General features: G+C 39.7%; 1 protein-coding gene across 3 annotated transcripts; it reads left to right on the top strand.

Annotated features, from left to right (window-relative positions):
* The first annotated feature begins 32,972 nt into the window (after nt 1-32,972).
* On the top strand, nt 32,973-60,874 carry CTH (cystathionine gamma-lyase). 3 transcript variants are annotated; one of them, XM_023209547.1, is made up of 12 exons: nt 32,973-33,100; nt 33,544-33,648; nt 39,843-39,938; nt 42,680-42,789; nt 45,370-45,501; nt 50,594-50,651; nt 51,122-51,199; nt 53,200-53,352; nt 55,192-55,313; nt 56,488-56,540; nt 60,005-60,143; nt 60,408-60,874. In XM_023209547.1, exons 1-12 carry the CDS (start codon nt 33,085-33,087, stop codon nt 60,432-60,434), a joined length of 1,089 nt encoding a protein of 362 aa, XP_023065315.1. In that variant the 5' UTR covers nt 32,973-33,084; the 3' UTR covers nt 60,435-60,874. The 3 variants fall into 3 exon arrangements, with proteins under 3 accessions (XP_023065315.1, XP_023065325.1, XP_023065306.1); XM_023209557.1 differs by lacking the exon at nt 32,973-33,100 and adding an exon at nt 37,860-37,941 and having other exon boundaries at nt 33,285-33,721; XM_023209538.1 differs by lacking the exon at nt 32,973-33,100 and adding an exon at nt 37,860-37,941 and having other exon boundaries at nt 33,286-33,648.
* The last annotated feature ends 11,215 nt before the right edge of the window (nt 60,875-72,089 follow it).

The raw sequence follows: 72,089 nt of genomic DNA, 5'->3' as shown, positions 1-72,089 counted from the left end.
GCTTTAAGCTGATACCAGGTGGGGTTTAGAGAAGAGAAATGGGAAAATGGATTTGGATGAGGTGATTTGGAGTCATCTCTGCCGTGCCACAAAGTTTTTTTTTTTTTAGTGTTTCATTGTAACATTGCTGTCTCAAGCAAGTTAGTTCTCTTACTAGGTCTGTAAAAACTTTTCCCTAGTAAGCAACATAGTATCTCTTGATAACAGACGTTTTTTAGGAGCCAGACACTTTAATTTAGGTAGCTTCTGGGAAAGAGTCAGTCAGCATAAAATTACATTGTGGCATTAACTCTTTTGCTTCCTAAGGCTGTAGGTCTCTTCTGTTAGTTCCTTTACAAACATAACATAAGGAAACCGCCTAGGCTGCTGGCAATGTTTTCAGACAGCTGAGCAAACAGGTTTTCAGCTAAAGGAGGAGGCTCTGGTAAATTCTGGTCTACATGCTTATAGAGTGACTTAAAGACTTGGAATTGTTGCTGGGCTGGACCAGTCCAGGTTCCTCTTTTGATAACATGCAGGTAGGTTGCTGGGTATGTGTGTATGTAGACATGTATGGGGTAACCTGCAGTCTACATGAGTAAGCCTGCCTTTAGAATGGTGAAATTTACAGGATTACAGGTTTTTGTTTTATAATTTGGTTTTACCAGTATTTTGGTAAGCATAATTGACTTAGGGTGCCACGATATGCAATACCGACAATCTTTCTCTGGGGTCTCAGGGGAACAAGGTAGAGTTACTCTTGGCATGCATACATATTTGTAGTCATTTCTATAGTATCTTTTTAAAGGTAGGTGACTACAGACGGGTGAGTCTTGGTGTGCTGCCTGACAAGCATCAAAATATAGAGAAATAGGACTTCGGTAGAAAGGAGGGACCTTGGTTTGGTTTAAGAGGGGACCTTCTTTTGACCTTGCACAACTTTCAAACCATTTACAGGTAAAACCTTGGGGTCATAACAGACATAAGGCTCGTTATTTCCTGGGTCACAAATTGAGTAGGTGCTCTGATTATAAGTACAAGTTCTTAAGCACGTCCTTGTACACTCATAATACAGGAGTATTATGAGTGTACAATAAAGTTCTAGTTATACTGTTCCTTGACTAAGTAGTATGTGTACAGTGGGGACACCCTTCTATAGGTGCTTTTTCTAGCATGGTTAAGGGTAGGTAACAACAGCAAAACAATGTACAGCATATTCATACCCAGCAAGGACAGAAAAGCTCCTTGCCTGGGAGAGGAGGTTGAGCACAATGACAGAACAATAATAAAACAGTTAGTATTGCAAGGAAAACTACTAGTCTTAAGATTTTTAACCACATTAACTTGCTTGATGAGACTTTAAGCTTTGGCCATGTTTAGACTAGCCAGCTTCCAGAGTGTGACTAGGGCAGGGCTTGTTGTCTCTTCAAGCTTTAGCCGTGCATAGACTGGTCAACTTCCAGAGTGACTAGAGCAGGGTTGTAGTTCTTAGGAGCAACTGGGTCTTGCCACAGGATCAGCCGGGTCAAATGGCCTGGATCTTGCTGGCTGGTTCACTTGGCTAGAGCTGCCAGTTTCAGCTGACTGTGGTGGATCCAAAGCACAACACCTGCAACTTTAACAACAGTGGGAGTTGACAAGATTATAGTATGGGGCCCATCCCACATGGGTCCTAGAGAAGTTGGGTTCTACTTTTTAACTCAACCAGAGTCTCTAGGTTTAAAGGGGTGTCAGGCTTTCATGTACTTAACTACGAAGACTTTGCATGGCTATTTCTAAAGCCTGCATTTGTTTTCTTAAGGTTAATTCCTCTAGTCCCTGGAGATCACCTTTAATTTGACTTACGACTTGGGGGTGGCTGACGAAACAAAATCTTTTGGGGTGAATACCCAATTTGTCTGGTGGTGGTGCACCGGACTCAGAGGAGGACCATAGGCAAGACTTGATCTCATCTCAGATGAGTTTCTTGGCAATATTTCTTCAGTAGCTGCTTGAGTGTTGGGTTCATGCATTCCACTTTTCTTGAACTTTGTGGTCAATAGACTGTGTGTAACTTCTATTTTATTTTTAACAGTCTTGTTAAATCTTGCATGATATTAGCTACAAATGCCAGCCTACTGTCTGACTTTAAAGTTAGAGGCAGTCCAAACCTGGGGATAATGTCGCTTCTTCTGTCCTGGTAGGGAAAGCCTCAATCCATCCTGAAAAGTTGCAAATAAATGCTAGCATATACTGAGAGCCTCTGGCACAGGGCATTTCAGTAAAGTCTATAAGCAAGTTTTCACAAGGCATGGCTCCTTCTCCTGTTCAGTTTCCCAGAGGAGGGGTTCTTTTTCTCCTTCTTTGTAACTTCATATAATGGCTTAGCCATCAGGGAGAAATTTGGAATCCAGATATGGCAGAATCTTGCTGCCTTCAACTTTTAATGTGACTGTGGGCTCCTGGAGGCTTAGTGAGAAGGAGCCTTGTCTGTGTTAGTCTTTATATCTTTCAGCCTTTGCTAGCTTGATTAGATCAGTATCTGGTTCTTCTAGGGTACGGCAGCTTTTAGCTGGTGACTTCTTTATACCATGGCGTTTACCACTCTCTTTATTACCTTCTGGACATTCTTCTTTTTGTAGTTTTTTTTTTTTTTCCTTTTTGCATTGTGCACATTGATTTTTTTTTTTTTTTTCTTTTTGCATTGGGCACGTTGATCTGTTTTTAGCTTTGTCTGGCTCTCGAATCTTTGCTTAACTTGACTTCTTTTACGTCTGTATCTATATCTTCTTACATTGCTAGTCTCTCTTTTTATGAGGGCTGCTGCTAACAGATTGGTTTTTTTTTTTTTAAGATTTCAATCTGCTTCTTTTATCTTTCTTGGGTTCTCTTGCTCTTACGGTCGGCAGGGCCAGGCGATGGCACTGCAGTCTGTCTCTCCTGTTTCTTTCTGATTTCTTTTTTTTACTTTTTTCTTTATTTTCTCACACTTACTCTTTTGGGCTGGGTAGGATCTGCACAGCTGTAGTCCACTCCTACGTTGTCACTGGTCCAGAAGCTTGGCAGATGCCTCTCGCAAATTGTAAGAATTATGCCTTTCTATCTCCTTTGCTCTTCTCCTGGCACTGGTCCCTGTCCCTTTCTTTTTCCAGATAGAGCCAGGCTGGGGAGAGGGACTTAACCTTTGGTGTGTCTAGCTGCCTGGTTCTGCACTTGTTGCTTTTGTTCTTTCTTGTTTTGCTTCCTGGTCACAGTTAACATACACTTTGGTGGCCACTTTTATAAGCTGGGTGGCATTCATGCCTGCGGCTTCTGCTTGATGTCACCCTGGGCTTGCCCTATAAATGCTGTGTTCATCATGCACTGATTTTCAGCAGCCTAAGGGTCAAATGGGATGTAAAGCCAGAATGCTTTACAGAGTCTGAAAAAGTAGATACTATGTCAGAATCAAAATAGACTGATCAGACCCATTGGTGATATATGATAACCAAGCAGAAAGTAGATTTAGCAAGTGGTTAGTACTAGCAGTCATAAAACCTGCATTGAAGGGGATTCATATAATATTCCAAAATATTATATAACCAACTGTCCCAAATATAAGAATTAACTGAAAGGGTGATCTTCTGGTAGATAAAAACCTTTAGAAGACCTTTAGATGACCCTATTTACTGAATTATAAGTGAGGTTCTGATATGGCCTCTAAAGTTTCCAGTATTTGTTTCAGACCAGATCCAGTATATTACAATGATGGCATCTTACAGAGCAGAGTGGGTCAGTGGTTATATGAACAGGGAATTGTCGTTCACAACCAGTTCGGTTGTGCTCAAACTAACTTCTTTAGGCAAGTTATTTGACTTTTCTGTATCTCAGTTTCCTTATCTATAAAATAAACATAGTAGTTTCCATTTCATATGGTTACTATGAGGATGAAATGAGTGAATACATATGAAGTACTTACAATAATGCTTTGCACATAGGATGTGTTAACTATTGTGATTTCTGGGAAAGACCCAGACATTTTACTGAAAACACTGAAATCCTGAAATCTGTATAACTGTGTGTATTTACAGCTTCATTGAGAAGACTCATGAAGCTTTATTTTAAAAAGTGCACCATTTGAATTACTCACAACTCAAAAAAACTAAGCAAATGGCCGGGTGCAGTGGCTCACGCCTGTAATCTCAACACTTCGGGAGGCTGAGGTGGGCGGATCATGAGGTCAGGAGTTCCAGACCAGCCTGACCAACGTGGTGAAACCCTGTCTCTACTAAAAATACAAAATTAGCCAAGTGTGGTGGCAGGCACCTGTAATTCCAGCTACTCAGGAGGCTGAGACATGAGAATCACTTGAACCTGGGAGATGAGGGTTGCAGTGAGCTGAGATTGCACCACCGCACTCCAGCCTGGGCTATAAAGCAAGACTCTGTCTCAAAAAAAAAAAAAAAAAAAAAAAAAAAAAGCTTCTGTCTAATGACCATGCCTTGGATATGAATTCCCTTGGACTATATAAGGCTCTATCCTGACCAAGAACCAGAATCAGTGAACCTCAACTGATATGAGATTGTTGAAGGATGAAGCTTTTGGTAGTGCAGGGAGGTCAGAAGAATATGGTAAGTTTATTGCAACCTTAGAGACTGTGAAAATACTATTTAGCAAACAAATGCAACACCTTATTGAACTGGTGTCAGGACTCACTCAGTGAATAACGAACCACCTCTCCTAATTCCAGTACTAGTGGCTAACTGAGAGGATAGGTGTAATTTTTTTAGCTGTTGGCATGCCCTTCATAGGTTTCTCCTTCGGGGACCTTTCCCCACCTTGGATAACTTTCTCAGGAATTAGCTCCCCCACCCTCCAACCATCTACCCATCTTCCATCTTCTCTGCTTTCCAAAGAAGGCACTCTCAGGAACTTCAGAGTACTTAGGTAATGGGTTGAGTTGATCTTTTACAGTAATTCTTTATCTGGGCAAAATGTGCTTTGTTGATCTTACCTGAAATCTTACAATACATAATTTCAGGGACTTAAAGGAAACAAAATGACAATGACACCCAAAGAAACAAAGTAAAAAGATTGGACAATAGCAACCCTTAGCACACATCACAGAACCCTAAAAGTAGGTAACTTTTCCTTAACTTGGGAATCTTCATTGTTCTTTGTAGAAATAAAAGTATTACTCTCATTCAGTTATTGACCAATCTTTACATATTGGATCTGGACTGTGGATTCTGTACTAAAAATACATTTAAGTTTTAACTAAGTCAATGTCCTGTAATTGTTCCCTGCCTGCCAATGAACCCTGCCTTCCACTTACAGTTGCCTCTGGGAATGCATCCATGATCTGTTTCCTTAAATACTTTCTCCTTCTACTAGGTTTTTTTTGTGGTGAATCTTTAACTTTAGATCAAATACTCACTTCCTCCTTGTTTTTTTGCAGCCTGCTGTCATCCAGGACCTTGCAACTAAGGGCTGCTTCACACTAGTTCCTGTGTCTTTCCCTGGTCTTGTTAATTACTCCAAGTTTATGGGAACATTTATTGAGGTATTCCTACATAGGCTTTGCCTATATTAACTCATTTATTCCTTATAACAACCCTATGAGTTAGATACCATGATTACCCTCATTTAAAGTTAAGTAAATTAGACTTCAATATTAAAAAAAAAGGTATACATGGTAGAACCAGGTTTGGGTTGGGCAGACTGGGATCAGAGCGATGTGCTTATTATTGTCTTCACACTAGCAAGATACAGTCTATTCTGCTACAGCATATGTATGTAACAACAATTAGCTAATACACAATTGGCATATAGGACATCCTGTCAGTATAATTTGAAAGTTGAATAAATTCAGAGCAATTTTTTTGTAGGCAAAGGGAGCTGTATAACAATAATAGAATGACAACCTATTGCAGGAGCGATAAAATACCCTCAGCTTGGATACTGCACAGGTAGGAATCCTTTCAGCTCTCTTTTAAGAAATAGAAAAATGAGTACTTGGTTTCATAGCTTCTCCCCAGAGAGGTGCACTTCTAGCCTTGCTGAGCTATCAGCTTGTAGAGGTTGTGTTTTCTCCTCTGCATACCTTTACAGTTGCGCCTCCATAGCTCAGTGTTCTTCCATCTACACTGTCTTCACACCTGCATGCCAGCATGCTAGCATTTGTACTCTATTGCTTTTTTGCATTTTTAGTATCCCCTGAAGCAGTTTGCAGATACACTGAGCTGCCTACTTGACCTTCTAAAGTTTCTCAGGGGAGGGGGGTGGGGGTGACCAATTGTTATTTATTTATTTATTTATTTTTAATTGTAGTTTGGCTATAGATTTGCATAGGTTTTGAGTGATCTTCCCCAATCCCATTTTGTTATTTTTATAGAACAGCAGATTGTGAGACTTGTCAGTGGTATATACATCATACACAGGTTATAGCATCAACTCAAACATCCCGAATTAATCATCATTCCAAACTTGTAATCATCATCCCAAGCTTAGCTTAGCATTTTCATCATAATAAATACATTTTTATGGGGTCAAGGCACTAAACTTATTGTTCATTTTATTACTAACAATATTATGAGGGGATTTTATCACTCCTGCAATAGGTTATAATTCTATTATTGTTACACATTTCCCTTTGCTTACAAAAGTGATACAAAATTTATTTAAAAGATGATTTCTGCCAGTAAGATGCTTAAAATCTACTAAGAGAAAATATGTATATTAAAAAGACAAATAGTAAGGCTGTTAGTGATAAACAAACATGACAGCTAAGCAAAATGTATGGTACCTTTATGATATTGTAGGAGGGACACTAAACTTATAATCAGACAACTTGGATTTGAATCTAGATCCTATCACTTGCTTTGTGACCCTGGAAAAACACGTAAACTTTATAGGCATTAGTTTTCTCAGCTTTAAAACAGGAATAAGGCTTGGCACGGTGGCTCATGCCTGTAATCCCAGCATTTTGGGAGGCTGAGGAAGGCAGATTGCTTGAGGCCAGGAGTTCAAGACCAGTTTGACTAACATGGCGAAACCCCACCTCTACAAAAAATACAAAATAAAATTAGCCAGGTGTGGTGATGTAGGCCTTTGGTCCCAGCTACTTGGGAGGCTGAGGCATGGGAATTTCTTGAACCCGGGAGCTAGAGTTGGCTGTAGACTCAGATCATGCCACCGCACTCCAGTCTGGGTGACAGAGCAAGACTGTTTCAAGATAAAAACAATAATAATAAAGTAAAAATAAATAAAACAGGAATAATTATATGAAAAATAATTAAAAATTAAAAACAGGAATAATAATACCTGTTTTGCAGAATTTTGCAAGAATTAAATGAAAAATATGTGTCAAAGTGCCTGACACTTTCAGTGCAGGCACTGAATAAATGTTAATTTTCTTTCTTTCTCTCAAACAGTGCACAAACATCATTCAGGTGTCTCAGCATATGTTTCTAAGGGCTGTGCATAAATGTAGCTGGGTCATTATTTTGTAGTAATTAAGAGTATGTTATAGATCTGTGCCTTCAGTGCTCAACAATAAAGTCACTGCAAAGTCAAGCAGGGTTTTTGATCACTGGGAAGTCAAAGTTGTGTCCTGACTGTGTCCCATTCTTCTTGGTTTTTGTTCTTTGTTTTTAATTACAGCTTTATTGAGATATAATTTACATACCATATAATTCACTCAGTATACATTCAGTGTTTTTGCGTATATTCAAATAATTGAGAATCATCACCACAGTCAACTTTAGAACATGCTTTTTTTTTTTTTTTTGAGATGGAGTTTTGCTATTGTCACCCAGGCTGGAGTGCAGTGGTGTGATCTTGACTAACTAAAACCTCCACCCCTTGAATTCAGGTGATTCTCCTGTTTCAACTGCCTGAGTAGCTGGGATTGCAGGCACCTGCCACCACACCCGGCTAATTTTTGTATTTTTAGTAGAGATGGGGTTTCACCATGCTGGCCAGGCTGGTCTCGAACTCCTGACCTTAGATGATCTGCCTGCCTCAGCCTCCCAAAGTGCTGGGATTACAGGCGTGAGCCACTGTGCCTGGTCCCAGAACATTTTCATCACCACAAAAAGAAATACTGTATGCATTAGCAACCACTCACCATTTGCCCCCTGTATTAGTCCAATTTCACGCGTCTATAAAAAACTTCCTGAGACTGGGTATTTATAAGCAAAAGAGGTTTAATTGACTCACAGTTCTGCATGATTGGAGAGGACTCAGGGAAGGTGAGGGGGAAGCAAGGCACTTCTTACATGGTGGCAGGAGAAGAGAGAGACCACAGAGAAAATTGCCACTTTTAAACCATCAGACCTCATGAGAAAAAGCCCTTATTATCACAAGGACAGGTTGAGAGAAACCACTCCCCTGAGCCAATCACCTCTTACCAACCTCTCCCTAGACACATGAGGATTACAATTGGAGATGAAATTTGGGTGAGGACACAGAGCTAAGCCATATCACCCCCAAACCCTTTATGACTAATTCTGTATAACCTAGAAAAAACCCTGAATGTCTCACCATTTCCTCAGCTTAGTCTAAGGGCCTGCCACATTTTGAAATGTGCTCTTTTCTTTCTAGCATGGTTTGGATAGATATGTATAGAATGGATGGAAACAAGGCAAAGATCTTATGCCAGCCACTGGTCAATGGCTAAAGTGCTGAAGGTGATGAGAAGAGCAAATAGGGAGCATGGTCTGGTAGCTCTGTTTTCAGCCTAAGGCCAATTCCTAAGGACTCAACGTGCAACCAGAAAGGAATCTGGTGAACAGCTATCCTGATGATCAATAAAATTGACTCACATGTGATATTCAATATGTATGTATAACTCTTTACTGACTCCTAAACAAATATCTACTTCCCACCTGTGTATCTAACCTGAAATACAGATGAGAAGTAGTTGTTTTTATCTACTTGTTTTTCTTACTAAATTATTTAATTTTTCTGTAACCAATAAAATTGACTTACATGTGATATTCAATATGTATGTATTACTCTTTACTGACTCCTAAAGAAATATCTACTTCCCACCTGTATATCTAACCTGAAATACAGATGGGGAGTAGACATTTCTATCTACGTGTTTTTCTTACTCAATTCTTTAATTTTTCGGTAATTTTTATAGGTAGATCAAGTATTATGGATAAACATTAACATTTGGAATCACAAGACCTGGGTTTGAGTTTGGACACATTCATTTACTTATTGGTTGTATAAATGCAAGCAAACTACTTAACTGCTTTGAGCCTCAGCTATCCGTCTGTATCATGAGATCATGATAACACTAATCTCAAAGGATTGGTGTAAATATTATATAACATAATGTGCATGAGAATTGTTTGAAAATTAAAAGTACCATACAAATGGCTAGGTTTTAAAAATTATTATTGCTGTCATCTGCACTTAAAAAAAGCTGTGTATATCAATCTAGAACATCAGCACCAGTTTTTCCACGTTGATGACACAATTTTTTTGTTTCAACTAAATTAACACCTCCTCTCTACTGTTTCATTTGACAAGAATAATTGAGTTCCACAATGAACCAAATTTTTCCTCCCTTGTAAAATATGAAATGAATTACTGTATTTTCTTTTTTAAAAAATAATTTTTTTAAAGTCTACATCCTTGGTATCTGATGCACTATTGTATTCTCAGTTGGGAAGTATGAGAAAAAAGTAAGTTTATCTTTTTTGTCATTGACGCACACTAGTCTTCTTTTGAGGTTGATGGGCCTGAGGTAGAACAAGTGAATGGTTTTAAATGAGCTTGCCTTCTAACTGCAGCTCGGTCTATGGTGACGTTTTCTTTAGACTAGAAAATTGATGAACATCTGAATTTTTTTTTTTTTTTAGACAGAGTCTCGCTCTATTGCCCAGGCTGGAGTGCAGTGGCACAGTCTAGGCTCATTACAACCTCCGCCTCCTGGGTTCAAGTGATTCTCCTGACTCAGTCTCCCGAGTAGCTGGGATTACAGGCATGCACCACCATGCCTGGCTAATTTTTTGTATTTTTAGTAGAGACCAGCGTTCACCAGGCTGGCCAGGCTGGTCTCGAACTCCTGACCTGGTGATCCGCCCTCCTTGGCCTCCCAAAGTGCTGGGATTACAGGCGTGAGCCACCGCGCCTGGCCAAACATTTAAAAATTTATATGAACCAGGAAACAGGTCCTTAGCAGACACAGAATCTGCAGGCACCTTGATCTTGGCTCTCCCAGCTTCCAGCATTGAGAGAAATAAATTTCTGAGGTTCATAAGCTACTCAGTCTACGGTATTTTGTTACAGTAGCCTGAGCAGACATGGAGCGCGAGCAGACATGGAGCCCAAGCAGACTAAGATATAGGGTCATTGCTGAATGCCCCAGATGTTTGAGGTCTTTACACCCTGGTATGAACTCAAATGTCTCCCAGGATTATGAACTCTGGGAACTGCTCAGCTTTCAGCTACCTAGCAATTGTTCTTTACCTAGCCTTATGGAGTATCAGCAATGCACGTACAGCTTAGTTTTCAACCAAAGACACAAGGAAATGCCTTCTACAGATTTCTAGATCTCTTCCTCTGAATACTTTCTTCCCCTCTGGTACTCTGCCAGGCCTGTGGATTCCGATCTCTGCCTCCTCAACTAAAGGAGACCATCATGCTCTGCTCGGGATCCCTTTCCTGCACTGTGGTCTGGAAAGTTTCTCCAGGCAGAAAGCTAGGATGACAGTAGGGTTCATCCTGTTTGTTTCCCTTCTCTAAGCTATCATAGTTCTACATGGTCTGTTGTCCGAAAATAGATTTTAAAAACCATATTTTTTCCAGTTTTCTAGTCGTTTACGGCAGGACAGGAAGTTAGATACTAATTACTCTGTCATTGTTTGAAGCAAAAGCCCAATTCTCTTCTTTGGAAATGCATTTTCATTTGACTACCATAAACTCTTTTCAAGTCCTTTTTGAAAGTTTGTGGGAGTATGCTGTTAGAAAAAATGAGATCAGTCCTTAGGGGATCTTCTGGGTCTCCACTGTGTGTTTCCTCATTAAGAGCAGAGTCAGTCTTTCTCTAGACCAGGGCTGTTCAATGGAACCTTCTGTGATGATGGGAATGTTCTCTCTCTGGGTCGTTCACTACAGTAGCCACTACTCACATGTGGCTGTTGAGCTTTGGAATGTAGTTAATGCAATGAAGGAACTGAATTTTGACTTTTTTTCATATTAATTAATTTAAATTTGAATAACTGCACATAGCTAGTGGGTAATGATTACACATAGCTAGTTGACAGCACAGATCTAGAAAATTATTTCTGTGTTTTAGAACCCAGTTGTCACTCTAAGGCCTTTTTGTTACCAAAAAGGCTGAATACACCTTCTAATTTTCTAGTTCTGAACTTTCCCCCAATCTCTTTAGTTAGAATACTGTCTCTACTCCTCCATATTTATTAAAATTCTACCTATCCCTGAGATTAGGATTTGTGAATTCCTTCTTTCCTTCGTTTTCTCTTCTCCCTTCCCTTCCTTCCTTCCTTCCTTCCTTCCTTCCTTCCTTCCTTCCTTCCTTCTTTCCTCTCTGCTTTCCTTCATCTCTCCTTCCCTCTCTTTCTGCCTTCCTTTCTAGTTTCCATCTTTCCATTAACGAGCAGTTGTTGAGAACTTACTTTGTGCCAGGCCCTGCCAGACTGTGAAGATGAACAGATAAATAATATATAATCTATGACCTCCAGGATATATGAGTCCAATAAGAAAGGCAAATATACAGACAAGTAAATTATAATACAGTTTAGTAAGTGCAACAATAGAAATAAAAGATTAACAAATAACATCTGTGTGTGTTTGTTGTAGTGGGTGCTTGCAAGGAGGATGGAATAGGGCAAGGAGAGAGAAGGCTTGCCGGAGGATAACTTGATGTTGACTCTGCAGTTTGAAACAAAAATTGGAGGTTGCCAGGTGGAAAAATGAGGTAGAGCATTCCAGGTCGAAGGTGTGAACTCTGAAACATCTCTATCGGTTAAGGAGACTATGAACAGTTTAATATTATTAGAGAGTAAAGTAAGTTTAAATATGAAGAGGATGGAGAGGAGTTTTTGATAAGTGCTAGATTATGAAATTTAAGAAATAAGCAGTATTGACTACTTCTTTGATATTATCAAGGATCCCTGACTATATTATGTTAGTGAAAGAGAATATTGAAGACTTTTAATCACAGGAGTGAGAGGGAAGCTAGAAGAAGGCTATTGCAATAGCTTTGATAACAAATGGTAAGGGCTCTAATCAACATAGTGGCAGTATGAATGAAAAAGAGAAGACTACTGGGAGAGATACAAATGGGAGAGAAGACTAATGAGAGGATGTCAAATTGGCAGGATTTACTTGGCTAATTGGGTGTGGGATGAAGAAGTGGGAAAAGCCCTGAGTGACTTAGATTTATGACTTTGGTGCTTAGATTGGTAGTGATAATTCCAACTAAGATTAGAAAGAATTGCAGTTTTGAGGAAAGGATAATGAACTCTATTTTGGACATAATAATCACTTGGCTATATAGCCCCAGACTTTAAAAGACATGTCTGGACTGAAGGCAGACAAGATTGTATCTCTACTTCATTATATACAAAGTGAAGCATAGTGCCATGTATATATTAGATACATTATATACAAAGCCAAGCATAGTGCCCTGTATATAGTATGTACTAAGTAAATATTTTTTACTTGACTTGATTTTTAAAATCAGAATGAGCAAACAATTGAGACTTCTTGGTAGCGTTTTGAATGGGCTTGTGAGCAATATTCTACCTCTTTGAGTGTGTGTTTTTGGGGAAACAAATTTACATTATTATAACAGGTAACATTTATTTTGCATTTACTATGTGCCAAGCACTGTTCTAAAAACTTTACTGTGTTAATTCATTTAATACAACAACCAAATGTAGAATCAGAGGATTAAATGTGACATATCTCAATTGTTCATCAATTGTTTATCAAATGTGACATATCTCAAATGTATTCAAATGAATATATTTTGAAATTTATTTAAGGTTTTCATTTTATTCCACACTTACCATTCAATGTTAACAAAAGGAATTCAAAGGGTGGGAGTGGTGGCTCATGCCTGTAATCCTAGGACTTTGGGAGGCCGAGGCCAGCAGGTCACCTGAGGTCAAGAGTTCAAGACCAGCCTGGTCAACATGGTGAAACCCTGTCTCTACAAAAATACAAAAATTAGCAGAATGTGGTGGTGTGTGCCTGTAGTCCCAGCTACTTGGGAGGCTGAGACAGGAGAATCACTTGAACCTAGGAGACAGAGGTTGTAGTGAGTCAAGATCACACCAGTGCACTCCAGCCTGGGTGACAGAGTGAGACTCTGTCTCAAAAAAAAAAAAAAAAAAAAGGGAATTCCTATATTTGGCCTTTAAGATTATAAGGCATCCTGGTGAACAACCATAAGTGAAAGGAATTTATAGAGATAAAGAAGAGATAATTTTTATTTTGAGGCTGCAGAGGGCAGAGTTCTGAAAGATAAAACTAGTTTAAGTTACTGATTCTAACAAGGCAGTAAGTGGAGAGCATTTTAAAAAATACCAGTTTCTCTTTTCTAGTATAGAGACATGAATGAAAATTTATACCTTCAACCATACTGTTCACTTTTCTGTTACTTTAAAATATTCTTTTAGTATTGACAGAAAAATAAGTTATTAAAGATGCTTGAGCTTCAAAGTTTATGGCTTTATTAGGCAAATGTATCCTTTATTCTCTAAAGCATTTTTCTTGTTGAATTCCTGTTTTCACTTGTTAATTGGTTGTCTTAAGTAATAATAATCAAATGAACATCTCTGATTTCTTTAGAAATAAATACTGGTCAGGTTGCTTTGTTTGTTTGTTTGTTGAGATGGAATCTCTCTGTCAGCCGGGATGGAGTGCAGTGGTGCCATCTCAGCTCACTGCAACTTCCAGCTCCCAGGCTCAAGTGATTCTCCTGTTTCAGCCTCCCGAGTAGCTGGGACTACAGGTGTGCGCCACCACGCCTGGCTAATTTTTCTATTTTTAGTAGAGATGGGGTCTCACCATGTTGGCCAGGCTGGCCTCGAACTCCTGACCTTAAATGACCTGCTTGCCTCGGCCTCCCAAAGAGATGGGATTACAGGTGTGAGCCACTGCACCCAGCAGGTTGCTTTTTTAGACAGAAAAACCTTAGAATGTATCCTTTTCTTTTTATGCATAAAAGTAAATTTATGGTTTAATAGATTCCTTGTTTCATTTTATTTTATTTACCTATTAAAAATTCTTTTTCTGATACAGAGTACCTCTCTGTCACCCAGGCTGGAGGGCAATGACACAATCATATCTCACTGCAACATCAAACTCCTAGGTTCAAGCTATCCTCCTGCCTCAGCGTACCAAATAAATGAGGTAGAGCTACAGGTATGAGCCACCATGCCCAGCTACTTCTTTTTTGTGTAGTTAGGGTCTCACTGTGTTGTCCAGGCTGATCTTGAATGCCTGGGCTCAAGTAATTCTCCTGTCTTGGCCTCCCAAAGTGTTGGGATTACAGGCATGAGCCACCCTCCCCAGCCAGATTCATTATTTTAAATTGATGTATGACAGTCTGTTGTAACACCTGTGGTGTACAGATCAGTAATAATTGTTCTTGTATTTTGTAATTGGAAAGGATCAGTATCTTGCCCAACATCACAGAACTAGTAAGTAGTAGAACTAAAATTTGAATGCAGGTGTGTTAATTCCAGACATGAGTAGCTCAATCACTATATATATATATTTTTTGAGATGGAGTTTCACTCTTTTTTTTTTTTTTTTGAGATGGAGTCTTGCTCTGTTGCCCAGGCTGGAGTGCAGTGGCGCGATCTTGGCTCACTGCAAGCTCCACCTACCGGGTTCACGCTATTCTCCTGCCTCAGCCTCCCGAGTAGCTGGGACTACAGGCGCCCGCCACCACGCCCAGCTAATTTTTTTTGTATTTTAGTAGAGACAGGGTTTCACCGTGTTAGCCAGGATGGTCTCGATCTCCTGACCTCGTGATTCACCCGTCTCGGCCCCCCAAAGTGCTGGGATTACAGGTGTGAGCCACCGTGCCCGGCCGAGATGGAGTTTCACTCTTGTTGCCCAGGCCACAGTGCAGTGGTGTGATCTCGGCTCACTGCAACCTCTGCCTCCCAGGTTCAAGCAATTCTCCTGCTTCAGACTCTGGAGTAGCTGGGATTACAGGCACACACCACCACACCTGGCTAATTTTTTGTATTTTTAGTAGAGATGGGGTTTCATCATGTTAGCCAGGTTGGTCTTGAACTCCTGACCTCAGATGATCCACTCACCTTGGCCTCCCATAGTGCTGGGATTACAGGTGCTCAGTCACTATTCTGTTCAGCCTCCCTAGAGCAAGACACATACCACCTCACCACAAACAGCCACACAGTGAATATAATTATTACGAGCTAGAAAACCGTCGGCATTTTATGAGCATCTTCAAAGCTTAGCTACTCTGACTTTGTGCTCGTATGGTATCTTGTACATTCCTCTATTATAATAGTTAATCCAACAAAATGGAATTATGTGTTTATGTGTCTCCCCCACTGCTATATGAGTGCCTCCAGGACAAGGACATGGTTCTATTCATCTTCTACTTACAGTGTCTGAATCATAGCTTATGTTCAATGAATTTGCCTGAGTCAATAAATGAATAAACACTAGGCTTCTTTTTGTCCAAGCAGGAGATAGGGTTTTTAAAAAATATTTATTTACTAAGGAATATTTATTACACACCTACTATGTACCAGACATTGTTCTAGGTGCTGATATATATGAGGAAACAAAACAAAAACAGGTATTGCCTCTATAGACATTAATTCTAGTGAGGAGACAGATAATACCTAATAAACACAATAAATAAGTAGTTTATAAATCTATAGTCTTCTAGGAAGTAATAAGCACTATGAGGAAATTAGAGCAAAATAAGGGACATCAAGATTTGGGGAGGAGGCTGGATGTGGCAACTCATGCCTATAATCCCAGCACGTTGGGAGGCCAAGATGGGAGGATTGCTGGAGGCCAGGAGTTTAAGATAATCATGGGCAACATAGTGAGACATCTCTATAAACATTAAAAAAAGAAAAAAAAGCTACATGGTGGCACATACATGTAGTCCCATCTACTCAGGTGGCTAAGGTGGAGGATCGCTTGACCCCAGGAGGTTGAGGCTGCAGTGAGCCGAGATTATACTAGTGCACTCTAGCCTGGGCAACAGAGTGAGATTCTATTTCAAGAAAAGAAATTTACAAGAAAATGGGTTGAAATTGGAAATAGTATAGTCAGGGTAGGCTCACTGAGAAGTGGGTGACATTTGAGCTAAGATCTGGAGGTGGTGGGGGAATCAGCTGTGGGCTATTTGGGGGAAAGGTGTTCCCACCATAGCAGGAATGAGGGAGTAGTTTGTGCAAAGGCCCTGTGCAGGAGCATACCTGACTTGTTCAGGGAATGGCAAGGAGCCCACTTTGAATGGACAACAGAAGAGTAGGAGAAAACAGCAGAGAGGATATTGTAGGGCAATTTTAAAACTTTGGCTTTTACTCTGAGTGAGATGTAAAGACATTAGAGTTTTAAGGAGGAGTGACATGACTGGACACGTATTAAAAGGATCACTGGGGTTGCTATGTTGAGGGTGAACTGTGAGAAGGAAGAAATGAAATCAATTTGGCTGCTATGGTAGTAATCTAGGAAAGAGACAGTCAAGGCAGTGGAGGTGCTTGTGTCTCTGAGGGTTTAAATTAAGGAATCAAGCAGAGTATCAGTTGGGTAATGTCATAACGATACTTTTAAAAAATGACTCTATAGGCCGGGTGCGTTGGCTCACACCTGTAATCCCAGCACTTTGGGAGGCCAAGGTGGGTGGATCACGAGGTCAGGAATTCAAAACCAGCCTGGACAACATGGTGAAACCCCATCTCTACTAAAAATACAAAAATTAGCTGGGCGTGGTGGCGCGTGCTTGTAGTCCCAGCTACTGGGGAGACTGAGTCAGGAGAATTGCTCAAACCCAGGAGACGAAGGTTGCAGTGAGCTGAGATCGTGGCATTGCACTCCAGCCTGGGCAACATAGTGAGACTTCGTCCCCCGCAGAAAAAAGACTCTTTGTGTTATAGTTGTTTGGTCTAACTCTCTCACTCTCATGTAAACTCTTCAACACTAGGGACTAACTTTGTCTTTGTGTGTGTGTGATACAGTCTCACTCTGTCACTCAGGCTGGAGTGCAGTGGCTCAAACTCAGTTCACACAGCCTCCACCTTTCAGGCTCAAGTGATCTGGGTAGGGGGTGGCGGTAGGTTGCAGTGAATACAATAAATAAAATAAAATTTTTGAGTGAATGACTGGATGGTGATATTATCCACCCTAATGCTTGTGACCCAAAACTTTTGATTAAGGCACTGTTTTAATAAGTGAACATTTAGCGAGAAACAGGGAAATGAACTTAGAATTTCTGCTTATGGAAAAAATGCCTCAAGGGCTGTATCTAGTCACAAACAAATGTCCTGTAAAGATTAAATACATTTTTAATAAATAAATATGAAGTTATAAATGGGAAAGCATGACTTCAGAACTATTTATAATAAAAACTATTCTACTAGAAACTCAACAATGCTCCAATATAATTGGATAAAATTACCCAGTAGCCTTTAAGGTTAAATAATTAAAAAAAATTTTTTTTTAGAGACAGGGTCTCTCTCTGCCAGCCAGACTTGAGTGCAATGTTTCGATCATAGCTTACTGCATCCTCAAACTCCTGGGCTCAAGGGATCTTCCTGTGTCAGCCTCCCAAGTAGCTGGGACTACAGACAATGCCACCATGCCCAGCTAATTTTTAAAAAAGGTTTTTCAGAGATGTTGCCTCAGCATGTTGCTCAGGCTGGCCTCAAATTTCTGGCCTCAAGCCATCCTCCTGCCTCAGTCTCCCAAGTAGCTGAGATTACAGCTGTGAACCACTGAGTCCAAAGCTGAATAATTTGTTTTGTTGCTATTTAAATAAGGTGGTTATTCAGTAGGCAAACTCTTTTTGGTTTATGAGTGTTAATCTGAAGATATAAGACTTAGAAGCAGTAGCAGATATGCTTATTTTTTCTCCATTTTTTTCTTGAACTGCAACTAGAGGAGGACAAAATAAGTCTAGCTTACTTTTTCTCTTTTTTTTTTGAGATGGGATCTCTCTCTGTCACCCAAGCTGGAGTGCAGTAGCACAATTTCAGCCTCACTGCAACCTCCACCTCCAAGGTTCAAGCAATTCTCCCACCTCAGCCTCCTGAGTAGCTGGGATTAAAGATGCCTGCCACCATGCCCAGCTAATTTTTGTATTTTTAATAGAGAAGGATTTCACCATGTTGGCCAGGCTGATATCGAACTCCTGACCTCAAGTGATCCACCCACCTCGGTCTCCCAAAGTGCTGGGATTACAGTCATGAGCCACAGCGCCCAGCCTAGCTTACTTTTTCTACTCTCCCATTTTCCCTCGCATCTTAACGAATATTCTTACATTTTCATATTCATTTTTTTTTTTGGACAGATTTATACTTCAGAAAAACCACTCCAGTGGGCTTTAAGCAGCAGCAGCCTATCTATTTGTAGATTTCCTACATACTCTGGTTTTTAATTCATTTTGGAACAAAGTTCCTTTATTGAAAAGTTGGCTTCATTTAAAGCAAATAACACAGTAAATAACTTGGTGATACTGATGTGTTCTGACTATTTATTTTTTAGACTGCTTAAGGGCAAAGATTAAGTCTTGGTATCCCCTTGATTGCCTAACATTTATTCAGTCATTTAACAAATATTTATGGGACATTTTCTATATGACAGACACAGAACTAGGTGCTGGTGACACTAAGATAAAATATTGCTCCGTTCCTTTCAGAAATGCATAACTTAGCAAAAGACATTTAAACAGGCAATTACAATAAAACACAGTAAGAATTATTATTGAACCCACATCTGTGGTAGGGAAACTAACACTGGGGATAGTAGCTTCAGATACATTTTAACTAGAAAAGGAAAAGTTTAAGCTGAGATGTAGAGAATCAGATGAGTGTTAGTTAGTTCATCTGGAAAGGGGAAGGAAAATTCCAGGATAACAATATGTATAAAGACTCATAATCATGAAAGGATATTGGCATATTCAAGGAACTGAATGTAGTGTGGTGTGATTGGAGAAGGGTAGGAAAGGCAAGATCATGATGGGTTTTGGATGGTAGGTGAAGGAATGCAAACTTTGTATTATGCAAATCACTGAACAGCTTTAAATCAGGGCATACTATGATCAGTTTTGCATTTTTGTTTTCAAAGTTCTTTCTGAAAGAATGGAAGCAATATAGATAGTCTAGGACACATAATAAAATATTTTGGCCAAGACAAACTATTATGCTTGCACATAATTGGCACTGAATAACTGCTGAATGAATACAGGAATGAAGAATGAATAGAGTTCAATATTTGTATTCTTGACATATCACACGCATACATACAGCTATAGAGACACAGTACAAATAGAAGTCTTTTCTTGAGAGGAGGGACTTGAGAGTATTGACATAATGAAAGCTGCACTTTAAACAAATTATTCAGGCTGTAATGTGCAAGGTGAACTAGCAAGGAAGGGTACAGACTGGAGCACACAGTAGCACCTGATCAAGGATGCTGCAAAGAAGGCTGGGTGTGGTGGCTCACGCCTGTAATCCTGGCACTCTGGGAGGCTGAGGCGGGCAGATCGCTTGAGCCCTGGAGTTTGAGACTAGCCTAGGCAACATCTCTTATAGCCTAAGATACCATCTCTTAAAAAAAAATATACAAAAATTATCCGAATGTGGTGGTATGTGCCTGTAGTCTGAGCTACTTGGGAGGCTGAGGCATGCATGATCGCTTAAGCCTGGGAGGTTGAGGCTGCAGTGAGCCATGATCTTGCCACTGTACTCCAGACTGGGTGACAGAGTGAGACCCTGTCACCCCCACCCCCACTGCCAAAAAAAAAAAAGAAGAAGAATGCTGCAAGGGGGATGAGGAAGAGAGAACACACTTAAAAGATACTGTGATTGGGCAGGCACAGTGGCTTATGCCTGTAATCCTAGCACTTTGGGAGGCCGAGGCCAGTGGATCACTTGGGGTCAGGAGTTTGAGACCAGCCTGGCCAACATGGAGAAACCCCATCTCTACTAAAAATACTAACCCCATCTCTACTAAAATTAGCCGGGCGTGGTGGCACATGCACGTAATCCCAGCTACTCTAGAGACTGAGGCTGGAGAATCTCTTGAACCTAGGAGGCGGAGGTTGCAGTGAGCTGAGATCACTCCATTGTACTCCAGCCTGGGTGACAAGAGTGAAAACTCCATCTCAAAAAAAAAAAAAAAAAAAAAAAGGTACCATGAAGAGATTAAGAGAGAATTGGAACATTTACTGGAGAGGGATGAAATATTAAGAAGATTTTGTGTTTTAAAGGAGTGGCTTGAGCATGATTATATACTGTGGGGAAGGAGTTGGAGAAGAAGTCGTGATAAAAATGTTGGAGAAGGTATGGGAGAGGATGGAATCTGGAGTTTAGATTCTCCATTCACTGGTTGTGTGGCTGGAGTGAGTAACATCAATTCTTTGAACTTCAATGTGTTCACTTGTAAAACTGAGATACTTTATGTCTTCTGGAATGATGTAGAACCCTAGAATAAATAAGCATTCAACAAAAAGTAGCTGCTTATCTATTAAGGTAAGGGCACAACTTTCAGGTAGGTGAGAAGACACTAAGTGCGTGGAGGAAGTTTAGAGGGGCAAAAAGGAAAATTAAGAGAGTTCACACCTATTTTCTATAAATATGTCAAGAAGAGAATGCAGAAGAGAGTCCTAGAGAAGGGGTTTAAAAGGGAGTGGTGGGCCAGGCATGGTGGCTAAGGCCTGTAATCCCAACATTTTGGGGAGCTGAGGCAGGAAGATCACTTGAGTCCAGGAGGTTAAGACCAGCCTGAACAACCTAGGGAGACCTTGTCTCTATTTTTTTTTTCCCCAAAGAGAGAGATTGGGGAAAACATATAGTAGCTATATTTTTAATTGGTTTTAAAAGATCAGAAGAGAGAACCAAAGTACTGCCCATTTCCTTCTCATAAAAAATAGTTAGTGGAGGAGTTTGGAATTACTATTTATCATTTTCTCAACCTATCTTTTCCTATACCAGGATTGTTTTATGCCTTTTTTTTTTTTTTTTGAGACAGAGTCTTGGTCTGTCACACAGGCTAGAGTGCAGTGGCACAATCATGCCTCACTGCAACCTGTGCCTCCCGGGATCAAGTGACTCTTGCACTTGATATGGACAGATGTTTTAAAACATGATTGGACAAAAAGATTGTGATCTAATTTTTTTTTTTTTTTTTTGAGACAGAGTCTTGCTCTGTCCAGGCTGGAGTGCAGTGTGCAGTGGTGCAATTTCAGCTTACTGCAAACTCTGCCTCCGAAGTTCAAGTGATTCTTGTGCTTCAGCCTCCTGAATAGCTGGGATTACAGGAATACACCACCATGCCTGGCTAATTTTTGTATTTTTAGTAGAGATGGGGTTTCACCATGTTGGCCAGGATAGTCTCAAACCTCTGACCTCAAGTGGTCCACCCACCTCAGCCTCCCAGAGTACTGGGATTATAGGCATTAGCCACTGTGCCTAGTCCATGATCAAATGTTAAGGGGCTGAGTTGTAAAACCCAGCGAGATCTATCTATCTAGATTCTTCCCGACCTCTTGGAGCATGCATTTCTTCCTTCTGAGTATGGGGCAGGACCCCTCTGGAATGGGGGTTTTATGATCTATAGTAAAAAAAAAGTTAGATAATTTTGTTATGGCCAGTTTTTATACAGAAAGGCAGGAAGGAAGTTACAGTAATATTTTCAGGGTTTATGGCTGGCTTTGGGAAAAAGGAGACCTGGTTTCTATGACTGGCGTTAAGGAAGAGGGATTCTAGTTTCTATGGCTATCCTCAGGGGAGAATGGAAGGCCAGAGACAGAAGGGCAGAAGGTCAGAGAGAGCTACTTCTGAGGCCTTCATTTTCGGGTGTCATTTTTGAGACCCTGTACATACTTGGTTTCTTATTCTAAGGCTTCTGTGACCTTTTATCATCCTAAAGATAGGCATTATGAATCTAAAGATGGCTGATTAAATATATACCTTTACATAGAAAAATTGAGTCAAAAGACATGATATGGTGGGGAAAACAATAGTATTTATTGTACAATGTAGGCTGTGTTAGATACATTGATTTCTTTTCCCAGAGTCTCCTGTTTTCACAACAAATGTTCTCTCATCCCTGTGACTACTATGGGAGCAGCCATTATTAAAGCTGCCTCATATTATTACATCTTATGAAGCCGATTGTTAGTATCTCTTTCAACTCCACATTCAGTGATATCACATTGGTAGCTTGAAACTAACCATAGTGAGAATATTTACACTTCATATTGGCAAGGGGCAAGAGGCAAATTGACACCTCCTCCCTCCCCACTCCAACAGCCAACTGTTACACATTGCCAGCACATCACTGCATTTAGTATTCAATAACTGTCCCTTTGGCTATAGACACTTACAGAGTGATGGGCACCTGACTCCAGCTGAACCAACCAGACCTTTGCCTGCAATTCATGAAACTAGAACTGAGAATAAAAGCCAAATACTCTCCAGTGGCAGACACAGTAATAAGTAAATAGGAGATGTTGGAGAGAAAAGGGGGAATGTATACGTCAATTAGGTCAGAGAGTTAACAACAACAGGCCTACAAAGAGAGAAATAAAAATGAAATAGAAGTACAAAGGTATGCCGGGAGCAGTGGCTCATGCCTGTAATCCCAGAACTTTGGGAGGCTGAGGTGGGCGGATCACCTGAGGTCAGGAGTTCAAGACCAGCCTGACTAACATGGTGAAACCTTGTCTCCACTAAAAATACAAAGATTAGTTGGGGGTGGCGGCAGATCCCAGCTACCTGGCAAGGTGAAGCAGGAGAATCGCTTGAACCCAGGAGGTGGAGGTTGTAGTGAGCCAAAACGGCACCACTGTACTCCAGCCTGGGCCACAGAGCTAGACTCCATATTAAAAAAAAAAAAAAAAAAAAAAAGTAAGCAGAGATGAGAGATGGTGAGATAATTTAGGAATATTTAAGCTCCTCTTCTATTCCTGAAAAGCACCTGCATTTCTATCCATGGGTTCCACTAGACACTTCATTTTCATTATAACAAATTCTTCTTTGTGCTAATTTAATTCAAATAAGATTTCTGAACTTTATAAGCTAAAAGAGTCTTAATTCATATATGGGTCCTCAAATATCTGCTGTTTTAATCTGAAAGTCTCTCAAAGTCCCTCGTGTAGTGGTGCTGAAAAAGGTTCCTCTTTGCTGTGGCAGGACTGGTGGCTATCAACTGAGAATTTGATTTCTGTGCTGTTTCTATAAATCAAATGGAACGAATCCTACCTCTTTGCAATTTGGTCTCTTATCGTTCCTTTTACAAAATAACAAATTAATGTTCTCTAACTTTAAAAGATTTCTGTAAATTTTCATTTTAAAATAAGCTTCTTCCTACACTTAAAGTTTTAATTTTCTGTATCATAAATATACCATCTGGATTATGAAAAGAGGGATAATATTTATAACCTTTTTACTCATCTCAAAACTGCTGTTTACATAAAGCCATACTTACCCGAGTTGAGACTGCAGGGTACAGTTGTGCAGGTTGTGTCCTGTACAAAGAGAAGACTTTGTGTCCTGTACAGGACTACCCTGCAGTCTTGGTACAGTCGTTCAGGCTGTGAGTGACTGGAGGCCCATCATGGGGTTAAGGGCTCAAGCTCTCCAACTTTGGCATGCTTTGGCATGGGCCTACCAATCTAGCTGACACTACCCAATAGTGAACTTGCTCTCCTATAAATTCTTATAAATTAGTTACTATCCTTTATAGCACATTCATTTGCTAACTTTTGTTTCCCCTTTATTATATGGTGAAATATCTTGAGGATGGGAAATTACATTTTATTATTCCTCGAGGTGCCTAGAACTGAGACATTTGATTTGGCCAATGAATACCTGATAAATGAAATAATGTGTTTATAAGTGAGCCATTGTACATCAAAGTAGCACAAACCTTTAGGTGTGTTATATTTTGTTTATTATGTAAACATCACTTACGCTACAACTGAAGAGCTCTATATTACAGCAGTATCTATGGGCCAAAACTCTGAGGTAAATAGGCCATGAAAAATGGTATAAGAAAATATCCGGCCAGGCGCGGTGGCTCAAGCCTGTAATCCCAGCACTTTGGGAGGCCGAGACGGGCGGATCACGGGGTCAGAAGATCGAGACCATCCTGGCTAACACGGTGAAACCCCGTCTCTACTAAAAATACAAAAAACTAGCCGGGCGAGGTGGTGGGCGCCTGTAGTCCCAGCTACTCCGGAGGCTGAGGCAGGAGAATGGTGTAAACCCGGGAGGCGGAGCTTGCAGTGAGCTGAGATCCGGCCACTGCACTCCAGCCTGGGAGACAGAGCCAGACTCCGACTCAAAAAAAAAAAAAAAAAAAAAAAAAAAAGAAAAATATCCAACTTACAAAAGAGTAAGACAGGCACAACTTAATCTCAAACTGATACCAAAATATAACTAGTTATTTATTGAAACATAAAGTACTTTGCCTCATTGAATTTATATGTGCCAGGTAAGGGAAATAAGCATTCTAATCAAATTGCAATGCAGGATTGGAGCAAGTGAAAGGGAAGACCAATCATCTGCAAATAGAGGAAATTAATTCCATTAAGTATGCCACAAAAATTCTGGTGTTGAAAAATTCAAAAAATTTAACTCTGTGAACTTGAAAGATATTTAGAACCATTATTCTAAATAGATATATTTTACTCAGTTCTCTATATGGGCTCTACTGATAGGCCATTCTCCCGGAGTTCTTATGCTAAGATTCTGATCAGTAAGTATCAAGAAGCAGGAACAACTCCAATCTGTGGTTACATTCAAAGCAGAATGTGTTGATTTAACTCCAAAGATTGGACTACTGGAAGCTGTATAATCAATAACCTCCAGTGATCATATTTCAGTATCTCTGCCAACTTAATTAATGTCCTTGGGCACGGGCTTCTGTGTACAATATGTGCATACTGGAGCATCAATCACTCTAGATAGACCTGAATGCTTGATGTTGATTTTAGATTCCTAGGATATAATATCAGGATATCATGGGCAATAGAGAGTCACTAAGATAAAAATTATTTAGATAGAAGCTTCTTCTCCTGCTCTCCCTTGGCCACAATTTTCATGTTGACTAACTGCAATCTATTGATGGTTAGAATCTTACCTGAGTGTCAGTGAACTTTATTTCTGATGGGAAGATTGCCTAGAAAATGGGCTCCAGATTTCCAGATAATTTTATTTTAATTCCACAGTTTAGGCCCAAGAATTAGCTTGAACCCAGGTGCACAGAACTAAATTATCTAGTTCGTATCACTGAAGTAATTCATTGAGAATCGAAGTCTCTGAAGGTAAACAATATCAATTTCATTATACGTAAAGGCAAATAAGCACATCAAATAAACTATTTTCTAAGCAAAAAAAAAATGTCAAATTTCCTGCAGGAACCACAGCTGGACCCTGGGGTCAATTCCTTGGTACATGCCAGTCTGCTACAAGGAGTAATCAATGGCCCATGGAGTCCTGTCTTACCTATGAAAGAAACAGGTGAAATTTCTCTATCATTCCTTCCTTTTGACTATCATCTTCTCTCACTGCCCACTCCTTTTTAGAGATCTCCATTTCCCAATTGCCTGCATTTTGATACTTGATACTGTGAAGAACATAGAGTAAATCAACAAACTAATTCACTAAGATGGTAATGACTAAATATATTTATTAAAGTTTCTGATCTTGTGCTCCCTTTACTATTATGGAAGGAGCTCCCAGACCTCTGAAGGTGAGTGAGAGGGAGACCTCAGGACCTAGAAGCACGCACCTCAGCATAAATAACACTCCCTTAGTGAGCCAAATGCACACCTGGGCCTGTCTCTCTCTGGATGACTTCCCAAGCCCACACCTCTTTTGTTCCCCCTACAAACAGGCCTCTGGCAAGCCCTCTCTCCCTAGCTCAGCCAAACATATCTGGCTTCCTCTTAAACTCAACCTGACACTTAAGAAAAATATGCACATAAACACACAGGCACAGGTACAAACTCACACAGCACATAACATCACAAAGAAACCTAGAAAACAGTGAGGACTGTTTGAAGGGAGGGGTATTTTCTTCTCTTTGTTTATCTGTCTTTCCTAAATTTTTGTGGAGCTGATTCGAATTACTAATTCAATTTGAATATCTAATAACAAAAATAAATATGTGATTTTTAAAGAAAAAAGACATTAATAACTAAAACATATTATCTCCCTCTCACATCCCTAATTCCTTTTTTTTTGAGAGGGAGTCTTGCTCAGTTGCCCAAGTTGGAGTACAATGGTAAGATCTCAGCTCACTGCAGCTCCGCCTCCTGGGTTCAAGCAATTCTCCTGCCTCAGCTTCCCAAGAAGCTGGAATTACAGGCGCATGCCGTCATACCTGGCTAATTTTTGTATTTTGAGTATGGACAGGATTTCACCACGTTGGCCAGGCTGATCTTGAACTCCTGACCTCAAGTGACCTCCTACCTTGGCCTCCCAAAGGGTTAGGATTACAGGTGTGAGCCACTGTGCCTGGCATCAGAGATGATAATTTAACCCCTCCCCCATGCCACATCCTTCCCAGGATTTCTGTTTCCTAAGATTTACGTTCTTATGGTCACTTTACTCTCCAGTCTTTAGTACCAAGCAAATCTCAAATCACCCCCTACAGTTCTTCCTCTCAACTCCACAGGAACCCAAGTGTGGAATGAATTCAGTCACTTTTCCTTGATTTTTATTAAAAAACATTTCTATATTGCAGACTTTAGTGGAGGTTCTGGGGAATGCATAAAGTTTATGTCAATGCTTCCTGAATCATCTAAAATTGCTGCTAGGCTTACTTGTTTTTAAAAATGTACCCTCAGCACGTCTGCTGACTTGGGTGCAGTCTCTAGCCGTGCTGCTCATCTGGTGTGCTTTTCCTTCTGTCATTCCTGCTTGACTATCATGGGCAATTCCTCCCTCTCATGGCCTCCAAGGCTCTCCCTGTAGCCTCTACCCTGCCTGAGACCTCGCTTTTGACATCCCAAGGCTCATCCTTCCATATGCTCTGCTTCCCCATGGGCATGATCTCTCCTCCACCCACCTCTGCAAGGAAAAGGGACTAATGTGGAGATTATTTCTCTGCTGATATGAAGTACGCTGCCCCTCTCGCGTGAAGTATGCTGCCCCTCTCCTGGAGTTAGTTTCAGTTTCATGTCACATTTTTTTTTTCTCCTTTGTAACTTTGGTCATTGTTAAGACTTAGTACAGGTTTGGCTCCCCCGAACTAATTTTCCTGGCCCACTACCCCCTAACTTCATATCTCCACCCTATTCTCATCAAGGTAAAGTGTCTCTCTTTTTGCAAGATACCAAGAATACACGTTTTAGAAACCTCTTCTTTCCTAGAAGACTACATAATCCTCAAATAAAGAAACCAAATCTTCTTTGTTTATTTAATGCCTCATTTCCTGACAACATCTCTTTGATAATTATGTGCATAATAAACGTGTTTTAAATTTTCATACCTTAGAAAAATTTGCATGTCCAGAGGGTGATCTTTAATGTCTTTTTAACCCTTGGAACTCCTAATTATTCATCGAGATTTAGCTTAATTTTCTGTCTTTCATGAAACTTTCTCTGAGTCCTTATAATACTTTATTCTCACCTTTATTATAACAATACAATCTTTTCTTTTTTGGGGGCGCAGGGGGACACAGTTTTGCTCTTGTTTCCCAGGCTGGAGTACAATGGTGCAATCTTGGCTTGCTGCATCCTCTGCCTCCTTAGTTCAAGCGATTCTCCTGCCTCAGCCTCTGGAGTAGCTGCGATTATAGGTGCCCACCATCACACCCAGCTAATTTTTAGTAGAGACGGGGTTTTACTATTCTGGCCAGGCTGGTCTCAAACTCCTGACCTCAAGTGATTGACCAGCCTCGGCCTCCCAAAGTGTTGGAATTACAGGCATGAGCCACTGTACGGCCAAAATTATTTTTCTTTAATGACCAGGTTGCCAAATGAATGAATTTAGAAATTGTATTGACCTTCACAATTTTGGTGTAAGAGCCTGTTCAAACACAGCTGCACTAAGCTAAATTACACAATCTAAATCATTAAAGTAGTTGGATAAGTGTCAAAATTTCTGGAGGGATTCCATATTGACATCATTTTACTCAAAGCATATTTCAAACAGAACAGGCATTGGTTACAAATATCTCTACTAGAACTGAATAGCAATACCGCCAAGGTATGCCTGCATGTAGTGTTTCACTAATGTTTCTGGCCACAGAGCCGTTTGTTCATTACAAACTTTTCTAGGGACACACTTTGGGGTGGTTTGATCTATTAAATATGTCTCATATGGCTGGTTTTCTTTTTCCTAGACACCACAATCTTCAGTGTAAGTTCATTTTCTTCCAGATTTCTCTATATGTCTTCATTGTCAATCCATTCTTTTTGTTGGTAAGCTTAAATTCAGAGCAACCCCATTAGTTCCTTTATCATTGTTCTCAACTGGAGTTGTTGTTTTGTGATCAGAAATATGTGGGGTTGTGCAACTAGCCACCAGGGAAGTTAAATGCCCTGCAATTAGCCAAGCAGTCCCGCAACATGGAGAATTGCTCCCCCTAAAATATTTTGTCTCTGATATAAAGTTATAAGCAAGAAAAGTCAAGAGCTTTTCAATTACTGCATTACTACTTGAACAAGACATCTGCATGTCTGGATAGTGCAAATTACCTATCTTTTTTTTTTTTTTAATCTTTGTGCCAGTTATGAACATTGCAAAAGATATTGCTTACTTTCTGTATTGGACCACACGACCTCTGCATGGTATTCCTCTTTGAAGGTACTGCAAATATCAGTTTTGATAGACAAATATCAAAAGTAGCTCTCTGACCTCAGCGCTTCCCATTTATTCTACTTGCCTTACACCCTTTTCCTGGCCTGCCAGAAGCTTTTAAGAATCTATTTTTGAGCACTGCCAAGTATTATTTTACCCATTTTATGGAAGAAAGTGAGACTTACAAAGATTAAGTCAATTGCTCCCTCAAGGTCACAGAGACAGCACGTTCTAGAGGTGAGTTTCAAACCCAAGCATTCTGACTCCAAACTTCAGGTACTTAACTGCTTATGTCTGAGTTGTTTTTCAGTCATATTTGACTCCTTTTACATCACTGTGGAATGCATCCAAATGATTTTGGGGTTACTTCTTCATCTTAAATGTCTGAAACTGTACTCAATTCTCAGCCGAGGTACTTGCTATATTAGTATGAGTATGTCGCTTATCTTCTTTGTATCTATCACTAAAAGAAAGCAGTTGTGCTGGAAATTTGCTCTCCAGTGTCTCTTGATATTAACATTAATAATTCCATCAACAATATCCAGACCGTTTTGTTCTCAAGACATATAATTTTCTATTATGCCATATGAAAACGTAATTGATATGATTGCAAAATATCTTTTTGTTACTATTTTAAAAAATCGTTTACACCAGTAAGTGAAGGTAGGTGTCATAAGTGCTATCTGGCTTGGTGCAGTGGCTCATGCCTGTAATCCTAGCACTTTGGGAGGCCAAGGCAGGCAGATCTCTTGAGCTAAGGAGTTCGAGACCAGCCTGGGCAACATGGCAAAATTTCATCTCTACAAAAAAAAAAAAAAAAAAAAAAATCCACAAAGATTAGCCTGGCATGATGGTGCATGCCTGTAGTCTCAGCTACTTGGGGGGCTGAGGTGGGAGGATCATTTGAACCCGGGAGGCAAAGGTTTCAGCGAGAGCTGAAATGGCGCCACTGCACTCCAGCCTGGGGGAGACTGAAACCTTGTCTCAAAAAAAAAAAAAAAAAAAAAAGGTGCTATCTGACAGGCTTTGGCCCATTGTAGTAATCTGCAAGTCTACCAAATTTAGATCTTATATTGTAATATCTTTTTTCCCCTGATCCCCAAATTCCCTTCATAATTCTCATTATTTCATTGACAAAAGTCCAAGGATGAACACATTGTTTTCCTTTGAGGTAAAACAAAATAGATCTAATAATTGCACATGTTTATGTTTGATAATAATAATGATAATATATTATATGAACATCCCTCCCAAGTCCCGATTGTACTGTTTTGATATTCAGTCATGGCATCTTTATTCATAGCCTGCCTTTAATGAGAATAGTAGAGGTCTTAGTGCATATACACAAGAAATACATTGCTATTTTCATAGTGTTTAAGAAGTACTTATTATAAAATAATGCACTCTATGTTTTACAAAAGGATCAAACAGTAAAGAAATATAAAAAATGAGAAGTCTCCCATTTCCTCTAAAATATCTGCTTTTGCTGAATCTCCTTCCCAAGAAGAATTAATAATTCTTCAGTAAGTGTTATGATAATGTTATTTTGTTGTGTGCAACCTAATCTATATGAAAAATTAGCACACACCCCAAACTATATACCATTTATTGGATTTAAAGTGGCTATCATTTAATCATTTAAAAAGCTTAGTTTCTAAATAAACTTGTCTTTCTAAAATGTTTACATTAGGGTTTTTGATAGTATTATTATTGTTGAAAAGGTAATACGTACCCATAATGTAAAACTTGAACACAAAAGAGAACAAAATGTAAAGAAAATCACCTTTCCACTGCGGATCCATAGTCTCTATGACCAGAAGGATTGTTATACATATTAATCATAAATATCTGTCTAAAAATAATGCAACATAGCATATGTTCTTTTGAAAAAGTGGAAGCATAATGTATACATTACTTTGCTGTCTTAGAAATTAGAGACCAATAGGCCAGGCATGGTGGCTCATGCCTGTAATACTAGCACTTTGGGAGGCCGAGGCTGGTGGCTCACTTGAGGAGAGGAGTCCAAGACCAGCCTGGGCAATATGGTGAAATCCCATCTTTACCAAAAATACAAAAATTAGCCGGGCATGGTGGCCACATCTGTGGTCCCAGCTACTTGGAAGGGTGAGGCAGAAGAATCTCTTGAAACCCAGAGGTGGAGGTTACAGTGATCTGAGATGGCACCACTGCACTCCAGCCTGGGTGACAGAGTGAGACTCTGATATACCAGCACATCTTAATCTCTTCCTACTTCTTGGCCATACTGTAGCCATTACAGAGTAGTATCATAACCAGTTAAACAGTCTTTTAAGAATGAATAATTAAGCTAGTTTTCACTCTTTGGCTATTAAAAATAGTAAGGTAGGGTTAAAAAGCATCCTTGCTCATCTCTGTACACATGCTAAGAATATATCTAAAGGATACATTCCTGCAAGTAAAATTTTCTACAAAAGAAATTGTTGAGTCATAGGGGATAATTTAAATCCTTGATACATACTAAGCTGCCATCCAATAAAGTTTTCTCAGTTTATGAGAGTAAAACAGGCCTGATTTATAGCATTTGTATTGGGTGCTTGTTTTTTGAGATAGAGTCTTGTTCTGTGGCCCAGGCTGGAGTGCAGTGGTGTGATCTCAGCTGACTGCAACTTCTGTCTCCTGGGTTCAAGCGATTCTCCTGTCTCAGGTTCCGCAGGAGCTGGGATTACAGGTGTGCACCACCATGCCCAGCTAATTTTTATATTTTTAGTAGAGACAGCGTTTTACCATGTTGGCCAGGCTGGTCTCGAACTCTTGACCTCGGGTGATCCGCCCACCTCGGCCTCCCAAAGTGCTGGGATTACAGGCGTTAGCAAACACTCCCGGCCTGGTGCTATCTTCTGAATAATTCTTCATTATTTACACTAAATAAAATGTCTGTATTTATGCAACTCAGGGTTTGTCAGCAAATATTAGGAGGTAAAAGTAACTGGAACTGTTTTAGACCTTTTGGCCCCTAAATGCCATACCATATCACACAAAAATACCCATCTATAGTTGTATATAAATATTGAGGTGAGTTGCAGTTGATGTTATATTTTTAAAAGAAAAATATTAATTAAATACGTATTAATATACATTAGTGTTTTGAAGTCTATCATTTTTTTCCCCCAGCCATACAAAGTTTGGTAGGCTTTTAAAAGCTTGTAGGCCCGCAAGCACCACTCCTCTAGTGCTGAATGGGTTAAGTGTCCCTGAAGCTAATTTGAAAAGCAAATTGCCTCATTCTTTCTCTTCACATCTTTCTTTCAAATTGTACATTTTAAGAGCTGTTTATTCCTTATTCTCCTTGTTCTTAATTTGTTTAATAAAGTTTTAGATCTTTAGCGAATATTTTGCAAGAACAGAAATATCCCCAAATTTCCTGGTGGTAGAAAACAGCCACGATAGTAAGTAGGTCAAGCCTGTATTGTTAAGGGAACAAGGAGATTTTTGTTTGTTTTAAAGGAGTGATTCTTGTGAGAGTAGGACTCTGGGTGCAGGTGAGTGGTAAACATTCCTTTTTCCTGCAGGGATGTTGCTGTCAGTTGTGTAAAAGCAAAAGCATTTTGTGTAAGGATATTAGACCCCAGTAACTTTTTCAAAGCCACATTATCTTTCTCATTAGGGGGAGTTTCTCGTTGTACTTTAAAAGAAGATAATGATGCTTGAAGAAGCTAAGATTGACTAAATTTTAGGAAGCTGCCAGAGTTCTGCATAGACGTCCTCACTACAGTAGCTTCGTTATGTCTTAAGAACAATTTAACCTTCACTTTTAGTCATCGTTTCAGTCATCGTAAGCACTGGGTCATTACAGAGTTCAGTGTACCTAAAACGCAAGCTGACTGTGACTGATGAGAATCCAAACTGCAAACTGGGCGGCTTGGGCAACTGTTTTCTTAACCAATCTCCACGTTGTGGCTTACGTCTTTCAGCACCGCCCTCAGGGCAAAGGGTGGTGATCAGAGGCAAGTGGCGCAATAAGAGGGGGTTATTTATGTGGTCTGTTTACAGTTACCACGTTTCAACACTAAGCCAGGTTTCTGCCACGTCTCGGGCGAACCTCCGGCCTGAGGTCACACAGACGTCCGGGTGGCTCTCAGGAGTCAGCATGGCAGCCTCCTCAGGTCTGGTACTCAGGAATTTCGCCCGCAGGGACCAACACCACTTGGACCCAGGGACTCCAGCTTCCCTCCACTTTCTCCACTGGGAGGGGCGGTCGCGGTGATGTTTCAGGCAACGCCTCTGCTGTCAGCCAATAAGGAGCGGGAGACGCGTCGGGCCTTCGCTTAATGGGCCGCGCGGGGTCCCGCCCCGCTGTGATCGTGAGATTTTGTCTGCCGGCCGGCTAATAAAATCCACCCCACAATCGCCATGTCTCGCTTTAGTGCGCTCGCTGTCGGCTCTTCCTGCGTGCTTTAGCTCCTTCTCGGCTGATCCTTCTGTCTCTCCCTACCCCGGACACCCGGCTTCCCGATTCTTTTCCTCTCTCCTTTTGCGGTTCAGCATGCAGGAAAAAGACGCCTCCTCACAAGGTTTCCTGCCTCACTTCCAACATTTCGCCACGCAGGCCATCCATGTGGGCCAGGAACCAGAGCAATGGACCTCCAGGGCTGTGGTGCCCCTCATCTCACTGTCCACCACGTTCAAGCAAGAGGCTCCCGGCCAGCACTCGGTGAGCTTAGTCTGTCTGGGGCTGTCCACAGTTGGGCGGGAAAACAAAGATGGCTTATGAATTTGAAAGGCATGTAAGTAATTTATCGTATTACTTATAAATTAGGAAGGCAACCGAAAGATGTTTCTACACTGTAATTCTTGCAGTATAGCTTTGTATCGGATGGTCCAGCAACCGTATTTCTTTTGATAAGTAGGAATGGAAGAAGCCGTTTGTCCAACTTGCCATATAGATTTGGCCTGAAATTCACGTGATTTTGACAAATTTGCAATTAAAAACCGAAGGTCCTAACTCTTTTGTGTTACTTTTAGCAGCATAAATTTTAAAGATGTAGTACGGAGTCAGCTTAAAAAATATTAAGGGTCTGATAACTTGACAAGAATTAAGATTGTTCCCAGTAGCTGTATTAATAGTTATTGAGTATCTACTGTGTGCCAAATACATTTTTTCTTAATAAAACAGCTGAGATTTAGGGAGTTAAGTAACTAGACTTAGACTAGTAAGTATTGGAGCTGGGATTGAAACTTCAGAAACTTGAGGTTGCTTTAGGAACCAACTCTTAGGCACTCAGCTACACTATGCTATCTCTAATAGTGCTACCAACAATTTAGCCTATTGCATCATTTAAGCATTGTGGCTTAGTGATTAAGAACACAAGTCATGACCGGGTGCAGTGGCTTACGCCTGTAATCCCAGCACCTTGGGAGGCTGAGGCGGGTGGATCACCTGAGGTCAGGAGTTTGAGACCAGCCTGGTCAACATGGTGAAACCCCATCTCTACTAAAAATAAATAAATTAGCTGGGCATGGTGGCTGGTAGCTGAAATCTCAGCTACTCAGGAAGCTGAGGCAGGAGAATCGCTTGAACCCGGGAGGCAGAGCTTGCAGTGAGCGAAGATCTCACCACTGTACTCCAGCCTGGGTGACAAGAGCGAAACTCCAACTCAAACAACAACAAAAAGAGAACACAAGTCTTATAGTCAAAAGCTAGTTTTGTATTCTGACACCACTTCTTCTGAGCCGCCGTACCTTGGGCAAGTTATTTAACCTATCAAAGCCTCTGATTGATCCTGTATAAATGCGGATAATAATGGTACCTACCACATAAGTTGTTGAGATGTATTTAAGGCTGTATGGTACATAATAATTACTCGATGGTAATTTGTTTTTTCATGATGGTCATATTTACACTATTTCCATTTGATCCTCACAACAACCAGGTCAGAGGGCGGGACAGGTATTATGTACTTTTTATAGAAAAGGAACTGACCCAGAGTCATACGTGAATGATCTGTAAAGCCTGTGAAAGAGCCCTCTTTGCTAATCACATAGCTTTTTTTCCCCTTTTGGTGGCATATTTGATGGGTCTTGGGAATTTAAAAGTTATGAGATTTGTAAGAATTAGTTAAAGTCTTTAAGTCCAAAGCCTTGATTATGCTTTGGAAACCACTTCAGTGTGTTATATAAGTTGAGGAATATCCTTATAGACAGTCCTTTGTTTTGTGAGATAGAGTTCTTTTTTTTTTTTTTTTTTTTTTTTTTTTTTTTTGAGACAGAGTCTCACTCTGTCACCCAGGCTGGAGTGCAATGGTGCAATCGTGGCTCATGCAACCTCCGCCTCCCGGGTTCAAGCGATTCTCTGGCCTCAGCCTCCCAAGTAGCTGGAATTACAGGCACCTGCCACTGTGCCCGACTCATTTTTGTATTTTTTTTTTTTTAGTAGAGACGGGGTTTCACCATGTTGGCCAGGCTGGTCTTGAACTCTGGATCTCGTAACCCACCCGCCCTGGCCTCCCAACGTGCTGGGATTACAGGTGTGAGCCACCGCGTCCAGCTCACAGCCTCTCTTTCAAACATGCAGTTCGTTTCTTGTGTAGGGTTTAATGAATGTGTAGCTGCCCAAGCTTTGGAACTCAGTGCAAAAGTTAACCATTCAGGTGTGATATTAATAATTAAATGTTTCCAGGAAGCCAGCAGGGATGGTTAAATCCACAAAAACTCTGCTTAGTATCTTTTTTTTTTTTTTTTTTGAGACAGAGCCTTGCTCTGTTGCCCAGGCTGGAGTGCAGTGGTGCCATCTTGGCTCACTGCATCCTCCGCCTCCTGGGTTCAAGCAATTCTCCTACCTCAGCTTCCCGAGTAACTAAGATTACAGCTACCCGCCACCATGCCCAGCTAATTTATTTATTTTTAGTAGAGACAGGGTTTCATCATCAGGCTGGTCTCGAACTCCTGACCTTAGGTGATCCACCTCCGAAAGTGCTGGGATTACAGGCATGAGCCACCGCGCCCGGCCCTTTTTAAAAATTAGTTAAGACCACTAAAGGGAATTTGAAGAGTTGAATGAGAAATGTAAGGTACTTTTCTGTGGCAGAAGCCACATGAAGCCAAGCATTTTTTTTTTTTTTAATCTGCTGGGTACAGCTGCAGGTCATGGTAAGAAGGGGATGGTGGGGAGTGGTAAGGATATCCTAGAGCCCTGTAAAATGTATCTGCTCAGGCTGGGCGCGGTGGTTCATGCCTGTAATCCTAGCACTTTGGGAGGCTGAGGCAGGCGGATCATGAGGTCAGGAGATCGAGACCATCCTCCCCAACGTGGTGAAACCCTATCTCTACTAAAAAAAATACAAAAATTAGCTGGGTGTGGTGGCATGCCTGTAGTCCCTACTCTGGAGGCTGAGGCAGGAGAATCGCTTGAACCCAGGAAGTGGAGTTTGCACCACTGCACTCCAGCCTGGAAACAGAGCAAGACTCCCACTCAAAAAAAAAAAAAAAAAAGTCTGCTCAACTTGTCATAAACAAGGGCACATAGCAACAAAACTTTTGAAAGTTATTATTATTAATACTGGGAGCTTCTGAATCAGAAACAAAGGTGAAAGAGTGTTGTGTTTTGTTATGTGTGATGTGAAGCTGAGGGAGAAAATTATAGGACTTCTAATTAATATTCAAATCCTTGGTTTGCAATCTGGTTTTGACACTCTCTAGGTACTACCACATTTGGCTTCACTTTCTCAGTCATCAGGATTAATAGAATGACTGGATGAATATAGCTAGCAGGGTGCCATAAATGTAAGAGCAGAATAACGCATTTTTTTTTTTTTGAGACAGACTGTCGGCCAGGCTGGAGTGCAGTGGCACAATCTCGGCTCAATGCAACTTCCACCTCCCGGGCTCAAGCAATTCTCTTGCCTCAGCCTCCCGAGTAGCTGGGATTACAGGAATGCACATTTTTAAAAAGTATTGTGTGGAGTTGTTTTGCCAGGAATTGCTCCCTATGTTTTGAGCCGCTTTTGTAGAGCCAAGATGTGAATGATTGCTGAGTATTTGTAGGATCTGATCATAACTTCCTGTTGTATGCTAAATAGAACTTGAATCAGCCTGACAGATGGCTCACACCTATCATCTCAGCACTTTGGGAGGCCAATGAGGGAGGATTGCTTGAGGTCAGAAGTTCAAGACCAGCCTGGGCAACATAGCTAGACTGCCTCTACAAAAAATAAAATTAAAATATTAGTTAGGCATGGCGATGTGCACCTATAGTCCTAGCTACTCAGGAGGCTGAGATGGGAGGATTGTTTAGCCCAGGAGTTTGAGGCTGCAGTGAGCTGTGATTGCCCCACTGTACACTAGCCTGGGCAATAGAGGGAGGTCCTATCCTTAAAACAAAAGAAACTTGTATCGCTTAATCACTTATTTCTTAGGAAATGAAACACAGGTTAGAATTAGGTTTATTCTGTTGGCTCATGCAAGTCCCTTTTCCTAATGTTTCCAGATTAATGAAAAAAGGTGAGTCTAATATAATAAAAATACTACTAATAAAAAACTGCCATTTATTTAGTGATTAGCATGTGCCAGGAAACATGTAGTGAATTTGTGCATTATCTCATTTTATTTTCACAACGATTTTATGAATTAGACATCTGTATTTCATTCCCATTTTACAGATACTGAGATTGACTTTTAGAAATGTGAAGTAACGTACCTAGTGTTGTGCACCTCATAAGTGGCAGATACAGAATTCACATAGAGTTTGTTTGACTTCAGGGCCTCTTGACTATAGCCACAGCACTCTTCTGCTTCTGTATTAAAACAAGACATATCATGACTAAAGAATAGAAACTCATATGGTAGGGTGGAACTGTAGTTGTCTATATTAGGACTCTGATAATAAACTTAAATCTCTTAGGATGAACTCAAACTTGTTTTCTTCAGGGTTTTGAATATAGCCGTTCTGGAAATCCCACTAGGAATTGCCTTGAAAAAGCAGTGGCAGCACTGGATGGGGCTAAGTACTGTAAGTAATTTCCATTTCACAGTCTAGAATCTATTTTTAAATGTATAGAGAAAACCATAGAGGCACAGAATGTGGAATGAAAAGAAACAGATTCGGTAGTTCAAAATTCCTGTTCTACTGACTTTGAATTCTTTGCCCAAGGTCCCTCAGTTGGTATAATATGCATATGTGTAATCATCAGGTAAAAATACATATGAATAGAGGACAAATGAAAAAAGGAAAAAATTCACATGAATACTACATTTATTAATACTACATTTATTATGTACTACTTGTGTGAAAACAATCTTCATCTGAAACTGTCAGTATAAATAAATAAATGGAAATTAAATTTAATAACACCACCAATTAGAACATAAACTCTTTTTTTGAGACAGGGTTTCTCACTCTGTTGCCCAGGCTGGAGTGCAGTGGCATGATCTCTGCTCACTGCAACCTCATTCAAGCGATTCTCCTGCCTCAGCCTCCTGAGTAGCTGGGATTACAGGTGTGCACCACCACACCCGGCTAATATTTTTGTGTTTTTTTTGGTTTTTTTTTTGAGACAGAGTCTTGCTCTTGTCGCCCAGGCTGGAGTGCAATCGTAGGATCTCGGCTCGCTGCAACCTCCGCCTCCTGGATTCAAGCGATTCTCCTCGTTCAGCCTCCCAAGTAGCTGGGATTACAGGTGCCTGCCACCACATCCAGCTAATCTTTTGTATTTTTAGTAGAGATGGGGTTTCGCCATGTTGACCAGGCTGGTCTGGATCTCCTGACCTCGTGATCCTCCCGCCTTGGACTCCCAAAGTGCTGGGATTACAGGAGTAGGCCACCACGCCCAGCCTTTTTTTTTGTATTTTTAGTAGAGATCGAGTTTTGCTATTTTGGCCAGGCTGATCTTGAACTGCTGGGCTCAAGTGATCTGCCCACCTTGGCCTCCCAGAGTGCTGGGATTACAGATGTGAGCCACCGCACTTGGCCTAAACTTTCTTAGCCTCTGGTTTATTCACCTAATAATTTGTGTTTAAGAATAGCACTAAAGTTTCTTTTCAGTGGTCAATAACTCCTGATAATGTGCTGTCAGAGATTAGAGATTAACTCCCTAAACTTTTTCTTTTTTTCATGAAGAGTCTTGTGTATTCATTATGATTACACTTATCAGACAAATCTCAGGTCTGATGCGAGTTTTGTTAAAATATTTACTGAATTGTATATTCGTGTAATGAATGTCTGAATCATATCTTTGCAGTATTCTTTATGTTTGAAATTTCTTTTTTCTTTTTTTTTGATATGGAGTCTCCCTCTGTCACCCAAGCTGGAGTACAGTGGTGCAATCTTGGCTCACTGCAACCTCCACCTCCTGGGTTCAAGTGATTCTCCTGTGTCAGTCTCCCTCGCAGCTGAGATTACAGCCATGTGCCACCATGCCTGGCTAATTTTCGTATTTTTAGCAGACACAGAGTTTCACCCTGTTGACCAGGCTGGTCACGAAATCCTGACCTCAAATGATCCACCTGTCTTGGCCTCCCAAAGTGCTGGGATTATAGGCATGAGCCACCATGTCCGCCCTGAAATTCCTTTAGTTTGCTATTTTTAAACTGTAATTTAACTGGCAATAGGTCTTTTATCTCAGATATTTGTAAAGAATTATTTTCTTGAAGTGTTTCAGAGAAATGTTATTACCAAGGCAAAATTGACTTAACACAAAAGTATCTGTCCACATTACGTATTTTTTATTTTAAAGATATCTTATTCTTGAAATAGAAAAGGAGATTTTGTAATGGTATTAATCAGGGGCCTCTAGCAACTCAGCAGTGATGGCTGCCCTATCTGCATTGAAGTAAGTCAGGTAAATACTTGGAGGTGTGTTTTAACCTGTAGACCTGACTTTTCAGCTTACTCTAACTTGATTTTTATTTTAGGTTTGGCCTTTGCTTCAGGTTTAGCAGCCGCTGTAACAATTACCCATCTTTTAAAAGCAGGAGACCAAATTATTTGTGTGGATGATGTATATGGAGGTAGGTGACCCCTCTCGTTTATGTTGTGTAAACTTGTATTTTACAGATAAGAAAGTGAGCCCTGAATTAATATTAACAATGTTGCCAGTATTTTTGGTTATTTATTTTATTTTACAGGTGTGACGGGCACCTCTATGCTCTCTCAGACTTGGCAAAAGAGGAGCATAAACACTTAGGGTCCGTGTTCTGGAACTGCTTATAAGAGAGATTATTTATTTGTTTTTTTGTTTATTTTAAGACAGGATCTTGCTCTGTCACCCAGGCTGGAGTGGAGTGCTGCAATCTCGGCTCACTGCAATCTCGGCTCACTGCAATCTCCACCTCCTGGGTTCAAATGGTTCTCGTGCCCCAGTCTCCTGAACAGCTGGGAACACAGGCATGTGCCATCACACCTGTCTAATTTTTGTATTTTTTTGTAGAGACGAGGTTTCGTCATGTTGGTCAAGCTGGTCTGGAACTCCTGAGCTCAAGTGATCCTCCCTCTCCAGCCTTCCAAAGTTTTGGAATTACAGGCATGAGCCGCCTCACCTGGCCAGAGATTATTTAATAAGAATAGTATTTAAGGCGCTAGAATGAATACATAGCAGTTGATCAACTTGCAGACATGTTCTGCTCTAGAGAAGATAAGGTTTAGAAAGACAGTATTCTCCTGTAACTTAATTTTTACCTGTAATAAAGGTGAACTACAACTCAGGTTACTCTGAAGAGCTCAACCTCACATATCCCCTTTTGCTTTTTATTTTTGTTTGGCACCATGGAAACTTTCGAAAATTTGCTGAGAGATATGGGCCTCTTTTCCCAAAAAACATTCTTAAGACTACACTCAGTCATTAGCATTTTAATTTTAGGGGGTCTCACGGATTGAACCCCTGAAGCCCATCTATGGCTCTATATTTGAGAACTTACATTCCAAAGAGATTAAATGTTAGCTATTTAAAGTGGTGAATGTGGAGAAGACAGGTTTGCCCTTGCCTTTAAGCCCACTGATTTTTGTGTTTAAAACAAAAGCAAGGAATTTTGTGAATATACATATACATATATTCCAGATGCTTCCAAATAATTAAAATGTGATTTCTAGAATATTATCATTTTATGTATTTCCTATCTGAACAAAAAGTTAAATCACTAAGTCCTTTAAAACAGCAGTCCCCAACCTTTTTGGCACCAGGGACCGGTTTTTTTTTTTTTGAGGTGGAGTCTTTCCATGTTGCCAGGCTAGAGTACAGTGGCACAATCTTGGCTCACTGCAACTTCTACCTCCTGGGTTCAAGTGATTCTTTTGCCTCAGCCTCCCGAGTAGCTGGGATTACAGGCATGTGCCACCATGCCTGGTTAACTTTGTATTTTTAGTAGAGCCAGGATTTCTCCATGGTGGTCAGGCTGGTCTCAAACTCCGGACCTTAGGTGATCCATCTGTCTCAGCCTGCCAAAGTGCTGGGATTACAGGTGTTAGTCACCCGTGCCCGGCCTCAGGGACCGGTTTTGTAGAACACAGTTTTTCCACGGACAGGAGGATGGTTTCAGGATGAAATTGTTCCACCTCAGATCATCAGGCGCTATTTAGATTCTCATAAGGAGCATGCAATCTAGATCCCTCGAAAGTTAGATTCTCATAAGGAGTACACAACCTAGATCCTTCACATAAGCAGTTCTCAGTAGGTTTCCTCCTGTGAGAATCTGATGCTGCCGCTGATCTGACAGGAGACTGAGCTCAGGAAGTTATAATGCTCACCCACTGCTCACCTCCTGCTGTGCAGCTGGATTCCTAACAGGCCACAAACCTGTACCTGTCTGTGGCCTGTGGGTTGGGGACCCCTGCTTTAAAAAGGAAAGGACTTACTCTTAGTAATCATTTTATCCCTCAGAAATTTGCACAATGTTTTGTATTTTATCTTAGTTTCTTATATTAACTTGTTGAGTTGAAATTATAGAAATCTTAAACCTTTAAATAGTTTTATAATGCATTATAAAAGTCTCATGGCAAACATAGGTGTAAAATCCTGAAAATTGTTGATTTTAAAGAACTTTTTACGTTATTTTTCTATTTTATATTACCTAGGGTCAGTCTACATACCATCACAAGTCTAGTTTCTCGTGAATGACAGAATATTCTTTTGTTGTTGTTGTTATTGAGTATCAATATCAATTTTTTCTTTAAGTTTTTATGTGTAAAAATCAAATCCAGGTGTATTTATAAAAGAAATTATTTTAAGTCAAATGATTTATCCTCTTTCACTGTAAAAATCTGGTAGTTTGATTTATATTGTCTCATTTTATCGATTAAAACTTTCAGAACTACATAACAAAAAGATGGAAAAAGTACAAAGAATAGTAACCAATTCTTTTCTATTACAAAGTATTTTGAAATTTATTTCAAACATTTCATTGACATTGCTTCATTTAGTTTATAGTTGAGAACTAGGTAGAAATTGTTTAAAAAGGTAGGATGTTTCAGGAAGCATGTCACTTAGTGGAGACTGGATGTTTTGAGAAACATTATTTGCTTCAGGCTACTTTTGGATCTCAAGTGCGTTTTATTTGACTCTTGAGCCTTTAAAGAACAAATCTTATTATTCTTTACTATTTCAGATAGACAAACTATTTGACCAAACTAGAAGTGCTTTTAGTTGCATTTTTCTTGGTGACTGAGAGTTCCATATATTTTGTGTTTATACATAGAAGGAATGAATGTTTCTTAATGCAATGTTCTTTCCATTTTTTCTGATTCTCTTCTGTCTCAGGTACAAACAGGTACTTCAGGCAGGTGGCATCTGAATTTGGATTAAAGATTTCTTTTGTTGATTGTTCCAAAATCAAATTACTAGAGGCAGCGATTACGCCAGAAACCAAGGTAAGTCCGCTCGTTTTCAGTTTTGCCTGTTTTTCCTTTGATGTTCTGTTTTCATCATTTCTGTTTACTAGAGGATATAATTTAATGTGAATAACAAATTTTATTATATGCCATTGGAAACATCAACAAAATTAAGATAGACTGTCATCTCCAGGGTATTATAGCATGATGGTGGTACATGGTTTCTGGAGTGGAATTCAAATTTTAATTCTGTATCTTAGTTGGTGTATTATCTTGGGCAAATTATTTAACCAAAGTCTCAGTTTCTTCATTTGCAAAATGGAGATAATTATACTGGTTTTATAGAAAGTGGAGTGTGAGAATCAAATGAGATAATGCATATGAAATGCTTAGTATAGTTCCTGGATACATGGTAATTGTTAAAAAAATTGCTATGCAGGAGCACCTATTCTTAACTGCATAGCCAAAATAGTATTGGTAACAGAAGTCATCACAGAGATTGGATTATAGAAAAAGAAGCCTGCCAAACCCCCGAACCCTAAGCACAGTGGCTTTGCTGGGTTGTAAGAGATGCTGCCCAGATACTAGTAGATGTAGAGAATGGGCCACAAGCAATCTTTAGCTTCCATCCTGGGAAGTTTGTATGCCACCGGAAGGTGTTTTGTGTCTGAGTGAATGGCATATGTGATATTCTTTCTTGCGACCTCATTTAAATTCTGTGTGGATAAAAGAAAGACCAGTGTCTTTTATAAGTCAGCTGTTTACAACTTTTTGCTAATGATTTAAAGGTTAGAATTGTACCAAAGATTATGTTGCAATGAATGCTAAAAAATGAATGTCTTTTCATGTACAAATAATTACTTTGCACATTAACATGGTTGAGCGTTTGGTAATTAAGGTTTGTTTTCAGAAGAACTTGTTTTTTATCTTGCTTGGGAGAAAAGACACATTAAAATAGCTGGTCTGAGTCTTTCTTTTTTTTTTTTGAGACGGAGTCTCGCCCCGTCACCCAGGCTGGAGTGCAATGGCGTGATCCCAGCTCACTGCAAGCTCCGCCTCCTGGTGTTCAAACGATTCTCCTGCCTCAGCCTACCGAGTAGCTGGTATTATAGGCACCCACCACCATGCTCAGCTAATTTTTGTATTTTTAGTAGAGACGGGGGTTTCACCATGTTGGCCAGGCTGGTCTCGAACTCCTGACCTTGTGATCCACCTGCCTCAGCCTCCCAAAGTGCTGCGATTACAGGCATGAGCCACCACGCCCGGCCCTGGTCTGAATCTTTCTAAGGGAGGAAAGCAAATTGTGAATATAGTAGGTCTTGTCAACAGAACTTTATATAGTGACTCTACCAACTTGGATTAATATATTTTCTTTCCTGAAATATCAGGTTTTTCACTTGAAGTAGAATGTCTAAGTCCATGTAAAACCTACTTTTTATTTATTTATTTTTTATTACTAGTAGGAATAATAAATTCTTATCAGAATAATTTTTATAGATTCTTTAAATAATTCAAATTTTTTGTAGAATATGTATTATTTTTAACCATCTTATCTTTTCCAGAGTAAAACTCTAAAGTCAGAAGAGTATTAAACCAGATCCCTTGTCCATTTAAATAATAGGTAATAAAAAAAGAATCAGCTGGGCACAGTGGCTCATGCCTGTAATACCAGGACTTTGGGAGGTTGAGGTAGGAGAATCGCTTGAGCCAGGAGTTTGAGACATATAGCGAGACTCTTTCTCCGCAAAAAAAAAAAAAATTGGCCGGACATGGCCACATGCCTGTAGTTCCAACTACTGGGGAGGCTGAGGTAGGAGGATCACTTGAGCTTGAGAGGTTGAAGCGGCAGTTAGCTGTGATCATGCCACTGCACTCTAGCCTGGGCAACAATGTGAGACCCTGCCCCTTAAAAAAAAAAAAAGGTAATTCAATACAATGACATTTTGTTCAACAAATAGAATTATTTTCTTCGGTCTTTTTGATAACTATCAAGTATCTACTATGTGTCTGAACTGTGGTAGGTTTTGAGATAAAAAGGTCATTGTTACTTTTTAAGTAGGCGGTAACCAGTTTTTCTGTTGTGGGTGTCACTTTTCTTCTTTAGTCTAAAGCCCGTGCTCTTCAAGTCTTAGATGCTTATTCTGTAGTTTCCAGGGTTTCTGGCATAAAGTTCATATTAAATATATTTTTGGCATCATAGGGATAATTCTCTTTCATTAAAATTCTAGGATGTATTCTTACACAATCTATGTTATTTATCTTTGAGAACAAAATTTCCAGACACCGAGCTATGTCTTTGGAATACACTCTCTTTTTTAAGAAAAATACAATAATTAACTTCAGTACTTTTCTGTTTACATGTACATTATCTCACTTGATCTTTACAAAAATTCTGTAAGATAGGTATTACCAACCCAATTATACAGATCAATAGGATACATTACATACCTATGACCTCAGAAATTTGTAGGTAAGGCTAGGATTCAGATTTGAACCTCCCAACATCATCATCCATGTGTTTCCATTATATAATGTAGCTTCCCAGATTGTTACAAATATGAGATGTATGTTTATAAAGTATATTTTTACAAACTATTGTTATTTGCTGAATTATTTTAGCTTGTTTGGATCGAAACCCCCACAAACCCCATCCTGAAGATGATTGACATTGAAGCCTGCGCACATATTGTCCATAAGCATGGAGACATTATTTTGGTCGTGGATAACACCTTTATGTCGCCGTATTTCCAGGTAAATGAAAATATTTTTTTTGGCACAATTAGTAGATCACATATATCTGTAATTAGGAAAGAAAAGATTTGCTTAAATTAAAATCATGATCAAATTCATGAAATCTAATCATCATTAATTATTTATTGGACAGAGAATTAAATTTGGACCTCTTCTACCATTAGTTAATATCTTTTCAAACATATGTTAATATCCTCTATGGTAATTTGTGTTTTTTATTTATTAAAACTTACCAGTTCTCTTAAGATGTGTAAAGTCTGAAGAAATGGCCTTATTATGTGATTGTATTGGCTAATTCCTTATACATAGTAAGGACTTGAATGTTTATGCATTGGTTACAAATCAGTCATATTTTTCAGTCACCTTCAATATTTATATATATATTATAAAAGAAAAGTGATGCTCAATGATTTCAATGTATGTTATACATATTATTTCTCTTCTAGTTTTTATTCCTTCAGCACTCCATATACTATGCCTAGATCTCTTTAACTTATTATTATTTTGAACTTTTACTTTATTTATTTTACATTATAGCTGTAAGTATTTATAGTGCTCTTGTGTTAGTCTCTTTGGGCTGCCATAACAAATTACCATAAACTGGGTGGCTTATAAACGGCAATTTATTTCTCACAGTTCCGAAGGCTGGGAAGTCCTCAATCAAAGTGCCAGCAGATTCAGTGACTGGTGAGGGCCCGCTTTCTGGTCCATAGACGGAGCCTTCTCACTGTGTCCTCACATGGTAGAAGAGACACGGCAGTTCTCTGGGGCCTCTTTTATCAGGGCATTGTATAAGTCCCTTCTCACACTGCTATAAAGAAATAACCTGAGACTGGGTAATTTATAAAGAAAAGAAACTTAATTGGCTCATGGTTCTGCAGACTGTACAGAAAGCATGATGCTGGCATCTGCTTGGCTTCTGGGGAGGGCTCAGAAAACTTACAATAATGGTGGAAGGCAAAGGGGGAGCAGGCACATCACATGACCAGAGTAGGAGCAAGAGAGAGAACGAGGGGGAAGGTGCTACACACTTTTAAACTACCAAATCTCACAAGAACTCACAATTGTGAGGACAGTCCCAAGGGGAGATGGTGCTAAACCATTCATGATATATCCACCCTCATATATCCCTCCAGGCTGCACTCCAACATTTGGGGATTACAATTCAACATGAGATTTGGTGGGGACACAGATCCAAATCATATCAGGCACAGATCACCCTAATCACGTCCCAAAGGCCCACCTCCTAATCACACTAGTGATTAGATTTCACCTTATGAATTTTGGAGTACACAGTGTTCAAGCCATAGCAGTTCTCTTTAATGATTTCTTTCCCTACCTAGCCCTCTGCATTTGTTTCCTCCCCAGACCACCCCTCCCATACATCCTCTATCCTTTCCTTTTTTCTCTGTCTTGTGTCTAGTTTCGTCCTCTTTTCTGTTTTGCTTTCTTTGGTAGATCACTTTGGGATCTCTTTATAATTAACTTGTTTCCTGCCTTTTCCCCACAGGTTCTCCCTCTCTTTCCTCTGAGTAACCCAACTCTTTCCTTTCTTTGTTAGGAGTTACCTTCTTCCTGCTCTGTTCTTCCTGCCTGTGCCTTGTCATCCTTAGTACACTTCCTGTAGTTCATCTTTATTTTGCAGAGTTCCTGAAACTCAGCTCATTTTCTCTGGCTCTTCAGTTGGGCAGATGTTTACAGGTTTTATTGTTTACATTTTCCCCCTCTTCTGTTCTGGGTCCCTGAAGTTGATCTAGGTTGCTGCTTCCGTGTGACTGGCCGACTCCCTGGGCAGTTTCTATAAACCTGCTCTTCACCTTCCTCCATTTTATTTGAAGGCATTGTCATGGTTTATTTTCCTTTCCTGAAGCACACTTCCTGCCTACATTGCATTCAGACAGCTTCATGGGCCATCTGCCTTTGGCTCATAATGTATCCTTGATTGCTGATTTTATCAGGTAAAGCAATCTGTTTCCAAGTGAAAAATCTGGCATTGTCTATTTGGCATCGTCTATTTGTCCCAGGTGATTTTCAGTGTAATATTCCTTATTACAACTCCTTAGCCCATATGCCGCTTACATTAGGCCAGTTAATACAGCATAGGATAGCTTTAGCTGAGTCACAGTGAGTCCTGTATATTCCCCAAAAGATTGCATACATTTTGTAGCCTGGCCCTGCCCAGGTTACTCATCAAACCTGGCCCTCCTTCTCCTATTACCGTCACTAACATAGGTCTAATTTTTCTATCTTTTTGAAGCCACATCACATTCCTCATGCCAATGATTGGAATTTGCTTCATTTCAATTTGGATTTATTCCAGTTGAATTACTCAGAATCACATCATCCCTAAGTAGGCACATGTGTTGTTTCCATAAAGCAAATCTTCCTGAAAAAAATCCTCTCATTGTCTTACCTTCATGAAAATGGAATATATTCTCTTTCTTCCCAGTCTTTTGTCCTCTGGATCTTCTGTAAGTCTCATGAAAGGCAGAATAGACCTACCAGCATGAAGTTTCAGATTAGCACCTCTGGAGTCAGGCAGTCTGGGTGTGAGTCCTGGCTCTACCAGCTTTTTAATCTGAGGGATCTATCTCATTTTTCTTAGTACCCTTTCCTCACCTGTATGATGAGAGCCATAAAGATACTGATTTTATTGAGTTAGGTAAAGTATTTCGTACAGTGCTTCACTGGGTTATATTAAGTATGTAGCATGATTCTCAGAAGATAATGAGATCAGCAGGTGTTAGTGATTTGGTTTTTATTTTTCCTTCTCTTTTGGCTGTAGAGTTTACAAATGTTAGCACTAGAAAAGACCTTAGGCCTCATCTACTTTGACTCCATCCCTTTAGAGATGTGCAAACACATATGCAGAGAGTGCTTTGGGCAATACTTTACCTAAAGCATCCTATTTTTGAAATACCCTAAGTGAAAAGTCCCCATAGCCACCTATACTAATATCTTCCAAAGACTAAACAGCTCTAGTGAGGATGGAATAAACACATACGGTTCCATGTTTAGGAAAATGTAAAGGGAAAGATGATAATGTATTTTTGTTTTGTTTTTTTGTTTGTTTGTTTGTTTTGAAATGGAGTGTTGCTGTGTTGCCCATGCTGGAGTGCAGTGGTGCCATCTCAGCTCACTGCAACCTCTGCCTCCCCGGTTCAAGCAATTCTCCTGTCTCAGCCTCCCAAGTAGCTGGGATTACAGGTGTCCACCACCACCCCCGGCTAATTTTTGAATTTTTAGTAGAGACAGGGTTTCACCATGTTGGCCAGGCTGGTCTCGAACTCCTGACCTCAAGTGATCCACCCACTGAGGCCTCCCAAAGTGCTGGGATTACAGGCATGAACCACCACGCCCAGCCTGACAATGTATTGTTAAGTGGAAAGTCTACACCTTTCACTCTCATTGTAAACAAATACATTTTAAGACTACAGGATTAACCTAGAGGACATTATGTTAAGTGAAATAAGCCAGGCACGGACAGACATATATGGCATGATCTCATTCATGCGTGGAACGTAAAACATGTTGATCTCATAGAAGTAGTGAATAGAACAGTGGTGACCAGAGTCTAGGGAGGGGAGGGTGGAGGTGAGCAGGACAGAGGATGGTCAATGGGTACAAAGTTACAATTAGAAGGAGGAATAAGTGTTGGTGTTCTACTGTACAAAAGGATGACCAGAGTTAACAATAAGATACTGTATATATCAAAATAGGAGAGAGAATTTTAAATGTTTCTACTACAAAGAAATGATAAATACTTGAGATGATGGACATGCTAATTATCCTGCTTTTGATCATTACACAATTACACATGTATTGAACATCACATTATACTCCATGACTTAAAGGATTGATTTACAGGAAAATTAGGTGAAAGAAAACACTTTAAAAAATTCCTTCTCTTTTTTGTTTTTCTTAATTCCCCCAATTTCAGACAAATTTATTTATTTATTTATTTATTTAAGACAGAATCTTGCTCTGTCGCAGAGCAGGCTGAAGTGCAGTGGTGTCATCTCAGCTCACTGCAACCTCCGCCTCCTGGTCTTGCCTCAGCCTCCTGAGTAGCTGGGATTACATGCATGTACCACCATGCTCAGCTAATTTTTTTTGTATTTTTAGTAGAGACAGTGTTTCACCATGTTGGCCAGGCTGGGCTTGAACTCATGGCCTCAAGTGATCCACCTACCTCAGCCTCCCAAAGTTCTGGGATTACAGGTGTGAGCCCCCGCCCCAGCAAATTTCTTTCTTTGTTGTTTTTAAGAGAAAGTCTTGCTCTGTCACTCAGGCTGAAGTGCACTGGCTTGATCATGGTCCGCCGCAGCCGGAAAATCCTGGTCTCAAGCGATCCTTCTGCCTCAGTCCCTAAATTGCTGGGATTACAGGTGTGAGCCATTCCCCAACTCCCAGCCATCTAGATTTCTTATAATACCTAATACAATGTACCTGCTTTATTAGTAGTTGTTAACACTACATTGTTTAGGAACTAATGACAAGAAAAAAGTCTGTGCATGTTTAATGCAGACACAGCCATTCTTTTTTTTAACCATTCATTTTTTTTTTCCATTTTTTTTTATCCATAGTTGGTTGAATCCATTAAGAATCAAGGTCAGACAAACCCCAAATGTGAATAATCACGGCATACGTCATGAGGTTTTAATGAATACAAATCTCAGCAGATGAGTTTATACTTACTCTAATAAAAATTGCTGAATGTTCATGTCAACTATTTTACATGTTTAATGAGTCATAAAATACCAGTGTCTCTACTGTAGGTAATAAATTTAGAGTCCTGTCAGCAACTGCTATAAAAAACAGGTTCAAGAGACCAGTTGACCTGGGCTTATTTTCTATTTCCAAGAAACTTTTGCCTTCAGATTAAAGACTGGATTCAATACTTTACATTTTTCTTTGGTGGGAGGGAGGCAAAGGAGAAATAATATCAGAGATCCTGGAAAATTTTAAGATGCACATATTTTTGCAAAGTTAGTATTGATTACAATAAGAATGAAATTTACAATTGCAGATAGGCAGATAATGAAGCATATTTTCAAATGGTTTCTCTAAGTAAAAAACTTGTTTCTTTCAGCGCCCTTTGGCTCTGGGAGCTGATATTTGTATGTGTTCTGCAACAAAATACATGAATGGTAAGATACGTACAGTGTACACTTTGAATGTTCTTTTCCATGGATAGGTGAAAATAGCATAGGGCTTGACTTCTGATCCCTTTTCTTTGATTATTTTGTAGATTTTTTTCTGTGACTCATGTAGGAAGTAAAAAAAAAATCCTTTGATTAAATAAATGTAGGATTTCGTTTATAGTACACAAAACTATGCTCATGATTTATGAGAAGAGGATTAAAGTTGACCGTAAAAAGTTATGCTTTTATCTTGCTGACACCTTAAAGAAACATTTTGTTCTTATATAATTTTATTTTATTGTTTTAGACATAGCTTTTGCTGCTGTCCAATTGAATAACGTTTCTTTAAACTTATTTTATAGAGCTTCTTCCCTGAGAGTTTTTTTAAGTGAAAATCACATTTTGGAAGTTATAAAATAAAGAGTAAATATAAATTTTTTCTAACTGAAACTTTTTTGTTTGTTTCTTGTTTTTAGGCCACAGTGATGTTGTAATGGGCCTGGTGTCTGTTAATTGTGAAAGACTTCATAATAGACTTCGTTTCTTGCAAAATTGTAAGTATTAAAAAGTCCAGATTCCCTATGATTCTCTCAGTGATTACATTTGATATTTGTATTTCCACTAAGTGTTGTGAAGTGATGGCACTCTAATAATTTATGAAGAAATGAAAAATAGAGGAGAAAAATTCTGATTTTATTATTTATTTGTTTATTTTTTTGAGATGGAGTATCACTGTGTCACCCAGGCTGGAGCACAGTCGCGTGATCTCGGCTCATGACCACTCTGCCTCCTGGATTCAAGCCATTCTCCTGCCTCAGCCTCCTGAGTAGCTGGGATTACAGGTGTCCACCACCATGCCCAGCTAATTTTTTATATTTTTAGTAGAGACAGGGTTTCACCATGTTGGCCAGGCTGGTCTCAAACTCCTGACCTCAGGTGATCCACCTGTCTTGGCCTCCCAAAGTGCTGGGATTACAGGCGTGAGCCACTGTGCCCAGCCAAAAAAGTTTTTTCTGATTTTAGAGGAAAGTGTTATAAAAATAGTTATAGTAGGCTGGGCACGGTGGCTCATGCCTGTAACCCCAGCACACTGGGAGGCTGAGGCAGGTGGACCACTTGAGCTCAGGAGTTTGAGACCAGTCTGAGCAGCATGGCGAAACCCTGTCTCTACTACAAAAAAAATTAGCCAGGTGCAGTGGCACATGCCTGTGGTCTCAGATACTTGGTGACTGAGACAGGAGAATTGCCTGAGCCTGGGAGGTGAAGGTTGCAGTGAGCTGACATCGTGCCACTGCAATCCGGCCTAGGCAACAGAGTGAGATACTGTTAAAAACAAACAAACAAACAAACAAAAAATGGTTATAGCATAGCAAGGCTTTATGACATAATAAATGAGTTTTTTTATTTTCATGTCCATCTTAATTATAATCATAATTTGATAAAGCCCTAGTGAATTTTTAGTTTCAAGACTTAATGGGTTTTTTTTTCTTTTTTAAAATTACATTTGAAATGAGGGCTTTCATATACTATACCTTTTATATCAGGAATGATGGTTAATTTTAAATAGCACTTATAGTATCAACTTAAATTTTTCAACAGATGTCTAAACACCATTTCCTATTTACATTGCTTAGTTTATCTCCAGTACAGTTAAGGATTAAACCATTGTGATTTGACAGGTAAGATATAAACATAATTAGGAATAAAAATGTCCTCCAGGAGGGAAACTGAAACTTATTGCTTGGTAAGTATCCTTTGGTTTATAAAAAGTAGAAATGAAGTATATATCCTGGAGGTATGTGAAATCATTCGCTGCTTTGCACAAAGGCTAAATAGAATATTAGTAGAATATTCAGTAATAATAGGACTTGAACTGCTGTTTTTCTCTGTATGTTAAAATAATTTTTCAAAGAAATACAAGGTTAGGCTATGCACAATTTATGATTTTATTAAAATCATAAAAAGGACTATTTTCATATTTGAGAAGTTTATATCATTGTGCTTTTACTTCGTTTTCAGCATATTTGCTTCTCCTTATTTTATTTTATTTTATTTATTTATTTTTTGAGACGGAGTCTCGCTCTGTCACCCAGGCTGGAGTGCAGTGGCCGGATCTCAGCTCACTGCAAGCTCTGCCTCCCGGGTTTATGCCATTCTCCTGCCTCAGCCTCCCGAGTAGCTGGGACTACAGACACCCGCCACCTCGCCCGGCTAGTTTTTTGTATTTTTTAGTAGAGACGGGGTTTCACCATGTTAGCCAGGATGGTCTCGATCTCCTGACCTCGTGATCCACCCGTCTCGGCCTCCCAAAGTGCTGGGATTACAGGCTTGAGCCACCGCGCCCGGCCTTCTCCTCATTTTAAAGTAAATTTCTCTAAGCATATTCTATGCTTTGTTCTCGTGCTTCTGATTTGATATATTATTTTCCTCCTAGAACTCAAACATTGAGCTTTACACCTAGCTTCTGAGAGTCACTATAATGAAAAAGAGAAGCCAGATAATTTCTTGGCCATACCCTGCCTTCAAACTAATCCAGGATGTTTTCTTTTTGCAGCTCTTGGAGCAGTTCCATCTCCTCTTGATTGTTACCTCTGCAATCGAGGTCTGAAGACTCTACATGTCCGAATGGAAAAGCATTTCAAAAATGGAATGGCAGTTGCCCAGTTCTTGGAATCTAATCCTGGGGTAGAAAAGGTTATTTATCCTGGTATGTTAGTTTGATTTCTAAGCAGATACGCTTATACTAGGATTTCAGCAGTTATCCTGAGCATCGTGTTTATGTAACATTTATTTCTAAGTTAAGTGCTTTCACGTATTGTTTATGTTCATTTATTATTGAGCACTGCCATGTGTCAGGCTCTGTGGTGGGTCTGGTGGAAAGAAGATAGACATGGTCTCTACCCTTGTATTGCCTCTAGTCTAGTGGATGCTTGGATATTAGAAAATTAGTTTTATGCATTAGATGTTCCTGTGGTGGTCTGTGATTTGAAGGCTTGTGTGTATCTATTCAAAGATGTTAACTTTGGACTTTTCAGTTGATTTGCTTATAATCTTGTCAGTCTGCCATTCAGCATTAACTCCTCTCACTTTAATCTGACAGAGGTTTGTTCCAGCTGAGACTTGATATTAGGTGTCAAAACTCCCCTGAAGTTCTCTCTCTCTTTTTTTTTTTTTTTTTGGAGATGGAGTTTCACTCTTGCCCAGGCTGGAGTGTAATGGTGTAATTTTGGCTCACTGCAACTTCTGCCTCCCGGGTTCAAGTGATTCTCTTGCCTCAGCCTCCCAAGTAGCTGGGATTACAGGTGCCCACCACCATGCCTGGCTATTTTTTGTATTTTTAGTAGAGACAAGGTTTCACCATGTTGGCCAGGCTGTTCTCGAACTCCTGACCTCAGGTGATCTGCCCACCTTGGCCTCCCAAAGTGCTGGGATTATAGGTGTGAGCCACTGTGCCCAGCCCCCTAAGGTTCCCTTCTGTATTTGTATTCCTTCACCTCTTCCAGCATCCAGAAATGCTTCTGTGGAGTTAGCTGAATTTATTTTTACCAGTCTTTTAAGCTGTGGTAGTCCTAAGTAGTTCTTTTATTTTTAGATCCTTTTGAAGGATTTAGCGTCTAGAATATATAGGAAGATTAAGACTGGTCCCTCTACACAAGGAATTTAGAGAAACCAAAGCAAAATACATGTGAAACTAAATGCCTTAAATGTACTTTAGGTAAAGAGAGCTGTTGATTGATATATATTCTGTGCCATGAAGAATGGGCAGCATTGGTTAAAAGGGCATAGACAAGGTATTGGAGATTTATTCAAGAAATGTTTATGCTAGCTATGAGCCAGGCTTTGCACTAGGAACTGGGATCCAATTAGTAATGAAAGAAACAGATTTGCCCTCATGGAGCAACTCTGGTGGCTAAGACAGATACTAAATGAGAAATTACAGGATATAATTAACAAGGGAAGTCCAGGTTGAAGGGACAGCATGGGCAAAGGTCCTGAGATGAAAGGGAGTGCAGTGGTACTGGTGTAAAGAAAGCTGAAGAGGGTAGAAAAGATGAGGCAACATAAAGCTGGAGGGATAGGGGCCCGGGCAAGTAGCCAGATGTGAGCATGGCATAATCCTCATCTTAGGCTTATTTGCAGTTTACTTAAGCAGACAGTGAAAAATTCTCCCCCCACCAAAAAAAAAAAAAAAACAAGCCGGGCGCGGTGGCTCAAGCCTGTAATCCCAGCACTTTGGGAGGCCGAGACGGGCAGATCACGAGGTCAGGAGATCGAGACCATCCTGGCTAACACGGTGAAACCCCATCTCTACTAAAAACTACAAAAAACTAGCCGGGCGAGGTGGCAGCGCCTGTAGTCCCAGCTACCCGGGAGGCTGAGGCAGGAGAATGGCATGAACCCGGGAGGCGGAGCTTGCGGTGAGCTGAGATCCGGCCACAGCACTCCAGCCTGGGTGACAGAGTGAGACTCCGTCTCAAAAAAAAAAAAAAAAAAAATTACGTGTTTGACTCTAAAATAAGACTTTTCTGATACCTTATGATTACAGGGCTGCCCTCTCATCCACAGCATGAGTTGGCGAAGCGTCAGTGTACAGGTTGTACAGGGATGATCTCCTTTTATATTAAGGGCACTCTTCAGCATGCTGAAATTTTCCTCAAGAACCTAAAGGTAAACTTAGAAAATAGGTTTAAAATTGTAAGAGGTAAGGCCTCCTTACAGCAGTTCACTATCTCTCACTTCCACTCAAGTCAGAAAATGTTTTTGTATCTGCAGGTTACACTCATAAACCTCTTTATCATGAAATGCATTGGGTTGAAAATGACTTAAACAACAGTGTCACAGTAGCAGACATCTAAATATGTTCATCTACTTAACTCTCTACATACTACAATCAATTTGAGAGACACAATGCTTTTATTTAAAAGTGAACCCCTTTTTTCAGATGAAATAGGTAAAACCTTGAAGTAGTGTGCAGTTAGTGCACTGCACAAGGGTTGTTCTAAAAATCCATCCTATGAATGGCTTTCCAAACCCTTTGCCTCCTAGGCTGCATCTGACTAGAGGAGGCCTTTGTCTAATTTTCAAAAACCCAGGAGGAGGCTCTCAGGGGCCATGAGCAAGAGACCTGTCCAACTCCATACACTGGGCTTAACCTTGAGCTCATGCAGTTTGAATACTACAGAATAGATTAATAGAAAGCTACCAGATTAGTCAAAGTGTTCCTGGTGTCACCTTAATTTCATACAGTTACCAAAGTAACTTTTAAAACATTTGTAAAGTTTTATGACACCATCACACTCAAAATAAAAAGTGTTTTTTGTTTGTTTTTTTTCCTGTTCCAGTAGGGAGTTAAAGGATGTATTTCATAAGTGATATGTATTAACAAGGAAGTATGTATAACTTGGGAGGCATTTAGAGATTTTTTTATTTATGTGGTAACCACAGAGCAAAGTCTCGAATGCAACAATTTTTTCTTTCTTTTTTTTGAGGCACAGTTTCACTTTGTTCCCCAGGCTGGAGTTCAGTGGCATGATCTCGGCTCACTGCAACCTCCACCTCCTGGATTCAAGTGATACTCCTGCCTCAGCCTCCCAAGTAGCTGGGATTACAGGTGCATGCCACCTCGCCCAGCTAATTTTTGTATTTTTAGTAGAGACGGGGTTTCACTATTTTGGCCAGGCTGGTCTTGAACTCCTGACCTTTGGTGATCCGCCTGCCTTGGCCTCCCAAAGTGCTGGGATTACAGGCATGAACCACTGTGCCTGGCCTAAAAACATTCATTTTTAGATTTTAGTATTTTTAGTTTACTAGAAAGTCTAAATTCATGTTTTCTTTGCTGTAGCTATTTACTCTGGCTGAGAGTTTGGGAGGATTCGAAAGTCTTGCTGAGCTTCCGTAAGTATAGTTCTGTTTTTCTCAGTACTTTAAATTTGATGTCAGCTTTAATGATTGGGAAAGAAATGTGACAAGGTCAGGGATAATTCAAGATATTTAACAATAAGAATAGCATGACATTAATCAGAATGGACTCTTACCCTGTCAAGATGGAGACCCTGATAAAATCTCATGGCGGGCTACTTGTTAGTGAGCGGGGTGTCCTCCCAAATGTTGCTTCCTTCCCTGCTCTGTCAAAAAGAGATTCCAGCAGTAATTGTATTCTAGGATCTCTGACCTCTGACCTCTAACCTAGGGCCACATGTTCTACCCTACTCAGCCTTAGAGGGGACTGGAGACTTTGTACTAGAAAAGCTTTTTTCAAGGCTCTTTGGGAAACAGAGAATTTGTCTCTGATGAAACTCCTCCATGCCCTTGATTATTGGAGAAGAGTCCTACTAGATACTGTCAAATCTTTTGTTTTCTGTTCTCTATGGGATAAACCTTTAATATTTTTATGTTGTGTACAAGATAAATCCAAACCCTAACTTGGTACCAGGCCCTTCAGTATCTAACCCAATCAATTCATCTAACTTTATCAAAGCATCAGAGGATATTGGTACAAGAAGCAGCCTAAGATCATACAGTACAACAGCTTATTTTATAGGCAAGGAAACAAAGATCCAGAAGGTTGAGCTGATTGATTCAAGTGTCACACAGGAACATATTAGCAACTTCACTCTTGGGTTTGCATCAGAAACAGTGAGGGGAGGTAAAAGGTGCCTGGATCTGGATTTGAGATCTTCCACCAATTAGTTAACCTTTAAACTTCCATTTTTTAACCCATAAAATGAGATTAATAATTAATGATTTTTGGCCTGGTGCAATGTATTATGCCTGCAATTACAATACTTTGGGAGGCTGAGGTGGGTGGATCACTTGAGGTCAGGAGTTCAAGACCAGCCTGGCCAACATGGTGAAACCTTATCTCTACTGAAAAAAAAAAAAGGAAAAAAATTATCTGGGCGTGGTGGTGCACGCCTATAATCCCAGTTACTTGGGTGGCTGAGGTATGAGAATCGCTTGAACCCAAGTGATGGAGGTTGTAGCAAGCCGAGGTTGCAGCAAGCTGAGATTACACCACTGCACGCCAGCCTGGGTGACACAGTGAGACTCTGTCTCAAAAAAACCAAAACAACAACAAAAAATTAATGATTATCCATTTATTGATTACCTGTCCCACCAAGCATTCCTGATATATATATTACCTTTATTATATGCTACTATGGCCATATGTTGTAACTATTGCAGGGTTAAGTCAACATCATAACCTAACTATTTTTAACTATACTAAATATATACGGTGTATTTCTGTGTCTTCATTTTCATAAACATTTGTGGAATAACTTGTTATGCAAGCATTGTGTGGAGAAATGTCAGGGCCCACCAAAGTTTAGGCCTATTTTCTGTCTTTGTCTAGGAGTTTACAGTTAGACAGAAAGTCAGACAGTCTCACAAAGTTAAAAAAAAAAAAAGATGTCCAAATAATGACTTGAAATAATTCATGTAACACAGCTTTTTGTTAGTCTTTCCAGAAAATGCCTGCTAGTAAGTTTGGATGCACAAGAGGGCACACTCAGCATGTGAAATGGGTTTGTTTTTCATAGTAATGAAATGTGTATTACCTTGAGACTCTCTTGTCTTAAATCTCTCCTAATTTGCGTAGGGATTTTTGTTTAAAATTGCTTGGCCCCCAGACACCCTGGTTTAGGCTATAACCGCGATGCCAGAGGATGGGTGGATTTAGGTCAGGGCTTGTCTGTTCTATGACCCTTCATTCTGTGTCTCCCAACTCTGCTGCTACTAGTACAGCATTGCAATATGGGAGGGAGGAAGTGAAGATAATGTGTATTAGCTTAGTCTCCCAGCCTCACAACACATATAACTCTGTGACCTTAGAAAAGTTACTCATCCTCCCTAAATCTCAATTTCCTTGATTTTAAAATGTGGGCAACACTCTACGTAGCTTTTAGGTTTTTTGTGAGAACATGGGAAAAAAACTCCCTAAGCTAATGCCTTGGTTCATACTAAGTACCAAATAAATGTTAGCACCTACTATGAACTATTATCTTTCATTAGGCATCTCTACTACATTCCAAGTGCTTCAAAGTGCTTTATTATTAATGCCTGTGACAAACTTTGAAGACAGGTGTTATATCCAATTTTTATTCATTAAAAAAATGAATTAATGCACGCAAACCACCTAGTAGAGTATCTGCCTCATAGTAAGCACACAGTAGGTGCATCTGTTATTATTTCAAATAAGGAAATAGGCACTGAGGATGAGTAACTTTGATAAGGCCACATAGCCAGTACGTGGAGGGGCTAAGATTCATATCCAAGTTTGTTGGTCTCTGAGACCTGAGTTCTTATTTCTACATGTACACATTCTTTTAAGGAATTATGAGTCTCACAGGGCAGAACATTTTTAAGATGGATGTTTGTGTCTAAACACTTTAGTAGCATGATAAAGGAAGATATCCATCACTCAGACCACAACTGAGATTTTTTTTTCCCCCATGGCTCTCATGTAAGAGAGGGGAAAGCAGCTTAGGTATTGATTTTGCTGGTGGCATGCAGGGAAAGGAAGAGTATTGATTGTAACATACATATTGGGGCTAAGTGAGACGCTAAGCCTCTCCTCCATTATTCTTCACAGAAATTTCTCCTTCCCTGAAACTTTGGCAGTCTTTTTGTCTATACTTGTTTGGCATTGTTTATATAGACTATTTTGTTTTGTGAATTGTCATAGTTTTTAGCTCCTGCTTTGTTCTTTAGGGTAAAGAAAACATCTCATTCTTCTTGGTTTCCCAATTTTTACTGCAGTGCTTGACATATGGGTGCTTTTCCTTTACATCCGTTGATGATGGTAATGAGCTGCTAGATAGTTTGAAAAATCCTTCCAGGCCTCTATGCCAGGAGTTATATTGTAGAATCCTGAATGCTTAGTGATTGCTACTAGTGATTCTTGGTGGTCTTTCTCCGATGTGCCTCAGAAGGTCCAGCTCTGGATTGATCCAGAGGAAACTAATTATGACAGGCTTTTGGTCCAAGAGATCTCTTGTAAGAAGCAGTCCAGTAGGTTGGTCACAGAGTACACGATTTCTGGCCAAAGCCTCATGTAGGCAGGTATTTGAAATCTACACCCTGGGGAGGCTATGCCTTACCCTACTGCAAGTATTTGGATTGAGCATATCTTACCAAAGGTATAAAAAAGATTAAAAAAATCTTGCTTTTCACTTAAAATCATAGCTAGAAGAGATAAGTTTCATAATTTTCTCTTTTTTTGCCTGTGAATTATAGGGGTATGCAAAATTTGATATTTGGAGCAGAAAAATTTTGAGGGTAATTGCAGTTTATGAGACAGAAACATGCCTCCACTGACACCATATAGTGATCAAAAATTTGCTCATGTCTTCTTTCAGGGCAATCATGACTCATGCATCAGTTCCTAAGAATGACAGAGATGTCCTTGGAATTAGTGACACACTGATTCGACTCTCTGTGGGCTTAGAGGATGAGAAAGACCTACTGGAAGATCTAGATCAAGCTTTGAAGGCAGCAGTAAGTCTTATTATTGTGTGTGTGTGTGTGTGTGTCTGATTTATCTTGGGCATGGGGGTCACTATATTTACAAAGAGTGGTCTCATTGTGAACTCTAAAGCTTTTCTGTTCCTATAATAGACCAGGTGTATAAATAAAGGTACAGGGAGCTCAGTCAAAGTGCGTATTTAAAGGATGGTAGTATTCAGTAAAAGGACTTCTTGAGGAGTTGAAGCTATGGCCTATATGTTTAATAACATATTTTCTTGTGCGCTGTTATTATAGCACCCTCCAAGTGGAAGTCACAACTAGTATTCCAGAGCTGCTATTAGAAGCTGCTTCCTGTGAAGATCAAACCTTCTGAGTAATTAAACGGACCAACAATGAGCCTTTGCAAAATTTTCAAGTGGAAATTTTAAGGCACCTCATTATCTTTCATAACTGTAATCTTCTTAGGGATCATCTCTGTTAAAAAGTCTTCTGTATGTCATATTATAATTACAGGTCAATTCTGTTAATATCTTTTTGTTAATTTTGCTCTATGTTTGCCTCTGAAGGAGGTGAGATTTGTGCTGCTTTGGGGGATCATGTTCTTTTTTCATGTCTAAGATTTATTTTGATCATGTTTACAATATAATGGTCATTCATTTTTATGTTTTGTGAAGAATTTAAATTTAAACGAATGTTCTTAAATCGTGTGATTTTTTTTGCGTATCATTGAAAAGAACATTAAAAGCAATGGTTTACACTTAGTTACCATAAGCCAAAAATCAAATACTTGAAAAGTTTACTGTGAAATTCTACTGATTTAAGATTGTACTTAATATTAAAAAAAATAAATCTAATTATCAAATGTATCCCATTGTGGTATTCCTATATTATGTGACATTAACCTATATTCCTGGGTCCTTTTAATTCCCAACTACTGCTCTTAGAGGTCTTAGCCTTTTGAGTTAATTTTTATAAACGTAATTAAATAACTATTATTCCCAAATCTTAGTGTTTGCAGATTAGTTATAAATTCTATATATGGCAGGTTAAAGGCCACCTTTTTACAGAGAAATAATACTTTTTATATTTTTATCTGAAATAGTACATTTGTCGAGAATAAAGGAAGATATGTTTAAAAATAGAATCTTTTGGGCCTGGTGGTACATGCTTGTAGTCCTAGCTACTTGGGCAGCTGAGGTGGAGGATCTCCTTGAGCCTAGGAGTTCCAGACTGCAGTGAGCTATGAATATGCCACTGCACTCCAGCCTGGGCGACAGAAGGAGACCCTGTCTCTAAAAAAAAAATAATGAAATAGACGATTTTATAGTTGAGTGTATAGTTAGCTAGTTATCAGTGAGCCATAAGTCAAAAATTAAATCGTAAAAATTGTTTTTATACTAAAGGTTTCTCATCTTATAATAAATCTTGATATTGCCATTTGTTTTGGTTAAAATAATATCATATAGCTTGATGAATAACAGTGCTGTTTAGGAGGACAATACATAAAAATATACATTCTTCTGTATTGTCCACAATCTTGAATTATGCCTATTGAGTCTGGAAATTCTGTCTCTAGAGGCAGTAGCATTTTGAGGCAGGTCCTGTCTCACTATGGTTTCTGCCAGAACTGATTTCTTGCCATCTCAAGGCCTTAGGGCTGTGGAAATTAATGAAGATCAACGAAACGAGAAAAGGAAAGGCTATTCTTAGCTTACTATAGCAAGGGAGTTAGCCACCATCACCTGGGTTTTGGCAGAAAGTCAAAGGCAGGCAGATGGGTGGAAAAGTTTTATAGTAGAAGAAAGGGAAGCCTTCAAGTATGTCCTAGGTGAAGACTGTTGGCATGGGGAAACTGGAAGCAGGTTGACTGGAGTCAAGTGTTTCACAGTGAGCAGGTCTGTGTAACCCTACATCAAAGTCTAAGGAAGTTGAGAGGCCAAAGAGGCATCCGGTTTCTTAGAAAGAAACATTTAATAGGGACTTAGGAACAGAAGCCATGACTGTAACTTGGGCAGTGATGGGCAAGTTGGTGAATCCCAGCATAATTACCCACCAGACCCAGGACTTATATGCCATAGGGAGAGGAGTGATTGAGAAGGAATTTGTAAGACAACTGAAGTATGCTAACATCAAAGCTGTTTGACCTAAGAGCAGGATTTACTGTATGGATGAGTTTATCAAGGGTGACTTACTCTAAGGACAGGATTTACAATAAGTACCTGCTCTTAAACAAGGTACAATAGATAAACTGGAATGAGGGTTAATCAGAAGCAAACAGGGCAGATTAGCATCCAAGATGGAGTTGCTTTGGCCTCTAGATGGGGCATCCTGTGTGATTTGCTAAAGATGCATATTTGGCTTTCTCTGGTCCTAAGTAGGAAGCAGGGGCAAAATTAGAGAAACTGTCAGTCATTTATTTCCCGGCCATTCTGGGCCAATTGTTATACAAGTTATTGTTTATCTTCCTGGATTGTCACTGAAGAAAGCAATCTGGCTTCCTGCAACTCTGACTTACAGCAGGCTGATCTCGTGGGTTGTTTATTGTTGATGAGGGTGTTGGTTTCTTGGGCAGCTTGCTGCAGAATGTGGGTCGAATTTCTAATTTTACATATGGCATGGCCACTCTCCATTCCTATATTCAGTCTCTTAGGGATTCTGGTGAGCAGTAAGTAACTACCATCATGTTAATCAAGGTTCTCCAGACTAACAGAGCCAGTAAGGCCTGTGTGTGTGTGTGTGTGTGTGTGTGTGTGTGTGTATAGAGAAAGATAGAGAGATAGACAGAGATTTATTTTAAGAAATGACTTATGTGATTGTGAGGATGGCAAGTCTACAGTCTATTGTAGTCTTGAGTTTGAAATTTGCAGGGCAGACCATTCAGCTGAAAATACAGGCAGAGATTCTATGATGCAGTAATGAGGCAGAATTGCTTTCTTTAGGGAAACCTTTGTCTTTGCTCTTAAGGCCTTCAACTGATTGCATGAAACTCACTCACATTATGGAGATTAATCTCCTTTGGTCAAAGTCTATTTAACCAAATAGACTAGATGTTAATCACATCTAAAACATACCATTACAGCAACATCTAGACTGGTTTTGACCAAACAATTGGGCATCATAGTTGACACATAAAATTAACCATCACAACTATGTGCTAGGTACTGTTCCTCACTGCCTGAGAAGACACCATTATGTTTATTAGGGTTTTTGAGGTTTATCCACAGCTTTTGGTTATCTGCAACCATGTCTCCCACCATTAACATAGTTCACACTAAGATGATGATTCTATGTTTAATGCTTGGCCCCACCTTCTTCACAGTCCATCTGGTTTTGCAGAGGGAATGTAACTGGACATTATAGTCAGGTTAGGTGAGGTCAGGCCTTTAGGACGCTATTTTCACTGAGTTGCTTTATAAGGCATATTATGCAAAATTCCATCAGCTCTTCTGTTCATTATATTCACTGTTGAAATTCTAAGAGTGAGATTGCCATCTCACAATAAAGCCAGTGGGTACAATCTTCAGTTGGCACACAGCATCATGTTTGTATTTGATCCAGCTAGATGACATTTAAGAGAAAACTTTATTGTGGACTCTGTAAAGTGTGACATTTCTTTGTGACTCAATTTACTCATGCATTTGTACCTGGGAGTTCATTACATAGCTAACTTCCAGCTGCTTTCAATTTATATGATAAAAGAAATGGGTCATATTCTTCTCAGTGTCCTTGTAGTGCATTTTCCTTTAGTTTTTCATTGAATTCTGTTGTAAGTAAAATGGATAAGATCGTTCACTATTTTGGATTATTTTGCTGAAGATGACCAGCTCTGAGATGTGAGGCGTAAATAAGAAAGTAACAGTAAAATCTGGACTATCTTTTAAAAATTAAGACATCATTTTTAACAACAGAGTAGCCTTAAATGACCTGATTCCACAGAGGAGCCAGGAAATAGTATGAAACTACAAATCTATTTGTAGAAATATGGAAATCTTAATACTATTAAGATACAAATCTTAACAGTATTTTTATAAAGTGAAAACAATATGATCACTTAATTACTCAGGTGGATCTGAAGAAAATTTCAGAGAAGAAAAATGAAGCTTGGAATGCACTTTAGAAAAACACAAAAGGGAACACAAATGCTTCATAACAAATCTCTTAGGAGGCCAATGTTGAAAGAAATACAAAAGATGGTAAACATGATTAAACAAAATGTCATCAAGGAGTAACAAAAGTATTACTCAAAATAAAACTTCTCTTACGAATTATCCAAAGACAAGTAATTATTTAAAAAGGAATTTCCTCTTCTATACAACAAAAGAAACCCTGATTTCATTTACTTCACAACACAACACAAATTTACTTACAAAAAAATTGAGTGCAATAGAAAATGAAATTGCTTTTAAATTGAAGATTGAAGAAAAGGTTGCTATATGTCTTCTTTTAAACAAACACGTTTGATTCAATTTTGACTTATTGCTCACAAAATAAATTTCTATTTGTCCCAGCGAGAACTGTCAGATATTGCAAACTTCTTTGTCTGTTGAGTAGTGTGCCTTTAATAGAATACCTATAGCATAGCTCTAGGGATTAGAGACTTCTGACTTGATACTATTTTTACAGTAATTTATATCTTGGTTTCTTCAACTAGAAAAAAAAATTGGGCCTGATTTTTTTCTTTCATTTATTAGCTCTGCTGTTCTCACACCTACATGCTGAATTAGAAGGGACAAGTATAATCCATCTTCTTACAGTGAAGGAAAGGAAGGTTCAGAGTGAACATCATTTGACTAGCAAAAATAAGTGGCAGAGGCGGGGCTAGAATGTTGGACTTCAGACCTCTTACTTCTTTGTGCTAGTGCACCATTCTTAGTCCAGCACAGACAGTTCTCAAACAGATTAGCAAACCACCCTCTTGAAATTGCAAGAGTTGTTACCATGTGATCAAGGCATCATAATTAATGCAAACTCTAGTTTCTAGTCGGGACAGAGATTAAGGTGGAAACTTTGTAATAAAAGATGGGCATATATTTTACTCACATAGCTTATTTTATTTTGAATGAAAGAGCCAAGCAAAGTTTAGCCTTAGCCTGTTTGTGAAGGAATGATTGCTGAAATAAAGGTGCTTTAAGAGTTGAGGAAACAGGGGCTGGCCTTTTATAGCCCTGTATTATTCAAACATTAATTATGAGCTGGAGATGGGTAGGGACTGGGAAGTTGAAGAGGGAGGCTTGGGAAACCTTACTGGTGAAGTGGCTCTAGTAAGCTGAGGGCAGTTCTCTGGTGGAGGGTAGACCGGTGCTGTGGCCTGGTAAGGGGAACCTTATTGGTGTATTATAGCATCCACTACAGGTAGTAACTTCTGTCTCACCCATTTTATCTAACAATCTCCATAAGATAGCTTAAACAAAGTAACCGTGGCTATAATGTTGTGGTTATTGGTCTATAATGAAATTGCTTACCCATTCTTTCCTTCTTTCCCCCCTTCTGTAACAATGTTTTTCCATTTTGCAGAAGTAATTTTTTTTTTTTTTGGTGATAGGGTCTTGCTTTGTCACCCAGGCTGGAGCACAGTGGTGCAATTGTGGTTTGCTGCAGCCTCAACCTCCCGGGCTCCAGTGATCCTCCTGCCTCAGCCTCCTGAGTAGCTGACTATAGGCATGTGCCACCACACCTGGCTAACTTTTTGTAGAGATGAAGTCCTACTATGTTGGCCAAATTAAAAGTAATTTTTTTTTTCTAGAGAGTTTAGAGATTTAGAAGGAAAAGGTGGTCTTTAATAGGCTTTCATTTTTTAGCGGGGGAGCCAGAGTCTTCCTCTGTCACCCAGGTTGGAGTGCAGTGGCGTGATCTCCAGGCACTGCAACCTCTGCCTCCCAGGTTCAAGCTATTCGCCTGCCTCAACCTCGTAAGTAGCTAGGATTACAGGTGCCTGCCATCATGCCTGGATAATTTTTATATTTTTAGTAAAAATGGGGTTTTGCCATGTTGGCCAGGCTGGTCTCGAACTCCTGACCTCAGGTGATCCACACGCCTCGGCCTCCCAAAGTGCTGGGATTACAGGTGTGAGCCACGGCACCTGGCCTTTAATAGGCTTTCTTAACAGAAAAGTAGACATCAGACTTTCTAAGTTCAAAACCCGGCTCGGGTGCTTACCTGCAAGCTGACCTTATTTTCAGCAACTTAAACTATCTAAACTTGAATGTTCTTCCTCATAGGAAAAATGGGGCTAATAACGTTTGCTGACAATGAATGTAAGGCATGGATGCATTAGGTGCTCAATAATTGTTATCTATCTCTTTGGCTTAGTAAAAACTATTGTCAAAGTTTTTGTGTATATGACTTTAAGTTTTCTCTAAATTATATGGACAGTGTTTTGAATATTGGAATCATGGCAAACAAAACTGTCCATCCAACTCTTGTTGTGGTTTAGATTTAGAATATTCTGTTATTGTTACTAAGTAACAGACTGGTTATCCTGGGTTGGAGGGTGGTTCTCATTTTAGCCTAGCTGCAAGCTGTTTTAACCAACTGGTGTGTTAATTTTTTGGCTTTTTGTAAAAAATTGAATATTGGAGAAAGAAATGCCAGAGGACCTGACTGGCATTTCTAGATGCCATGACCTAGAGAAACTGATACATAAAATTACATATACATACATTTGTGTAGCTAATACAAATGACAGTAGATCACTTCGAAAATATAAAGCAAACTTAAAGCTTAATCATCACCAAATAGCAACAATGATAATTGTAATATTATGGAAAGGTTTGAAATTGTTCCTGTCATAAAATGGCTAAGAAAGGAAATTTCCTATTATACATTTTTCATGTTGCATGAGTTTTTAGCATGGAACATTTAAAAAATATTTAATGCCAGGTATCCTCTTGTGCTTTTGGTTTGCAAAAATCAAATACCCTTTGTAGAAGGCAAAATAACACAAATTGCAAAGAGTGATTTCGTTAAGCAATTAGAGTGGTCATCTCTTGTTCTTGTCTGACTAGCATCCGTTTAACCTTCTTCAGGCAACATAAACCCAGTGGAAAGCTACTCTGTCCTCATTTTCAATCACTAGTTTGGTGGGGAGTCCCAGCATTGAGCACAGATTAACCACGACCAATCCACATATCTAGTCTGGTCACAGTGATGGTTCTGAATGAACACTTGTTCTAGGTCAGTCCTTTAAGAATGAGTCTCTCAGGCCTGTAATCCCAGCACTTTGGGAGGCCGAGGCAGGCGGATCTCAAGATCAGGAGATCGAGATCATCCTGGCTAACACGGTGAAACTCCGTCTCTACTAAAAATACAAAAAATTAGCTGGGCGTGGTGGCGGGCGCCTGTAGTCCCAGCTACTCCGGAGGCTGAGGCAGGAGAATGGCGCGAACCCGGGAGGCGGAGCTTGCAGTGAGCCGAGATCGCGCCACTGCACTTCAGCCTAGGCGACAGAGCGAGATTCCGTCTCCAAAAAGAAAAAAAAGAAAGAAAAGAGTGAGTCTCATAACTTTTATGGGAATTATCAGAAAAGATGCATTCTCATTCACTGTGACTTGAGCCCGAAAATGTGTGATGTGGAGCTGCTACATCTATCTCACCACCACAAGAAGAACTTCTATCTAAGAATGAAACCCCATGGAGAGGGCATCTCTGAGAGGTGGACAGAAACTGGACCCTGGTGATATTTTTTGAGATGTGCATCTAATTATCCCGGAAGCTAGATATATACCGGCACATGTCAGTCACATGAGCCAATGCTTTTCTTCTCCTTCTCTCTTCTTCCTCCTCTTCTTCTTTCTCCTTTTTTAGTTCTTATATTGAGCCCGTTTTTCTTTTGTTGTTTTTGTTGTTGCTGCTCTTAATAACTGAAGGAGTCTCATCTGATATTGAAATTAAAGGAACATTTACTTATAATGGATAATAGGAATCTACATATTTTCCAATTTTCATTTTTACAAGTTATACCTAATAAAATCATCATATTTACAGGTATTATGTAGTAGTCAGGATTCTTCAGAGAAACAGAATCACTGGAATGTATGTGTGTGCACACATGTGTGTACAGAATTGGCTCATGCAATTATGGAGGCTGGCAAGTCCAAAATCTGCAAGCAGGCTAGAGACCCAGATAGCTGCTAATGTTATAGTTCAAGTGAAGGCCATTTGCTGGAGAATTCCATCTTGCTCAGAGAAGCTGATTTTTGTTCTATTTAGACCTTCAACTGATTGGATGAGGCCCACTAGATTATGGAGGGCAAACTACATCACTCAAAGCCCACCAAATGTTAAACTCATCCAAAAACACCCTCACAGAAACATCTAGAATAATTACTTGACCAAAATATCTGCTCATCATGGCTTAGAGAAATTGATACATAAAACTAGCCATTGCAGATATCTAGTAATAATAATGGCCATTTTTTCTGTTTCAGCTCTTACTATTTGGTAAATACCTGGATAAACATTTTATTTCTTTATTTTTTGTTTTTATTTTTATTTTTTCCCGAGATGGATTCTTGCTCTATTGCCCAGGCTGGAGTGCAGTGGCATGATTTCAGCTCACTGCAATCTCTGCTTCCCAGGTTCAAACAATTCTCCTGCCTCAGCCTCTCAAGTAACTGGGATTGCAGGTGCCCACCACCACACCCAGCTGATTTTTGTATTTTTAGTACAGATGGGGTTTCTCCATCTTGGCCAGGCTGTTCTTGAACTCCTGACCTCAGGCGATCCACCCACCTCGGTCTCCCAAAGTGCTGGGATTACAGGCATGAGCCACCTCTCCTGGCCTCACATAAACATTTTATAAGCATCATTTCAGTGACTTCTCATGCAATCTTTTGGAGCAGGTGCTATTATTACAACTGAGGAACTAAAACTAAAGGAAAGAAAGAAACATGTTTAAGGCCATATAATTAATAATTGGTAGAGGCATGGCATGAATCTGGTTTGTATGATTCCAAAATCCATGTCCTTAGCAAACAAGCTATACTGCCACTCCAGGGCTGCAAATCAGTTTGCCATGCTTTGGTCACTTTTAGGAGAATACTCTAACAGCATAAGGAAAATGTACTCAGGAGATAGAGTGTTTTTATTTTTTTAGTTATAGTGAGTTATAGCTCAAAAAATATATTATTTTATTGAGTTATAGCTCAACAAACATTCAATGTTTGTTGAATTGAATGAATGAATGTTTGGTAAGCTCTAACTGCTAATTATTTTTTCTTTTTTTTTTTTTTTTTTTTTGAGACAGAGTCTCACTCTGTTGCCCAGGCTGGAGTGCAGTGGCTGGATCTCAGCTCACTGCTAGCTCCGCCTCCTGGGTTTACGCCATTCTCCCGCCTCAGCCTCCCGAGTAGCCGGGACTACAGGCGCCCGCCACCACGCCCAGATAGATTTTTTGTATTTTTTTTAGTAGAGACGGGGTTTCACCATGTTAGCCAGGATGGTTTCCATCTCCTGACCTTGTGATCCGCCTGTCTCGGCCTCCCAAAGTGCTGGGATTACAGGCTTGAGCCACCGCGCCGGGCCGCTAATTATTTTTTCATTCAGTGTTTATTGAGCTATAGCTACTGGGATGTGTTAAGCTAAAACAATATCATGTTGAGTAAGACAAAGTCCTTGCCCTCAAAATCCAGTAGGGAGTTCAGAGAAATAGGCAGTGTGCTAAAGCATGCATGAAATGCTTTGAGACCACATAATACGAACACCTAGTCCTGGAGAGTCAGGAAGAACTTATAGGAGGAAAAGACATCCAAGTTGAATTACGAGAGCAGAATAGATGTTAGCCAAATGAATAGGGTTAGAAGAACTTTTAACAACATAACTAGGATCCAATTTTCTCACTGGTAAAATGAGTGTTAGAACTGAAAAAAATGTCTTGAAAATCTCTTCTGTATTTGTTTTCTGTTGTACCATAACAAATTACCACAAACTTATCTTGAATAACATAAGTTTATTATCTTGTAGTTCTGTAGATTGAAAGTCTTACACAGGTTCCACTGCACTAAAATCAGCAAGACTGTGTTTCTCTCTGGAGTCTCTAAGGTAGAGTCTATTTCTTTGCTTATTTATTTATTTATTTATTTATTTTTATTTTTTTGAGACAAAGTCTCGCTCTTGTACCCCAGGCTGGAGTGCAGTGGCACGATCTCGGCTCACTGCAACCTCCACCTTCCGGGTTCAAGCAATTCTCCTGTCTCAGCCTCTTGAGTAACTGAGATTACAGGCGCCTGCCACCACGCCTGGCTAATTTTTGTATTTTTAGTAGGGACGGGGTTTCACCATGTTGGCCAGGCTGGTCTCAAACTCCTGACCTCAGGTGATCTGCCTGCCTCAGCCCCCCAAAGTACTGGGATTACAGGCGTAAGCTGGCTGCCTTGCTTATTTAGACTGAAAGGAGAATTGAGTTCCTTGCGATTGTAGGGCTGAGATCTCCATGACCTTGCTGGCTGTTATCAGAGAGCTGTTCCCAGCTTCTAAAGGCCATCACGTTCCTTATCTTCTGGCTCCTTCCTCCATCTTCAAAGCCAGCAACGAGTCAAGTTCCTGTTATGCTTTGTGTCTTTCCTCCTTTAGCCTTCTCTCTGATCCAGCTGGAAAGATTCTTCACTTTTAAGAACTCAAGTGGTTACATTGAGCCTGCTTAGATAATCCAAGATGATCTTCATCTCGAGATCTTTAACCATGATCACATCTGCAATATTCCTTTTGTCACGTAAGATCACATAGCAATGGGCTCTGAGGGTTAGGGTGTGAACATCTTTGCAAGGGGTGGGGGAAATCATTATTTTGCTTTGACACACTTTCCAATTTTAATATTTTCTTATTTTATGGGAACTAATTTGAACAAAAGTAAGGCAGTGGTAATTTGGAGAGACAGCACTTGCTTACAAATGCTTAGAAACAACTAAAGTAGTCTACACCTATAAGTAAAAGTTCTTTCCCTAGCAGAAGGTCATAATCTGGAGGAGCCTGTAATGCTTCTACACACTTGAAGGTCTTTCTTTTTCTAGGAGTATTCTAGAAGTTTATAAATAGCTGGCAGAAGGTAGGGATGGGGTTCTGGCTAATGAGAGGTAGGCTCAGTGTTAAATCTTTAGGTTCTTCTGGAAAGGTTTACAAAGTGCCATGTATTCTCTAGTCTGGCCTCTGGTTTCTAAGTTACAGAATCAAACTGATAATGTTTTCGATTGATTATCCCTCACCAAAGTTGGGGTAATGACCTGCAATACTACCTCCTTTCTATACCCAGGTCATCTCCAAGGTCAACTGAGTCTACAGATATGCTTGAGAATTTGGTGGATTCTTCTTACACATCAGATCTGTAACAGCCAGGGCCTACCCTCTATATTGAAGGAAGGGACCTGGGGATAGGGAGGAGTTATGCTGTTCAGACTACAACCCCCATTTTCGTGGGAGATAACCAGCCTGAAACAATCAGCTTAATTCTCCAACCTAGGTGCCAAAGGGCAGATTTCCTAAATTCAGGGAGAAAATGGTACAACTGTGGTGGGAATATTAGAATTTTCAGATCTGGAAATCCTTGCTTCCTTCACTGAGTTGCTGAAAAATGTATTGTATAGAAGGGAAAAATTGATCCAAATACCATTTTAATATAATTGTTATAAAGTATACTGATTTTAACTTGTAAAACTACATATTTTGTAATACTGTGAAGTATACCTCATAGCATACTATGTTTATCTCTAAAACACATATTTAAAAAAATACAAATTAAGGTTATGAATACGGATTCTGGAGCCATGCTGCCTGAATTTGAATCCTGGTTTTACTTCTTCTTTTTTTTTTTTTTGGGACAGAGTTTCGCTCTTGTTGCCCAACAGGCTGGGGTGCAGTGGCGCGATCTCGGCTCACCCCAACCTCCACATCCCGGTTCAAGCGATTCTCCTGCCTCAGCCTCCCCAGTAACTGGGATTACAGGTGCCTGCCACCACGCCTAATTTTGCATTTTTAGTAGAGACA

Source organism: Piliocolobus tephrosceles, chromosome 1, assembly GCF_002776525.5.
Source record: "Piliocolobus tephrosceles isolate RC106 chromosome 1, ASM277652v3, whole genome shotgun sequence".
In the NCBI taxonomy this organism is placed as follows: Eukaryota; Metazoa; Chordata; class Mammalia; order Primates; family Cercopithecidae; genus Piliocolobus; species Piliocolobus tephrosceles.
This window is presented reverse-complemented; position numbering and strand designations above follow the sequence as displayed.

What these genes read in the sequence shown, in the direction of transcription:
- CTH (XM_023209538.1), top strand. Translation starts at nt 33,481, where the DNA reads ATGCAGGAAAAAGACGCCTCCTCACAAGGTTTCCTGCCTCACTTCCAA. An exon ending in AGAAAAGGTTATTTATCCTG is followed by an intron (nt 53,353 to 55,191) that starts GTATGTTAGTTT and finishes TTATGATTACAG; the next exon opens with GGCTGCCCTCTCATCCACAG. An exon ending in TTTTCCTCAAGAACCTAAAG is followed by an intron (nt 55,314 to 56,487) that starts GTAAACTTAGAA and finishes TCTTTGCTGTAG; the next exon opens with CTATTTACTCTGGCTGAGAG.